The 72089-nt window shown below is 33.3% G+C and overlaps 2 protein-coding genes and 1 non-coding gene across 9 annotated transcripts; all 3 read left to right on the top strand.

The window, feature by feature from the left end:
- Positions 1-41586: 41586 nt before the first annotated feature.
- LOC107875293 (myosin-11) lies at positions 41587-62385 on the top strand. Of its 7 annotated transcripts, XM_047414297.1 has the most exons (35): positions 41587-41945; positions 43534-43662; positions 44287-44430; positions 44556-44701; positions 44787-44943; positions 45589-45647; positions 45758-45917; positions 46015-46164; positions 46241-46377; positions 46461-46607; positions 46692-46793; positions 46871-46928; positions 47012-47113; positions 48830-48867; positions 48952-49078; positions 49185-49367; positions 50286-50417; positions 50497-50606; positions 50698-50758; positions 51309-51486; positions 52011-52216; positions 52299-52418; positions 53046-53144; positions 53361-53582; positions 53744-53883; positions 57743-57996; positions 58304-58487; positions 58614-58833; positions 59731-59834; positions 59916-60281; positions 60369-60499; positions 60574-60656; positions 60836-60927; positions 61074-61236; positions 61446-62383. In XM_047414297.1, exons 1-27 carry the CDS (start codon positions 41943-41945, stop codon positions 58354-58356), a joined length of 3417 nt encoding a protein of 1138 aa, XP_047270253.1. In that variant the 5' UTR covers positions 41587-41942; the 3' UTR covers positions 58357-58487; positions 58614-58833; positions 59731-59834; positions 59916-60281; positions 60369-60499; positions 60574-60656; positions 60836-60927; positions 61074-61236; positions 61446-62383. The 7 variants fall into 7 exon arrangements, with proteins under 7 accessions (XP_047270253.1, XP_047270251.1, XP_047270252.1 ...); XM_047414295.1 differs by lacking the exon at positions 41587-41945 and having other exon boundaries at positions 43528-43662; positions 60583-60656; positions 61446-62385; XM_047414296.1 differs by lacking the exon at positions 41587-41945 and having other exon boundaries at positions 43528-43662; positions 60583-60656; positions 60787-60927; positions 61446-62385.
- Positions 62386-63812: 1427 nt separating this feature from the next.
- On the top strand, positions 63813-65643 carry LOC107875294 (probable transcriptional regulator RABBIT EARS). Its single transcript, XM_016721956.2, has 2 exons — positions 63813-64305; positions 64991-65643. Exons 1-2 carry the CDS (start codon positions 63996-63998, stop codon positions 65266-65268), a joined length of 588 nt encoding a protein of 195 aa, XP_016577442.2. The 5' UTR covers positions 63813-63995; the 3' UTR covers positions 65269-65643.
- A 1196-nt stretch (positions 65644-66839) lies between these two features.
- Positions 66840-66910, top strand: TRNAG-GCC. The gene has a single exon. It is a non-coding gene; the product is annotated as a tRNA-Gly (tRNA).
- Positions 66911-72089: the final 5179 nt, after the last annotated feature.

The following is a 72089-nucleotide window of genomic DNA, read 5'->3' as shown; positions in this document are numbered from 1 at the left end:
AAGTCATAAAGAACTCTAAAAACTATGACACTCTTTTTTTTTTGACTCACTCTCTTTCTTTTTCCTATCTTCTTCTTTTTTTCTTCTTTCTTTTTTTTTCCTTTTTTTTTCAAATGTTTTGTCTACATGCCTTACTTCTAACACATGTTTTCCCGAAATCAGTCCATCGAATGACTACATTACCCTCAAAGATGTAACATTTAGCACGTAGAGATGCTTTAGAAGTGAGTCTCCTACAAAAGGTCTCACGGGTCCCGCTAGGTCTCGATATGATGCAAAAATGTATGACCTAAAGGCTGATCTACGCTGGGGTTCACTAACAAGGCTATTCGGGGGAGCGTATGATCGATAGTGGCTGCGACAGCTTTCCACCCACTCCATATGTTCGACGGCTCCCCCTCCTAAAATAAGAGTGACTCAACTAGAGTTCGTGTGCACGATGTGCACTCCGAGACTTGTTGCAGAAAGAACTGACTCGGGTTATGCAAATGATGTCAGATATAAAGCGGTAACATATAAAGAAAAACTATAAACAAAGAGCACGTAGGAACTCAACAATGATAAAATAAACACAAACGATAACACAAACAATGTCTATACACCCCTAATGCCAAACTAAGCTGATACAACTCCCAAAAATAAGCTCGAATTCTGAAAAATTCCCAGCAGAGTCGCCAGAGCGGTCACACCCTTTTTTTAACTCCAAAAAGATTTAGATTTTTAGTTTGAAAGGGTTTTTATTATTAAAGTGACAAAAGATGAAAATTTATTTCGAAAAAGAATTACTTATATTTAAAACTCAGTCCCACTTGGCATAAATTGGGTGTGCCAAGTCACCTTTGAAAATTCTTTTCAAAATTGTTTTGCCTCTTTTAAAACTGGTTTGCGAACAGAGATTCCGGCTAAGGAATTCTGTTGACCGAGGGGAAGATGTTAGGTACCCCTCGATCCTGTGGTTCGACCACGGTTGCTTGGTGGAGCATATCGGCTAAGTTAACACTACGAATGTACAAACCACACAAACATGCAAAATAAGCAAACAAATAAATCAAACAAAAGTCAAAAATAAAATAATGTCCAGTCCAAATTATAAAGTCCAGGAATAAATAATGCGAAAATATAAATCGATTCCACCCTATATTAATCCTATACTACGCTCCACTGCTTCACCCGACACCTCGGATCTTCAACACGAATGTCCCTCGAGTACAAAATACTTCAGGACATTCTCCGAATAAAATAATACAAGTACTTCGGGGCATTCTCTGGCCAAATGATACAAGTGACCCCAAAGTGATGAACCCAAAAAAAGCCATTCAATCACACAGTCTAAATATCCCATCAATCCACAGTCCCTAAATTTGCCTACCCGACCTATGATTGCCTATCCCTCTCGAACTACCATGATACTATCAAGTTCGATTAACGTTCATGTCAAGTTAAACAAACAATGAAATCAAACTAACCAAAAATCACCAATTATATCAAGTTTTAGATTCTCACCCCCCAAATCCACTTTTTAACCACATGATTAAACCAATTCTACTATCAAATCACGTTTCGAAATTCGAAACCAATATCAAACATATACCAGAACGAAGATTCAAACATTTAAGCATACCGATCATTCATCTACACAACAACAATCAACATTTGTTCAAAATATTCAAAACCACACCATAAGTCACGATATTAACCAACTTCAATAAAAAAAAAGTAGAGTTAAGAGATGGACCTTTGAAGAACTAATTTTGTTGGTATAAGATTTAAGAAGGCTCAGACTTAGAATCCCGAATAGAACACTCTCACGAAGAACAAAATCCAACCTCGGTATTGAAGCAACGAACGCAAAAATTTACACCGAATCGAACAGAATAAGAGTAGACCCTCAGAGCATCGAACGAATTGAAGCAAAGAAATGAAAACAAACCGAAAAAAATTCGAATAAGATTTTTTCCCAGAAGTTCTATTGAGGTCCATTTTTAAAACCCGTTTCCTTTTCCTTATCTTGGTTGTTTGAATTGTCTATGAATATGTGTTGGTCTATTCTGATTGTTGGATATTTGCTGATATTGTTGATATTATGATCATGTGCTTCGTGGTATGATTTTGAGGGTATGAGGAACGAATTTGTTTAGTTTTAATTGTGCTATTGATAGAAAAAAATTTGTGGTGGTGGGGAGGGAGGCATTAAGAATTTGATAAAGTTTTGAACGTAGATTAATTTTGGTTTTGTTGTCGATTTACTTTATTTGAAATACGCATGAATACTATTGGAAAGTGATGGAATTAAGATATGTTGATTGGATAGGCAAAAATATTTAGGTTCGGGTAGGCAAAATTTAGGAGTGATGTGTTGTTGAATGCGTCGAATGTTTAAATGTGTGTTGAAAGTTTCTTCTAGTTTTATCGTATTTCATTGAATGTGTTCATTTAGCCGTGGCATTTCCCGTGGTCATTTGTATTTATTCACCGAGGAATGCCCTGACGTATCATGTTGGCGGAAGATATTCGTGGTCAAGATCTGAGGCACCGGATGGAGCGTAGTTTAGGATTAGTGTAGGTTTACATTTATGTACCTTTTTACTTTGGGTTTGTAATAATTGGATTGGACATTAACTTTTGGATTCTCGTTTGTTTTGTTTAAATTGTTGTGTATCTTATGTGGTTTATACATTCGAAATGTTAGATTAGCCGATATGCTTCACCAAGCGACCGTGGTCGAACCACGGGATCGAGGGGTGCCTAACACCTTCCCCTCGGTCAATAGAATTCCTTAGCCGGAATCTATGTTCGCAAACCAGTTTAAAGATTCAAACCGTTTTGAAAAGGATTTTCCAATGGTGACTTGGCACACCGGATTTATGCCAAGTGGGGACTCTAAGTTTTGAATCTAATGAATCCTTTTTGAAACAATTTTCAATCTTCTTGTCACTTTAATAATAAAAACCCTTTTGAAACTTAAAATTATTCTTTTGGGAGTTGAAAAGGGGTATGGCAGCTCTGGCGACTCTGCTGGGGATCTTTTCAGAATTCGAGATTATTTGTTGGAGTCGTATCGGCTTACTTTGGCACTATAGGTGTATAGACATTTTGTTTGTGATTATTATTTGTGTTATTGTTGTTTGTTTTCATGTTCTTTCTTTACAGTTTTTATTTATGTGTTACCACGTTATATCTGGCATCATGTGCATAATCCGAGTCATTTTTTTTGCAACAAGTCCATAGTACACGCTTTATACATGACCTATAGTTGAGTCACCCTTATCTTAGGGGGGAGCTGTTGGCTGGTAAGGAGTAGGTGGACAGCTAAAGCAGCCATTATCGACCATACGCTCCCCCGAACAGCCTTGTTAGTAAACCCCAACGTAGGTCAGCCTTTAGGTCATACTTATGTGCATCACATTGAGACCTAGTGGGACCCACATGGCCCTTTGTAGGAGACTCACCTCTAAAGCATCCCAACGTGCTAAATGTTGCATCTTTGAGGGTAACTTGGTCATTTGATGGAATGATTTGGGGAAAGCATGTGTTAGAAGTAAAGTGCGTAGGCAAGAAATGTTGAAAAAAAAATAGAAAAAGAAAAGTGAGTAAAAAAAAAGAGTTTTGCATTTTTTAGAGTTCTTTATGGCTTTTGTTTTTCACAATTCAAGAATTCAAAAAGATTTTTTTACCTTTCGCACTAATTTTCTCAAAAACATCAAAAAGATTTTCCTTTGTCTCGTTTAGCATGCATTCACAATTCGAAAACTTCAAAAAGAGTTTTCATTCAAAGGAGTTTTTATAAAAGAAAAATGCAAAAAAAGATGTTAGAAATTTTTTACATTTCGTATAACGAAAATACCAAAAAGATTTTTCTTTCATAGTTGTTGATGTCATTTTTCTGTGAAGTGTCAAATGAAAACTCAAAATATTTTATTAACGTGCTTCATCGTCCGTCTTTGGTTGTATCTCTTAAATCAAGGTCTAGCTTGTTATTTAATCATTAATTGTCCAATCTGGACGAATTACGCACCCCTGATTCTCCTATCTCGGGAGTGAGATACGTAGGCAGCCTATTATAGGTTCGGGGATCTTATTTCAAAAATACAAAAAAGATTTTCTTCACTCTTCATTTAGAGTAGGTGTTTCATGCACATCTTTAAAAGAAAACAACAAAAAAATATTTCCCTTTAATAGGCTCAAGCTTTTTTTCTGTATGAAATTCAAAATCGAAAATCCAAAAATATTTTCTTCGGTAATCATAGATTTCATTATGTACAGGAATATGGAAAAAATTCAAAGATTTTCCTCACTCTTTATTTAGAGTAGATGTTTCATATACATCTTTAAAAGAAAACTACAAAAAAGATTTTTCCTTTAATAGGTTCAAGTTTCATGTTCATATGAAATTCAAAATCAAAAACCTAAAAATATTTTTCTTTGGTAAACATAGATTTCATTTTGTATAGAGAGTTTAAACTTGAAAAATGCAAAAAAAAAAAAAAAATCACCAATTCTTTTGACAATTTGTTATTTCCTTTTCTTTTTGAAAGTTTCAAGAAAAAGAAAAAAGAAAGGAAAAAGAATTAATTAGCCATTTTGGCAAGACTTCACGAACTACGCACACCTGATTCTCCTCTCTCAGGAGTGAGATACCTAGGCGCCCTTCTTGGGTTCGGTGATCTTTTCTAAAATAAAAAAAATAAAAAAAGGCTTTTGAACGCTAATGCATTTGATGTTTCTTTTGTTCAGTTAGTTTAAGGTGGTTGGTTTGTGGCATTTTGGCTGATCCTCCATAGTGCACCAAGTTACAGAGAAAGTTATGGCCAAAAAGGATACCGAGTTTATTGTCACTAATTCGATAGGGAGTTCGGGAATGAGAATTTAGGAGCTAATGAAGAGATTCAAAAATTAAGGCAACAAATGATAGAAATGCATCGAGCTTAGGCTAATGGGTTGCCACCTCCTCCATCTCCCACTGATAATTTGGAATATCTTTCTAGCTTGCCTCCCTTGTCACATGCACAATTTCCCATTTTTGTTGACATTCCACAACATGCATCAGGGACTACTCCGGGGAAACACTATCCAAACACTTCTAATATTCCTTTCCTCACTTCTCAACACAAAACTACCACTTACTCGGCTCCATCTGTTGTTCATGCTTTTGCAGCGCCACCCCCGCCTAAAGTTCCTACTTTTAATGTCAATCCAATAGTTGTGATTCCTCACTCTAAAAGCGACCCTGTATTGAATATTTCAAGTGATCAACATTATGCTCCCAAACTCACATTTAAGTCGGCTGATCTTTATGCCTACACTCATCTGCCTGAATTTTCTCTTAATGCAGAAAAGCCTGTTATAAAAGAAAAACAAGAAGAAATGACCAAAAAATTAAGAAGTTTGGAACTGGCTATGAAGAATCTCCAAGGGCCTAGGGGTACAAAAGTGTCTCATATAAAGATCTGTGCATGTTTCCAGGTGTTTGTATCCCTTTCGATTTTAAGATGCCAAAGTTTGAGAAGTATGATGGACACAGGGATCAGGTGGCGTATTTTAGACGTTATTGTGACCAACTAAGAGGTGTTGAAGGCAAAGAAGAACTGTTCATGGCTTACTTTGGTGAGAGTCTTTGGGGTCTAGCCTCAGAGTGGTTTGTTGATTAGGATATTGATAGGTGGAATAGTTGGGATGATTTAACTAATGAGTTTATGCAACAATTTCAATATAATGTGGAATTGATCCCTGATGAAAAATCCCTAACCAGTATGAAGAAGAAGAAGAATACTGAGAGTTTCAGGGAGTATGCGATCAGATGGCACGAACAAGCTGCTAGAGTAAAACCACCAATGAAAGAAAGCAAAATAGTGGATGTGTTTATTCAAGCGTAGAATGAAACATATTATCAATACTTGTTACCTGTATTAGGCAAGTCATTTATTGAGGTCCTTAAAATGGGGGAGATAATAGAAGAGGGAATTAAGAATGGTTATATTGTGAGTTTTGCAACATTAAAAGTGATAACTCAAGCAATTTAAAAGGGTTCAGGAAGTGTCGGAGAGACAAAGAATGAGGAAGATGCATCTTCTATTGTAGTTGGACAGCGGGCACGGTCAAGAAGACCCCATTGTCATCACTTTTAAGCTCAAGTTTATACCCAAGCTCCACAGAATCACTCCCAAAATCCATTATACTCTGTTTCTCCGCATCCATATCCAGTGTATAATGCACAACCACATGTTCAACCCTCATCTTACCCACAATGGCATACCCTAATGCCCCAGAGTAATCCTCTAACTTAACAAATGCACCAAAACCTTTCTAGGCCAGATTTTCTATCCAAGCCAAATAATGAAATGAGGCAGAAGTCGAGAGATAGATTTACACCAATGGGAGAGTCATATGCCAGTTTATTTCAGAGATTGGTACAGGAGGGCATGATCACTTCTCTCCTTGGGCACACTCTTAATCGGCGTTTAAGAAATTTTGATCCTTGTAACACCCCGTATTCAAGTACATATATTGGCGTATTCAAGTACGTGTATTGGTCTTATTTATATGGAATTAATTTTATTTTATTTTATTTATACCGGAATTTGCCTGTCGATGGTTCCATACGAAGGTTATTGAATAATCTTTCCAACGATATAAAGATTTCCAAAAACGGATAGGTTTTGAATATAATCGAGCACGTTCGAAACTATAAAACGGTGGCCGGGATATTGGGAATAGTAAATGTGCAGAAAAATTTCCTGCACACAAACTACTGAGGCCAGCCATTTTTTTGGGTCAACTTTGAACGATCATAACTCCCTTAATATAATGAACTGGGAGAGATTCCACCTATGAAAAGAAAGATCTTTGAGTCTTATTTCCAATGCAATTGGTTTCATCCAAATCCGACATATGAGTAATGAGTTATACTCGTTTTACTTCAGCCTCTCAAAATAGATTTTTAGGGTCAAATTCAAATGATCATAACTCCTTTTACAGGATGAATTGGGTGGCCTACTTTATATTAAATGAAATCCCTTTGAATTATCTTTCCAACGATACCAATTTCACCCAAATACGATATCGGAGCAAAGAGTTATGGTCGATTTACTTTAGCCTATCAAAACAGTCCACCATAGAAAGATTCGGATTTACTTAAATTTTAAGGGCAATATGGTCATTTTCCATCACCTCATGGACGAAAATTGGTCATTATATACATATACTTAGCCTCATATCCATCATTTATCATCCAAATTATTGAATAATAAGAAACCCTAGCGTAAGTTCAACTCCAATTATCTTGTGATTCAACCGTAGAAAATCCAAATTGATTCCGTAGTTGTGTTCACCGTCTCGAGGGCTTCGAGAAGCACCACTTATTTGTGCCAACAGGACTTCGAAATCAAAAGGGCCATTTTATGGTAAGGATGTAAATTATGTTGGTGTTATTTATAGGGATATGTATATATATATATGCATGTGAGCATAAGAAGTATGTTATTTGATTGTTGTTGAAAGATAATTGGAAATGATGTTGGATTATTCTTGTGCATAGTTGGATTATGTTGAATTGTGAAGGGATTTGGTGTGGTGATGTGGTATTGAAATGATGATTATATATATATATACACATAAACCGATTGTTCAAGTTGGTTTTTGGAATGCTTTGCAAATATTGGTTGTATGGAATTATGGAAGAGAATTGTGGTGTTGGGTTGCTAATACTAGATGCCAAACATTTCATTGTAGATAAGTGATTTGTAAAGGCGGGAAGTTGTGTTGAATTGGTATCCGAATCTACAACGAGGTATGTAAAGCATACTCTAACGATGTTCTTTGGCATGAAAACACCAATGTTCCATCAAGTAAGATTCCGAGGTTGTCCAAAAACATGTATTGTTCTACATTACCAACGAAGTTGTTTCCATTCTATAAAGTTTCAAAATGTTTCATTGATATACCGAAAGGCTCCTATTTCATTGTTGTGATATTGATGATTTCGAAACACATTGTTGATGTACCAATGAGTCTTTATTACATCGTTATTGTATAGAAAGTCTATTACTTGGTTCCTATTGATGTATCATTATTCTAAAGGTACTATATTGGCATGAACACTAATGTAATAATCTCAAAAGCTTTTGAACTAAGTTATTGGAAAGATCTCTTATGTGTGTTACTTGATATACATGTGGGTGGTAGCTCAGGGGCTTAAGCCTAGCATGGGCCGATCCCAATATTTGATATGATTACAGTTGATATGTACTGGGGGCAGCCTAATGGTCACAGTACGGTACAGTATTGATTATTGTTAGGTGGTTGGAGGTTCGGGAGGTGGAGGTAATGGAGAATGATAATTGTAAAGAATGAAATGAACGAATGTATACCGTTCCACAAATGTGTTTGAATTCAAGAACCAAATTCAGATTAATGATAAGATAATGTACATGATCCTAAAAGTGTTTATGAAGTGTGGTTCACTTCTATTATGATTTATTCACTTGCGTCTGATTTTCTTGATCCCCTATACCACATAAGATTATTTACAGCTTTACATACTCAGTACATATTTTGTACTGACGTCCCTCACGAGGGACCTGCATTTCATGCTGCAGGCACAGGTGCTTCAGCTCATTCATAGCATAAATAGGAGTCAGGTCATACAACTATTGTTGGTGAGCTCCAGTTTGCTTCGGAGCTTTCCGAGTCGGTCCCTTATGTTTTGTTATTGTACAGGAGTCATGTGTGGGTGGGGGTTTGTCCTGACCCTAGTTATGTTATGTATATCCTAGAGGCTTTGTAGACATAAGGAAGGGTAAAGTCATGGAAGTTTATGTAGTGATGTTATATTTGTATATGTGGTGGCCCCGACGGCCAAGTATTATATATATTTATATTTGTGTGTGTTGTGCTGATACAGGTAATCAGACCCTTCTATATGCAACGAAGTGCTGTCCAAATTTTTGGTGACATGTAAGTGAAAGTACAGGTATTTGAACGGGTTCTCCCGGGCCTTCTCGGCTTCGGGTGCCAGTCCGGCCCGATGGGATTTTGGGGCGTGACAATCCTAATGTACGATGTGCGTATCATTCTGATGCTCAGGGTCATAGTATTGAAGATTGTTGAGATTTGAAAAGAGAAATTGAAAAGATGATTCAAGATGGATCAATTATGGTACAGAACATTGACAGTGAGGGAAACTCTAGTCATGTTGATATGCAAACCAGTGGCTAAGATGTCAGGTTGAGCAATTGAGAAGTCACCCCTCTCCCTACTAGGAAAAGGTCTGGTAGTTTATTTTGTTTTATTTTCTGTTATTCGAATTATTTTAGGGTTGTGGTTTGAGATCTATCTTGTTTTTTCCTTTTGTCCTTTATGTTCAAATCCTTCTATCTTTTGTTTCAACTGAATGAAGTGTCTCATTTTCCTTTGTGTTTTAAATATGTGTTGTTGTTTGTTTTCTTTACATAGTACATTTTATGTTGACTTTAGTGATATGACATGCTAGGCAAATTTTCAGCCAGATCTTAAAATCCAGTTTAAGCATGAGCATTGAATCAGAGAATTAAAGTTAGAAAGAGAGCGTCTGAGAAAATAGATAGAGTGTTGGGGTATTTGGTGATCAAGTTGAAGCCTTCTTTGAAAATTAAGGCAATTATTTTGAGAATCGTGAGAATAACTTGGTCAGCATTTGAAAGACATATCTCAATTAGGTCAAATAGTGGATGTGTGATCCTACATCAAAAGGAATAGAAAAATTAGCTCCACAAAAGTATGAGGAATGTACAACAAATATGGAGTTGGCAAAAGAAGTAGCGACGCACAGTCTCAGTTAAAATTAGTGCAGTAAAAATGTCACAAATGATTTTCATCTCTCACTTTCATATTGCATGATATGTACTTGTATTTTCAAGGATTGATATGACAAAGGCATTTTGTTCTGCTATCCAAACATCGTGTCATCCTTTGTTTACCCCATTTGAGCTTTAGTCCTATTTTGTTTCATACCTCTCTTTTAGAATCAAGATAGAGTCAGCAAAGCTCAAAAGAAAGGTGTCAAGAGAAAAAATAGAGTCAAAAGGTATAAAAAAAAGAGAAAAAATGTGTCCAAAAAGAAAAAAAAAGTGTCAAGCAAAATAGAGTCAGAAAAATCCCAAAAAGAGAGTCAATAAAAGAAAAGAAAAGGAAATTAGAATCAAGCAAAAGAATGAGCCGCCAGAACTACGTGTGACCTGATTCTCCTCTAGCGGAGGTGAGATACGTAGGTTTTCCTACTCTGGGCTCGGTCCAACCAAATAAAATTTAGAATTTCCCAGTCAAAAAAAACCAGGGCATGATTTAATCCTCATTGTTTGAATCGATTCCAAAAGTTGTAAGTCCTACCCCACTTTTAGTATCGTTTGGGCCCCATGCCATTCTTTCTTTTTGACCCTATCCAAAAGTCAAGTTACAACCAAATAAAGACCTTCGGATCAATCTTTAAGGATGTTAAGCCTGAGCATGCAAGGGATATGATGATGCATTTTGGAACTACTTGTCTTCCTCAGCATAATAAATCAGGAGAGAAATAAAAATGAGAGAGTCTTATTGGTGAAAACCCTCACGGGTACCGTAAGACGATGGTAATTTGAGAGAGATAAAAATGAGAGAGTCTTATTGATGAAAACTCTCACGGGCACTGTAAGACGACTGTGAGTTAAGAAAAATGAAGTTAAAAGAGTCTCATTAGTGGAAAATCATTACAGACACCACTAGCCGAATGAGGTCGTACATGCAATTGAGGAAAAGAAAATAAGAGAAGCTTGTAGGCGCAAACCCTTCAAGGCACCACTAGCCGAATGAGGTCACAAATGCAATTGACCTAAGGAAGTAACTCAGTTTCAAGGTCGTTAACTCAATAACAATTGGTAGAAAGTTTGGATGAAAAGCTCAAGCTGCTTAATCCAAAATGCATGGTATAATTATTAGAGTTGACTGTCATTTTTTTTTATGAATTTGTCATTTCTTTGCTTCAAACGGGGACATTCATTGTCTTTTCTTTCTTCTCTTTATTTTGTTTATTTTTCTTAAGTCAGTTATCCAAATAAAAATTGTCATTCTATTTTCTTTTCTTGTCTTTGAGTCAAGTCCGTGTCAAAACAAAAGAGAAAAGATTTCAAAATTAGCTACCAGCTTCATCAATTGCACAGAGAAGGACAAAATCTAGCATATAAAAGAGACATGATTATGAGCCAAAAAGAGTATGTAGAAAGTTTTGCCAACAGAGAAGTTAGGGAACTCATGTAAATGCTAAGGTTCAAAGGCCTATCTGAGAAGTATGGCAAAGCAGAGATACTGTGTTCGTTTCAGTCACTCTTAATGACCTGAGTTTGAGTCAATGATGCAGCAAGTCAATGACATATGCTAATAGTTGGAAGAAAGGTTAAATGTGATTGGAGCAAGAGCGATTGCCTCGAAAGCCAAAGCCACAAACCAGCCACCATATTTTAAACTCAGAAGTTTTCTTTGTATGAAACAGGAACAGGTTACCTTCAAATCAAGGATTTCTAATCCCAAACAATAAAGGCCATAATTTCTCACTTCTACAAAGGCAAGAGGCAATGTTGCTGCACAGGTTTGATAATCCAGTCATGGTAAAATTCATCATCTTATATCCCTCGGAGACACGCTTTCTTGTCCAGGGATTTCGATTTTCATTTACTGGGTGATACACTTTTTAAATTGAACCTTCACTCCTAGAAGACGTACCTTCTAGTCGAGTCATCCGTTTTGATTCCTATAAGACTTACCTTTTAGTCGAGTCATTTCCTTTGATTCCTAAAAGACGTACCTTTTAGTAGAGTCATTCCTTTTGATTCCTATAAGACGTACCTTTTAGTCGATTCATTCCCCTTGACCCCTAGAAGATGTACCTTTTAGTCGAGTCATTTCCCTTGATTACTAGAAGACGAACCTTTTAGTCGAGTCATTCCCTTTGATTCCTATAAGATGTACCTTTTAGTCGAGTCATTCCCCTTGACCCTTAGAAGACGTACCTTTAGTCGAGTCATTTTCTTTGATTCTTATAAGACGTACCTTTTAGTTGAGTTATTCCCTTTGATTCCTATAAGACGTACCTTTTAGTTGAGTCATCCCCTTTAATTCCTATAAGACGTACCTTTTAGTCGAGTCATTCCCTTTGATTCCTATAAGGCATACCTTTTAGTCGAGTTATATCCCTTTGATTCCTATAAGACATACCTTTTAGTCGAGTCATCCCTTGGATTCCTATAAGACGTACCTTTTAGTTGAGTCATTCCACTTGACCCCTAGAAGAAGTACCTTTTTAGTCGACTCATTCCCTCTGACCCCTAGAAGACGTACCTTTTAGTCAAGTCATTCCCTTTGATTCCTATAAGACGTACCTTTTAGTCGAGTCATTCCCTTTGATTCCTATAATAATGTGACTTTCACAAAAGTCCTTTGATGATAAACTGGGGCAAAATTTAATTCTTGTGTTTGGAACTTCACTTTTCTGGCAAATGAAACCTCTTTATAATAATATTTGTTTGAGATAGTTTTTATTTTTAGTTTTGATGTGATTTCAGGAGCCCTCCTGGAGAACAGGGTTAAAAAATAAAAAGTCAAGCAACAAAGTAAAGAAGTTGAAAGTCAAGCAACAAGGTGAAAAGTTGAAAGTTAACAGATTGAAAAATAGCAAGTTAGGAGCCTGCCTGAAGAATAGGGTAAAGAAATTGAAAGTTAAGCAATGAGGTGAAACAATTGAAAGCCAAACAATAAGGTGATGAAATTGCAAGACAGGAGCCCGCATGAAGAACAGGGTGATGAAATGGCAAGTCAGGAGCCCGCCCGAAGCACAGGGCGAATAAATGAAAAGTTAAGCAACAAGGTGAAGCAATTGAAGACCAAGCAACAAGTAATGAAATTGCAAGTCAGGAGCCCGCCTGAAGAATAGGGTGATGAAACTTAAGTCTGGAGTCCAACAGAAGCTGTATAGATAGGATTTTGTAATTTTATTTATGTTTTTAACTTGTAATTTTTATTTCTGATGTAATAACAGAGCCACAGACCGGAACCTCGACGGAACCTCACTCGACTCTCCAACTCGGTATGGTCCATCTCCTTTCAATCCTTTGAGATACCCGTCACTTGATTCCCTCATAACTTGGGTAGGTAGGAGTGTCCTAAGTCAAGATGTGGTTGTCTTCCTTCCTTCTATTTCATTCTTTTTGAATAATGATCGGGACAAAATTTTGTCTCGTTGTCTACTTCTTTGTCTGAAAATACTTCATTTTTACATTCAAAGGGGGCATGCTGTAGACACCTAATTTTGTCCATCCCAAGTCCGATTTTATCCATTTTTAGCTCACCTTACCACGCACTCTCATCCATATGATTATACCTCATAAAAATACAAAAAATAACAACCTTTAACATAATCCCTAAGAAATTCTATCTTATTTTAATCCTATCCTAACCATCTTTACACCTCAACCTAACAACCTACCCTCACCTACCCTACCCTCCATGTGACCCCCTCCCCCTACCTACCTTTTCTAATTACACATTTTTTTACCATCTCTATATATAAAACAATACACTACACACACTAAAAAAAAAAAGAGGGGAGCATCTTTTGGAGAGGCCCACCACCAACAAAATTGATACCATCATCTTTCTCTTCACAATACTCACACCATAACACTCCACACACAGTACACACCCACACAATTTCATTGACGATATACACACATCACAGATACACGATAATATACAGAATCCTTAAAACACATACAGAATACAGATAAGGGAATTAAGACCACGAAAAAATACTCCATTTTTTCTTTCTTTTTTGGCTCCTTTCCACGTACAATAAGAACCAGAAATTGCACACACACATATAGAATCGAGAGAGAGAGAGAGAGAGAGAGAGAGAGTTACAAAGAGAGAGAGTGAGATATCGGTGGGTTAGAGTTTTCGGGCAGTATCCATGTCGGAATCAATGTTTGTCGTTAGGAGTGGGTTGAATCAGTCATAAACTCACTAAAAAATTCTTTATTTTCTTTCGATATTGGGATGAAACTTAGCCAAAATCCGGTCTATCCCAATTGGTGTTGTTGTCGTTAACTCGCCTGAGCTCGATTCCACTCGGTTTCAGTTTCTATCAGATTTTTAGGGGGTCGCGGGTTGATTTCGGTCAGGTTTGGGTTAGATTTGATCTGTTCGGACGTCTCGTGGATTCGGTATTTGGATCGGACCTTAAGTTTGGGTTTTGTATCGAGTTGATTCGTTGTTGAGGTTTTTCGGTCGGGTATTTTGGTCTTCTTTATTACCAACGATGACAACAAGTTCTACTGAGGTCCATTTTTAAAACCCGTTTCCTTTCCTTATCTTGGTTGTTTGAATTGGCTATGACTATGTGTTGGTCTATTCGGATTGTTGGATGTTTGCTGATGTTGTTGATATTATGATCATGTGCTTGGTGGTATGATTTTGAGGGTATGAGGAACGAATTTGTTTAGTTTTAGTTGTGCTATTGATAGAAAAGAATTTGTGGGGGGGAAGGCATTAAGAATTTGATGAAGTTTTGAACGTAGATTAGTTTTGGTTTTGTTGTCGATTTACTTTATTTGAAATACGCATGAATACTATTGGAAAGTGGTGGAATTAGGATATGTTGATTGGATAGGCAAAAATGTTTAGGTTCGGGTAGGCAAAATTTAGGAGTGATGTGTTGTTGAATACATCGAATGTTTAAATGTGTGTTGAAAGTTTCTTCTAGTTTTATCATATTTCATTGAATGTGTTCATTTAGCCGGGGAATGCCCCGTGGTCATTTGTATTTATTCACCGGGGAATGCCTCGACGTATTATGTTGGCAGAAGATGTTCGTGGTCAAGATCCGAGGCACCGGATGGAGAATAGTTTAGGATTAGTGTAGGTTTACATTTATGTACCTTTTTATTTTGGGTTTGTAATAATTGGACTGGATATTAACTTTTGGATTCTCGTTTGTTTTGTTTAAATTGTTTTGTGTCTTATGTGGTTTATATATTCATAATGTCAGATTAGCCGATATGCTTCACCAAGCGACCGTGGTCGAACCACGGGATCGAGAGGTGCCTAACACCTTCCCCTCGGTCAACAGAATTCCTTAGCCGAAATCTCTATTCACAAACCAGTTTAAAGAGTCAAACAGTTTTGAAAAGGATTTTCGAAAGGTGACTTGGCACACCCGATTTATGCCAAGTGACGACTCTGAGTTTTGAAACTAATGAATCCTTTTAGAAACAATTTTCAATCTTTTTGTCACTTTAATAATAAAAACCCTTTCGAAACTTAAAAATATTCTTTTGGGAGTTGAAAAGGGGTGTGACAATAATAATTAACAACTTAAAATATTTACAAGATATATAAAAAATTTAGTTGACTCTCAAAATTGTATCGAAGCCACATAAATTGAGACACAAGAAGTAAATATATTATTTGATAATTACGTAAAAATTATTATAAATCACAATAAGTAACAAGTTAAAGTACTTTTATAAAAAGTTTTATTCAACTCTCAAAATTTTATTGATGCAGCATAAATCATGACAAAATAAAAAATTATATAAATTAATTGCAACTAAATATTTAAAGTAAATCAATTTTATTATTTTAATTGAATTTTATATAGAAAATTAATCTTTTTATTTATTTATTTATATATTTTAGTAAATTTAAATTTTAAAATTATTTTTTTCTTATATAGAAATACTAATATTTAAACTGAACTTTAAATTTTTAATGTAAAAAATTAATAAATTTAATTTAATAAAATAAATTTCTAATGAATATTTTCTTAGAATTTGTGTTGGTTCAATATTTATCAAGTTAAAAGGAAATAAAAAAATATATAGTAAAATTTTATTATTGTGAAAAATAATATAATGCACTATCCAATAATGTTTAATAATATCATATTTTGCATATACAAATATAGCATCCCGTATTTAATTAATACACTATTTCGGTGAATTATCGATGAATACTATTGGATATGATAAAATTATATTAAATCCATAGTAATAACATAATCAGTCGCTCTTAATTAATTATTATGAGTCATTTAGGTATTAAAAAATAAATAATATTTAATGAAAAATAAAATAGACATAAAATATGAAATTAACTCTTAATGTTTTAAATTAAATTTTCGTCTTTCGAACGATGATTTTACTATATCACTCCTTATTATAAGTCATTTATGTATTAGAAAAATAAGAATAACAAAATGATATGTCAACATAAAATATTTGATTGACTATCAAAATTATATTAGAGCCACATAATTTGGGATGGGACAGAAGAATATATAAAGCAACATATATTATTTGAAAATGAAATAAAAAGTACAGTAAATAACAATAATTAACAAAAAAAATTAAAAATTGATTGATTTCTGCTTCAGCTACTTCAGTTTTACTATATCACCCCTAATTAATTCTTATGGTGATTTAAGCATTGTGCCACATAAGTTGAGATAGAAAAAATATTACAAATCACAATGACCAAAAATTTAAATTATTTAAAAAATATAATTAGCTATCATCGACACAAAACTCTGGACAAGAAGAGTAGCATATATTATTGAAAAATTACATAAAAAGTATTATAAATTATAATTGTTAACAACTTAAAATATCTAAAAAAAATTAATATGTTATATATTTTTAAAAAATTACATGAAAAATACTAGAAATCACAATAATCAACAACATAAAAAATTTAAAAGATATAAAATATTTTGTCGGCTCTTGAAATTATATTAGTGTCACTAAAATTGGAATAGAAGAAAAGTATTATAAATCACAATAATTAAGAACTTAAATTATTTTTAAAATATAATTGACTATTAATGCCACAAAAAATTGGACAAGAAAAGTAACGTATATTAATTTGAAAAATACATTAAAAAAAATTATAAATTACAAGAGTTAACAACTTAAATTATCTAAATACATATTAAAATAACATATGTTGAACTCATGCTAGATTCCGGATGAATCCTACAAAAAATATGCAATCCTTTTATTAAAAATTTTTATTTAAATATATCAAGATTGAAAAAATAAATAAATATCTTAATGTTGGGCCCATGCTGACACGAACCATGCTTCTCTTATACAATAAAATATTTGACACTATCAATAGTCAATTTTTGGTGAAAGGGAAAAATAAGAGTATCGGAATAGTAAATGTCAACTACTAACAGTTTACCACCAGATCCCATTCCCCCCCACCCCCCCCCCCCCCCGACCCTCAGCCAACTGACGATGTAGACATGGAAGTAGAATCTACTACAGATCGATCTTCCTTTAAAGATATCTTGACGGACAAAGACGCTAACAAACCTTATTTGCGTAGCCCCAATCCTTTCAGCGAAACTGTAGCAAATCAAGGGGACAAAATAACACTCACTCCCCTAGAGAAGGAGTGGATCTACCATCCATGGTGGTTCTCTGTCATTGTCAAGCTCAAGGGGAGGAAGACAACCCACCAGATCCTCAAAACGAGAAAGAAAGCTCAAATCTCAACTCAAACTTGGAATCAATTCTAAAATAATTAGGGGAACAAAAGCTACAAACCATATTGCTACAAAACACCTTCCTGAAATAATTCAGAGAGCCCTTGAGAGAAGCAACTATTATTTTATGTCCCAAGAACCTAATGAGATTCTCACTGAACCTGAGGGACAAGACGGACCAAACTCCTCCTGGTGTAACCTTGATCATAACCAAAATGAACAACCCAATCCAATTCAGGGGAAAGGGAAATCGACCATGCCTGCCCTACCTCAAAAGATGTTAACAATGATGAACATCATAATCTGGAATGTTGGGGGTGCTAAGAGTGCTACCTTAGGAGACAATGCACCACTCTAGTCAAAATCCACAACCCAGCAATGTTGGTGCTGCTGGAGACTAAGATGGCCGAACACAAAGGCATCACTGCAGAATTAGGGTTTGATGATCAAATCCAGTCTTCTGCAGTTGGCAGATCTGGGGGAATGGCCATTATATGGAAGGAGGATGTCCTCAAAATTGAGGACATCTCTATCACTCCTCAATCCATCCATATCATAGTTAAGGTAATCTCTAACTCTAACTCTTGGCTTTTCACTGCTATTTATGCCAGTACTGAAGGATATTTTAATGAGATCCTCCAGGCTGAAGAGAAATTTAGGGGAAATAGACTTAACTATAATAGGGCCAGCTTGTTTAGGAACTGCCTTAACTTGAGTGGTCTTATAGATCTGGGTTTTAAGGGTAGCAAGTATACTTGGAGTAATAAAAGATATAATAGAAGAACTAGCCTTATCCTAGAAAGGCTATATAGGTTCTTGGCTAATAACCAGTGGATCACTAAATACCCTAAAACTACCATCACCCACCTCCCCAGGACCCATTCTGACCACTGCCCCCTTTTGGGTAACCTCCCCTGTCATAATCACAACATTCTCAACAGACCCTTCAGGATGGAACCAATGTGGTGCAGGCACCCTTGTTTCTCTGAGTGGTCCACTCCTCCTTTGACCCTCCTAACCATATTCTTCCAGCAATTAAGAACCTCTAAAAGAACTCTGAGCAGTGGAATAGATCTTCCTTTGGGAACATCTTCCACAACATGAAAAGGTTGCTTTCAAGAATTAAAGCTATTCAAAACTCTTCTTCCTACCCCTATAGTCCTTTTCTGCAAAACCTGGAGAACAACCTGACCCTTTAGTATGAAAATATGCTTAAGTATGAGGAAGATCTCTGGAAAACTAAATCTAGAATCAGCTGGCTCCTCCAAGGAAACTCTAACACTACGTTTTTTTATGCATCAACTCTTAATATAAGAAGAGGGAATAGAATCCTTAACCTTAAAGATGATGCAGGAAACTGGATTAACAACCAAACTAACATATCAAACCACATTACCACTTTCTATTCAAACTTGTATACTACAGTTCACCACTCTTCTCAGCCCCACCACCCTCCCCATTCCACAAACTACCCTTAATGCTCCTTCCTGCACCCCTCTGAAGCTGCTTTCCTTATTAATGCCCCTCTCAGGGATTCTGAAGTCCTTCAAGCCATTTAGTCTTTTAGCCCTCTGAAAGCTCCTGGTCCAGATGGAATCCACCCCATTTTTTACCAAAAATACTGGGACATAGTCAAGTAAAAGGTCATCACCTTCTGCAGAAACACATTCACCTCCTGAACTATGGATCCCAGTATGAATGAAACTCTTCTATGTCTGATTCCAAAATGTCCAAATGCTTGCCACATAATAAACTTTAGACTCATTGGACTTTGTAATACTCTTTACAAGCTCGTCACCAAGATCATTGTGGCCAGAATTAAACCATCCCTCCCTAAAATCATTGGCAAAAGCCAAGAAAGCTTCCTTCAGAACAGGAGGGCCTTTGGTAATGCCATTATTGTCCAAGAATTCATCTCTCATTTCAAAACCATGAAGGATAAACAAGGGAACATGATCTTAAAAATCGACCTTGAAAAATCCTTCGACAGACTCGAATGGTCCTTCATCAGAGAGTCCCTCATTTATTTTGGTTTTCCACAACCCCTAATTGATCTCATCATGTCTTGTGTGTCTTCATCATCCATATCCATTCTCATCAATGGCTCTAAATCTCCTGGTTTCAAACCTACTTGAGGAATTAGGCAAGGCGACCTCATCTCTCCTTATCTATTCATCCTATGTATAGAGAGGCTCTCCAGAGACATTAAGGCAAAAACTAAAGCTAAAGAGTGGAAATCCATAAATATCTCAAAAAAAGGACCAAGCACCTCCCACCTCTTCTTTGTTGATAATATAACGCTCTTTAGTTATTGTACGCCTGAAACGTGCCAAACCATCCAAAACACACTAACAACTTTTTGTGACAAGTCAGGGCAGAAGATCAACCTTTTGAAATCCAAAGTTTTCTGTTTCGCAAACTGTACACCCACCACTATCTCATCCTACTCCTCTTCCCTCGGTATCAGTCATACGAACTCCTTCGAAAAGTACTTGGTTTTCCCTATCTTCCACAAACCCCCTATTAATAGTGACTTCCAATTCATTCTAGACAATATGGAGAACAGACTCTCAGGCTGGAAGACCAAAATGTTAAACATGGCTGGCAGACTCATACTCACCAAATTCACCCTGTCAAGCATCCCCTATCGTGTTATACAATACATAAAAATCCCTAAAAAAATCCACAGAGACATCAACAAAATCCAAAGAAATTTCATCTAGGAAGCAACTCCGACAAAAAGAAGCTTCACCTCTTAAACTGGGGAAAGATTACCTCTACTAAAGCTATGGAAGGTTTGGGCCTTCAAAAAGTGAGATTAGAAATATGGCTTCCCATGCAAGCCTCTCTTAGAGAATGTTCCATAATCCAAACTCCCACTGGGCAAGAACCCTCTACAATAAGTACTGCACCCAGTACCAAACTGAACCAAAAAAGAGAATTAGCTCAAGAACTTGGAAATGCATCAAAGAGGGATGGGGTGTATGTCTCCCTAACTAAAGATGGGTCATTACAAAGGGGATAGAGTCATATTCTATAAGGATAAAGGAATCCCTAACCACGACTCCATCAGGAAAGCCATTGAGGAACCTTTGCAAAAAGGGGTGGATAAGCTCACTGTGAGACAAGTCTTCCAAATAGGTTCCTGGAACCTTGAACTCTTATCCTTTACCTTCCCCCAACAACTCCATAGCATCATCACTGGTAGTTTCTTCCCACCCCATGAATCAAAGACAACAATCTTATTTGGGACTCTACTCCTCATGGAAAGTTCTCCATTGCTAGTTCTTATAAGACCATTGCGGAGATACCCCATCTCTAGGACACTAATAGTAGTAGTGATTTTACCTAAGTTTGGAAGCTCCAATGCCCCAACAAACTCAAAACCCTTTTTTGGCTTAGGCTCCATAAAAGACTGCATACTGCGACTCATCTTAATCACTTAGGCATGTCCATAAATCCCCACTACAAGCACTTCCCTAACATTCAAGAAGATATCAACCGCATCTTCTTCCACTGTCCTAGGGTAGCAAACCTTTGAAATAATATAGCTGCTAAGAGTAACTCAATTACTAGCTTTGATTCTAGTATCCTTAACACTTCCAATTGGACTGTCACCTGGAAAGAAATCACTTCCAAACCATTTAATCTTTGGTTAAACTGGGCATCCATCCTCTCTTTCTATTTATGGAACATCTGGTTAGTCAGAAATGACAACCTCTTCAACCACAAGGACAACCCCATTTGTGCTCAAAAAGCAGTTGCCCTTGCCATTGAATTCACCCTTATTGCTAGGAAGCCAATCAATTCCATGAATCATTGCACCACTACGTACCTCAAATGGCTACCCCTTCCCCCACCGAAGGTACTTACAAGCTCAACACAGATGGCAGTGTCAAAATCAATCCGGGACGGGGCAAGGTTAGTAGTGTCTTTAGAGACCACAAGGGAGATTGGGTCATAGGCTACACTAAGGTGTTCACCCCATGTGGATGTTTACCAAGATAATCTCCTTGTCATTCTTGAAGGCCTAAAAATTTCCATCACCCACCATCTTACTCCGCTTGAAATCAACTCCGATTCAGCCACTGTAATTAACATGATTACCCTCGTTACTCTAACATCATAGCGGAGTGCAGGTACTTAATACAGGAACTGGGGACCCCAACACTCAGGCACACATATAGGGAACAAAATAGCATTGCAGATGTGATGGCAAGAAGTACCAGCGTTGACAATGCCCCTTTTGATCAATTGCACATTTTGACAGCCACTCCACTGTATGCAACCCAGGCTATGGTAGTGGACAAACATAGAGTTTCCTTTCCTAGAAGGATCGCAATTGCTAATGTAGTAAATAATGTCAACACATCCCCTACCCTTTCGAACTCTGTAGAAGGGTCTAATAACACTTTGCAAACATCTTATATTAACGCTACTTAACTTCTAATTATTACGAATCCTCTTCACCAAAAAAAAAAAAACTTTTGTAGCTTCGCTAACACTTATAAATTATAAAATGAGAAATTCACACTATTATGTTCAGACAATTTTAGAGCAAGTATGAGAAATTCACACTATTATGTTTCGACAATTTTAGAATAAGTGATCTAAAGTTTGATTACTTTTTTTGATATGCAATCTAAACTCACTATAGTGTTATTGTTTGTCTGAAATCTTCATGTCTTTTATAGAGAGGTGATGTTATATATGTATACCGGCATTTGATATTTAGATATTATTTATCTATTATGAATAAAAGTATGCAGAATTAGAAAGAGCATGAACACAAAAAGGGCAAATAGTGGATATTTTTTTTTCTCGTGAAGTTATGAAATAACTAATATGCACCATTTAATTATAATTTTTTCCTTTACATTAAACATCCGTACTTGAAATTTACTGTGTGCATGACATTAAGGGCCCGTTTGGCCATAATTTTTTTTCTTTTTTCAGAATTTTTTTCACTTTTTTCACTTTTCCGGAAATTGTGGTGTTTGGTCATGAAACTCCGAAAAATCATTCGGGAGTTGGATTCCAAAAAGTGAAAACAACTTTTTGTTGTTTTTACATTTTTCCACTCCTATTTTCAACTTTCATTAGTATTATATATAACCCCAATCTTTCAATATTTACACAAACACCTCTTATAACTACAACCACCAAGAAAAAAATTATTATTTATTTTCTTTGGTACAACATCATTTTTAATTGTTACAGATATTCTAATATCTTTCTCTTCTTTTAACCAAAATTTACTAACGCGAAGTAAAAAATAATAAATGGCAATCTATGGCGGAAATATATCAACTTTGTTTTGAATGAACTATATTATAGAAATATAAGGCCTAGTACATTATATTATCTAAAAATGAGAAATTTAACATTTTTTTCCTTGTCATTCTAATTTTTTGCATACGTCATTTAATGGCTATGATGATTTTAATAAATTATTAAAAAGTGGTCAGTAAAGTCGCATATCAAACATAACGTAATGATCCATATTGACAATTACCGTATTTTGGTTTTATGGATTTTGAACAGAGACAAGTGTGGTAATTAGCCTAACAAAAGTTTATTCTCTTTACCAAAATATATATATATATATATATATATATATATATATATATATATATATATATATATATATTCAAGGAAAATCAATATCATCAATAAAGAAAAGGCAAAAAATTAGCATTAATCTATTCAGAAATAATTCATTCATAAATTTTTTTAAAAAGATCAAATTCAATAAAATAATTAATTCAAGTAAAAATAATTAAGAATTTTCATCAACAAATTTAAGAATATATAAAATATATTTATATCCATCAATCATATTTATCAAAATATATTTTCTCTATTCAATCGATTATGGTTAGATAAACTTATTTAACTCGTATTTGTGATATTTTTATTCAAATTTTAGACGAATAAAAATCATAATAATTACTTTGTTGTTAATTATTTTATCAATTGAAAACATATAAATTATTTTCTCAATATTTGGTTATATGTTAGTTGGTAAATTAGTAGTTGAGTGATTTTGATAATTTTTAAAAGTTGAGGGCATAAAATCATATTTAAAAAAGTTTTTTCAAAAGTCTAAAAAAAAATTCCAAAAAGACATGGCCAAACACAACTCCAACTTCAACTTCATCTTCAACTCCAACTCCAACTCCAACTCCAACTCCAGAAAAAAGTAGTTTTAATGGCCAAACGGCTACTAATGATGACTACCATAAATATTTTGATATTTTATTTTGTACATAATATATTTCTTTAAAATATTATTATGTTATATTTGAGTATGTTATTATATAAAGAGGTAATTTTAAAAGTGTGTATCCCTGTAATTTGTTGTTATAGATAAAATGTCGCGATTGAGAAGTAAAATGTAACTTGAAAAATCGATTCTAAAGAAAATCAAATCATTATAATGAGTGTTGTTATAACGAGGTGACATTATAGAGAGAGTCTTGTAGTAGCTCTTTTGTTATTTCAGACCATTATATTGGTTAACTAATTATACCATTTTTTTAATTGGGGAATTGGCTGGGTATCATAATAATTAAATACAGTTGAAAATATCAAAAAAGTGAAAATAATAATATTTTTTTGGCAATGGCATGAATATCTCATTTTCTTTAAAGAGATTCGAGCCCACTGCAGCATAATCTATACCAATTCAATAGTATCACTCTTGACTTGTCCGTACCAGGTTACAACAACCCACCAAGATTGCAAAGCTCCACCACGAAAACACCTTCTCAATATAGAATATTCTCTTTTGTATAGTGAATATAGTTGTAGACTTAGAATGTTTCGTTGTCTCAACTCTCTTTCACTAATATATTGCTCTCTTTTTATATAGTGAACATAGTTAAAGACGTAGAATATTTTCTATGTCTCAACTCTCTCTTTCACTAACCCACATAACAATATGTTCCCACACCTATCACCTCTTTCTTATCCCACAACAAAGGAAGAAACACCACTATTTATAAATAGAAATTCATCCTTGTATTGAATAGGAAGAAGGTGGATAGTAAAGCTGGTAGATCAATGGTCTTTAGGTTACAAGAGTTACAAGAGTAATGAGGTAGAATGAGGGACAAAGCTATAGCTAAATATTTGATGCTCCGGCATCCATTAAATTCGACATAGATCAGGTATAATCATATATAAAAAAGATATTAAAAATTAGTATTAGATTTAAAAAACACCCTGTAAACAAAGAATATAATCGAGTGCTTTAATTTTCAGATAGATCCTTAATGTAAATATATGTGTTTGAACTTTCCGAACACTCACGATCCTTAAATTCTGAATCCGCCGCTGGATAGAATAATGATAGAAGTTCCAACCCATAAATTCTAAATCCATCACGGATAGAATAATGATAGAAATTACAAGAATAACATAAAAGTTATGTCCACATTCTTACCCCTGACTAAGAGTAATAATTAGCATAAAATGCCACCAAATAAAGGAGGTAAAGTACTGCTTCACTTATGAACATCCAATGAATGGAGTAAATGGCATATATATGATGCACAACAAAAATCAACCAGCGTGCAGCAGTCCATTATGACATTCAATTCAAGAGATGAAATGGATAGGAGAAATGACATTATTATTTTAGAAAAAAAGATAAGCTTCTTAGTTTATTTTCTTATGTTTGACATTATTTAAGCAAAAAGTATTTATCCTAACAGCTGAGATGAAGATCATGAGGTGCGTCTCATTTTAATTATACGTACATTAATAAAAATAAATGAAATGATATAAGAATAAAATAAATAAATGAAGATCCTATAATTAGCTAGCTGCAATCGTGGCCTTATGTTGTGAATGCTCATTGATATTACTGGAAGAAGAAAGACGAGCTGCAATCTCTTTACGACCTGCAAAGTTTCTTTCTGTAATTTGGCTCGTAATAGTTGCTGTACGACCACTAGTACCTGGATTGGGTGAAGGAGAACGAATCGGAGTTTTCTGCAGTGATGGTAACAAAAGGTATTCATGTTTTTTTTCCTTTAGAATTCTTCCTGCTTCACTTGTTTGGCTCATGCAAATTGTGAAAATAAGTACTTGTAATATTATGATTATCATACGAACATCATGAGAAGAAAATATGTTAATTTGAGTTGTCATCGTATTTGATTTTTGCTGGAGAGAGGTGGGTATATAATGAAAGGAATTATATTTTGGTGAAGTGAATTTGGTTATGAAATATGAGTATGATTTGATTCCATATATGAGTGTATTTACATATATATATATATAACATACTGACATAATTAATATAACGTGTTATTAGACTTTGATTTTTCGAGAATTAATTACTAGTTTCATGGGAGAGCTTTGACCATTGACTGCTAGGTTTAGGAATGAAATTGAACTGAATTGGTCATATATTTTGGTAAACGAGAAGAAAGAAGAAAAAAAAAACAGAAAGAAAAAAAATTGAACAATAATGATACATGTATTCTGTGGGAACAAGATTTCAATAATGTGTAATAATTTTTTTAAAACTATGGTATCAACTAAATAAGAGTGAGACATATATATGACGACACGTACATGAAGTAACAATTCGTATAACATTATATTATATTAAAAGGTTGTGATGAAATAGTATATCTATTATTAGTCAGAGCTCTAGAGTTCGAATCTTGGGTATAAAATATAATCATCGAGCGGCAATCTTTCAGCGTGATTTCAAATTACTCGGCCCTAGTATCTAATCCGACCCAGTTTGACCCGGCCCGGTAAGCCCTAGGGCTTTAGGATTTTGGGTCCCAGGCCGGTTATTTTGTTAAAATGGGCCCGGTTAACCCCGTCTGGACCAAGCCCGCTCGGCTCGGCCCGGAAAATTAAAAAAAAAAAAAAAATATTTTGGATTTTGGGCCAAACTAGCCGTTGGCCCAACGGCTGTATAGCCGTTTTTGGGTCCAAACGGCTAGTTTGGGCCCATTTTTTAAGAAAAAAAAAATACTTTAAAAAATATTTTTTAATCCAAAAAAAAAATCTATAAATACCCTACAACTTCAAATCATTTTTCACACAATTTTTCACTCTCTCAAATCTCAAATCTCAAATCTCAATTCTCAATTCTCAAATATTCAATATATTTAATTTCTTAAAGTGTTCACTTTAATTTTTTAATTTTTCGTTTACAAAGTACGAGCGGAAGTTTCTAAAGTCGCAATCTTCGGATACTTCCAAAATTTGGTATTGTCGTTCCATCTCTTACGTTTAATTTTTACTTATTGTATTAATTGTTTAATATTTAATTTTATTATATTTGTGTATTTTGAATATTTTTAGTTTAATTTAATTTATATTATGGATAAATTAAGAAACTTCGCTACTAAAGGTGTTAAAAATTTTTGTCCCGGAAGCGGTAGTGGTAGTAAAAAGCGAATTACTAGCGGTAGAGGTAGTTCAAGTAGTAGATATACCCGTGTGTCTTCGCCTCCGGTACCGCTTGGTACACCTTTTGAGGAAGAAATAGGTGTAGGTGCTCACGATATGGATTATGTAGAAGCTCAGAAAAATTACGGTATAGAAGAAGAAAATGAAGTAGATGCGGTTAATTTAGACGAAGACAATGAAAATATTGCTGAGACACCCGCAGTAGGAGATGCTAACGTTAGATCTGAATCAGTTAATCTCCCTTTCCATCCTCCCAGTGTCCCAAAACCTCATAAAAGAACTAGTATTGCATGGCAATTTTTTGAACGTATATCAGATATTGAGGTGCAATGCAATATTTGTCAACAAATATATAAGTATAGAAGTAGAGGCAAGCAAGGAGTACGGGTACGTTAATGAGACATGTAGCTGAAAATCACAAAAGAGAGTTAAATATTGCAAAAGGTGGTGGGGATGTTGGTGGGTCAACGCAAACTAGAATGGACCCAGCAACTGGTCACGTAGCGAAGAAGTATAATAAATTGAAGGACAGGGAAGAAATAGCTAAAATGGTAGCCGTGGGTTGTTTGCCTTTTAGTTTTCCTTCTTATGATGCCTTTATTCGTTATATACAAGCAATTTATAATCCTATGTTTAATGGTATTCCTAGAACTACTTGTTGGTCTGATATTTTTAGACTCCATTCACAATATTGTTTTTATTTATCAACATTGTTAAAAAAATATTCAATGTAGATTGTCCCTAACTTCTGATCTTGGTCGTGCTGTAAATAAAAATGATTATTTAACCGTTACTTGTCATTGGATGGATAGTAATTTCGTGATGCAAAAACGTATTCTTGCTTTTTTATATGATGAAGATCGTAAACATACTGGACAATTTATTGCTGATTCTATTGTTAAAATTGTCGGATATTATGGAATCGAAAATAAAATTTTATGTATTGCTTTTGATAATGCTTCTAACAACAAGACTGCTATAACAAAAATAAAATCTACGCTATCTCCGCCCTTGCCTGAAATTTTTCATATTAAGTGTGCATGTCATATATATAATTTAATTGTAAAAGATGGTCTTGACTTTTTTGAACTTTATATTGAAAAAATTCATCTTGCCGTTGGTTTTATTCAAGGAAATAATCGTAGATCGAGAATTAGAGAATTTAAAGTTAAATGTCAAGAAAATGGACTTACACCGATTTTGATGCCTGAGGAAATTGATACTAGATGGAATTCTACGTATGAATTTTTAAAAACTTGTTATAAATATAGAATTCCTATTACACTAGCTTTTAACCAACATTGCGGTTCATTTGCTGATTCTGCTGATTGCATGCTACAGAATTCTGATTGGGTTGTAATTAATGATCTTGTTAAGTTTTTAGAAAAATTTTATGTAGCTACGGTTGAATTTTCCGGTGCTTATTATCCTACTGTTTGTAATATTTTGGCATATATAGTCGATATTTCTGGTTTGCTCAAAGAATATAAAAATAAAGAAGGTTATAAAGAAGCTGTTGGCGCCATGTTTACGAAATTTAAAAAAAAAAAATTCCTGATTCCCCCTATTTACTTGGTTGGTGCTATGCTAAATCCGTGCATGAAATATAATCATATGTGTCACTTTAGTACTCTTATTTATACTAACTTAGAAATAAATACTAACCATGATTCTGAACAAGTACAACCTGATTTGTGGACAGCTACGGCTGATGCAAAGGATTACATAGAAAAATTATATAATCACTATGCTGATTTATTTGATTTAGCCGTACCTACAAATATCACTCCAACTGTCGCTCCTCATCCTCCCGAGGAGCCATCATCTTCTAAAAGGCCGGCACATAGTGGTTTTTTTGATTCGTTTTATGAGTTAAATTGTTGGAACAGTGTTGATGAGAGAACTTACACATCAACTTATCGGAAAGAGCTGAAATATTATTTTCGGACGGCACCAGAGGATCGCAGACGACGGATCCCCAAATTCATTCACTCCTTAGTCCTTGTTTTTTATTTTTTTTCATTTAACGATTTAAAATTTTAAATTGAATTTATAGTTTTCTACATTAAATTAAAAACTTACTTCTAATATATTATTATACTACCAAATATTATTAATTTATTATACTAAGTAGCATATGTTTTATATATTTGTGCATATATCTTCTATAGAAGTGTATATTTAACGCATACATGTGTATATATTTTATAAATTAGTATATAACTATACAAATATATGTTGTAATGTATATATATTATAGTATATTTCATTTAAAGTATTACATATACATAGAATAGAGTGTATATATGTCAATGGATCTTCTATAGACGTGTATATTTAACGTATACATGTGTATATATTTTATTAATTAGTATATAACTATACAAATATATATTGTAATGTATATATATTGTAGTATATCTCATTTAAAGTATTACATATACATAGAATAGAGTGTATATATGTGAATAGATCTTCTATAGACGTGTATATTTAACGTATACATTACTTTATGTTTTATAAATTAGTATATATATTGTAGTATATACTTTTTTTAAAGTAGTACATATATATTGAATGGTGCGTGTATATGTGTATATATTTTCTATAGACGTATATCTTTAAAGTATAAAAGTGTATATGTTTTATAAATTAGTATGTAACTATATATATATACATATTGTTGTATATATATATATGTATATTGTAGTATATATTTTATTTAAAGTAGTACATATATATTGAATGGTACATATATATGTGTATATATCTTCTAAAGTAGTATATATTTAACGTATACATGTGTATATGTTTTATAAATTAGTATATATATATATATATATATATATATATTGTAGTGTATATATATATATTATACCATTATAGCATATGTTTTATTTAAAGTAGTACGTATAGTCATATATAATTATATATTGAATGGTACGTATATATGTGTAATTGTTTATATATTTTTTTAAAAATATATATTGTATATTGGAGTGTATATAGTGTATATTGGAGTGAATATAGTGTATATTGGATTTTTTATTTATTTTTTAAACGGATTTGACCGATTTTTAACCGGGTTTGACCGGGTTTGACCGGGTTGAGTTAAGTGGGCCGGGTTAGGGTGGATTTTAATTTTTTTACTGTTTGACCCGGCCCGACCCGGTTAACGTCAAAACCGGCCCTTAACCGGCCCTCAACCCGGTTAAAATGGAAGGGCCGGTTCCGGGTTGGCCCTTCCCGGCCCGTTTGACACCTTTAACCTAATGGAAGACCAAAAAAGTTAATCCCTAATTTGCATTATTGCAGTTTTAAATTAATGTAAAGAAACGTTTACCATGATTATTTGGATATTTGTTTATACGTGCTTGCTGTAAAAATTACTTGCATTTTTTTTTTAACAATATCAATATGTATTATATATAATTTTATCTAGTATAACTGATCATAGCCCATGGAATCATGTTTGGCAAGAGTGTGAAGTTCACAAAAATAGCCAATTTCAGAACTATCATTTAAGCATAGCTGAAGTTTTAAAACTTCTTCACACATATGCATTTCTGACATTTTTATTAAAAGTTATAAAGATTATTATAAGGAAAAATTAAATGATCGAATATCAAAAAAAAAAAAAAAAAGCTTCAATTGCATGCATTGAGTTTGAAATGTACAAGGTTTATTTTTACAACATGCTTTCTACTACCAAACATGAAACTTAAAAGCTTAATAGAAGTCTATCCAACTAGTATAACAAATAATGGATATCCCTTATTGATTACCAATACAAAAATCAAATATATGGTTAATGCTTGCATGCCAAATTAAATATGTTACGTTAATACATGTTTATTATACCCTTGGGTCAGGTCAAAAAGTTTGACAAAAGAAATAAGGTAATTATATAATTACACAGTTTTTACTTTTTGCTATTTCCAACTTTGAATAAAGAATTATTTTTTTCCCATTTTCAATAGCTTCTCAAAAGTCTAGTCTGATCTGTAACCAAGAACGTAACATAATAATCGACACTTGAATTATAACTTCAAAATCGATTTGTAATTATGATCAATTAATTAAACAAAGATTTCAGAAATAGTATTTCAAATTCCAAACCTCCTCTCTTTTTTCCAAAACCTCATGTAACAGTAAACGCAATAAGAAAAGAAATTGCTCTAAGTCTAAGCTAAGGTTATTAAATTAATTGGTAAAATTCTAGCATCAGTTAAAAGGACAAACATAAGGTAAAAATTTATCTGCACCAATATATACAAAGCATGTATCGTTCATATACAGTCAAATCCCTCTATAGCAACAAATTATTTGTCTCAATATTGTTTTGACTGTTAGCTAAATGTTATTAGTATATAGAACATATTATATAACAAAACATAAAAATCATTTTCAAAAAAACGTAGACGTCATAGTGAAATGTTATTAGAGATAATAACTATTAAAAAATTTGTGTTCGTATTAAGAAATTTTTGAAGTTTGAACGTATACATAAATAATTTGTTACTATTTGTGTGCATGAGTTTGTCCGAATATGTAACGTTTAAAGCCAAATTGAGTTATAATATAGAGAAAAAAAAAAGAGAGAGTTATAACATAGAAATTATGCTAGAACCACGGGATTTGAGGGGAGCCTGACACTTTAATTTCTTTTCCGTCAACAATATTTTTTAACCGATTTTTTTGTTGCAAATTAGTCTTTTTGGAGTCAAATTTGTTTTAAAGTAAATTTTAAATGTGACTTGGTACACCAAACTCATTATCAAGAGTGGTGACTCTTTTATTTTAATAATTCCTCCACAAGCTTGTTTTTGGAACTTTGTCACTTTCATTTTGAAAGCCCTTTGTTTTACAATACTTAAAATTAATCATTTTATATTTTAGGAGGTAAAAGAGGTGTGATAACTCAATCACAAGATTTAGAAGTTTTTCTTGCTTTCTTAAATTCTACGTCTAATTAAATTAATAAGATTCATAAAATAAAATGCAGAATTTTAACAAACTAATTCTTGTTAACTGGTTGTTATATACGAGAATGGTCAGATCAGATTGTTATAGTTTTCTTAGGGCGTCAATGCCTTGCTTGTTAGTTTGCATTGATAATATATATATATATATATATAATTTTATGTTAACTTTTCTGTAAGAATCATTGTGCAAACATTTGAAAATGTGCAGCATTAATGGCAAATAAAATGACGATTAATTGATCATAAAATTGATCCTGTTATATACTACAAATACCAACATATTGTATACATGTGCAGGCACATTATTCTCAAAAAGTATATGACTGCCAATCTAATATTTTGTTAAATAAATGACTCATCTTGTTGTCTAAATTAAACGTTCATATATAGTAGACAATACTTATTCATGAGTAGTAGGCGTGGCCGCAGCAAAAAGGATATTATTATACATGTTTAGGTGGAGGAGGAGCAAAAGAAATTTCTTTACGACCAGCAAAGTTTTTTTCGGTAACACTGTTTGGTATATCTGGATGGGGTGCAGGAGTCCGAACCGGGCGCCAGGTTGGTGAAGATTGAAATAAACTGTTTGGTATATCTGGATGGGGTGATGGAGTCCGAACCGGATGCCAGGTTGGTTAAGATTGAAATAAACCGTTTGGTATATCTGGATGGGGTGATGGAGTTCGAATCGGACGCCAGGTTGGTGAAGATTGAAATAAACTGCTTGGTATATCTGGATGGGGTGATGGAGTCCGAACTGGGCGATAGGTTGTTGAAGATTGAAATAAATGATGAATTTCAGGCATTCTTTTTGCTTCATTTGTTTCAGTGTTTGAAAGAACAAGGAGGAGAAGGATAAAGGGTGTTATTATAATCCTCATTTTAATGTTGTTGAACTACTTGTACTAGATGATAAGAAAGATTCATATGTCGTTGTGTATTTGCTTGAACAATTATGTGTATTTGCGTATAATTTTTTTTTTAATGGAGAATATATGATAAATTGAAAGTCATTCACCTTTTAATTTGTCTAATTAAACCTTAAGATACGTTAATTTAGCTTGAAGTGCACGAATATCCCATTTTGGTGCCACTATTTAAGTTATGCCTTAAGTTTCTAAATTTTTTTATTATTTACCCATTCATGCAATATCTAAAGTTAGTCTGGAGTCTTGACAAAGTCTAATTTCATGTAATTTATATGGCTGAATTTTAATTATTTTTGTCCGAACTTCAGCTAATTGAAACTTCCGCATGTCCCAAGTTATTTTAAATATATAAGATTAATGCAAATTATTTGAAAAACTAGGTATAATTTTTAAATAATAATGTCCAATTAACATACGTGAAAAATATGAGATAACATTACGCAATGAAACAATTATAATTTACCTATTTTGCAGATGACTTACACCATGACCATGTTATTGTACTCTGACTATATATGTTCGACGAAATAGTAGCTCTTTTATTGCTTTACAATCGTTTTGACTAAGTTTTCTTTTCTTTTGGGTGGGGGTGATTAGTCTAGATTTAAATTTCATACACGATGACTTGGAAGTTCTAATTATTTTTGTAGATTTGTCCAAATCACGGCCACCTATCTTATTCTGAAGTCTGCTAAGATTTCACGCCAAAATAGAATTGAACAAAATGAAGGGTGTGTCTGTACGTGTTCGGTATGAAAAGATATTTTTTTGAAAAATAAATGAATTTCATATTTATTTTCTTCTATTTTATATGCGAGTAAAAAATTATCATGATATGTCATTAAAAAATTATTATGATACGTCATTTATGGAATTTATCTTATTTTTTTCTACGTGAAAAATCATTTTCTTCAATAATTTTAAGGAACTTATTTTTCTAGAAAAAATACTTTCTCCGTTCATATTAGTTTCGCACTTTTCATTTTCCACGGTGCTTAAGAAATCATTAATAGAATGATCAATTTTATTATTATATCCTTGATCCATATTAACGGACATAAAGATAATTTGTTTAAATTAAACTTTCACGAGTATATTAATTGTAGGCGCAAAATGAGAAAAATTTAATTAATTATATCTCGAGTTAGTAAGCGATCAAATAATTTGTGACTTTTTTTTTTTTTGAAAAATGACCAACTAATATGAAGCGAAGGGAGTGCATTTTTTAAAAAAAAAAAATCATCCAATTATGAGAAATTTTTTTAAAAAAAAGTTAGGAGAAAATATTTTCTTACATATACTATAACTAGGGGTGTACATAGGTTGGGTTGGTTTGGTTTTCTATTGAAAAAAAAAAATAAATCAATTATGTCGGTTTATTAAAACTATAAACCAAATCAAACCAACATAAAATCAGTTTTTTCGGTTTAGGTTTTAATCGATTCTTTCGGGTTTTTTTAATAATCTTTATTTTTACAATTATATTGTGATTGAAGTTTAGATCAAGTATGTTTTCATTCATGTGCTAATGAAAAATCACAATTATGAAAAATTGAGGAGCGAAAAACTCTCTTGAAACTAAAAAATAAAATGAAGAGTGAAAAGTTTAGCTTTTAAGTTTATATTGGATTTTGGATCATTTTATTAGCAATTAATGAATAAATATTACAACTTAAAGACCCAAATATGAATATATATATACACACACATCTACTTTCTAAATATTGAAAATTAATAAAACTAATTGAAAAAGTATTTAAAAAGTAGATTATAATTAATATTTTATGTATAAAAAGTTAAATTATAAACATGCATATATATATATATATACACACACATATATATATATATTATGTCGGTTTGATTTGGGTTCGGTTTAACTTTTTTTTGGGTAACACCAAACCAAACCAAATCAAGCATGGTCTTTTTTTTTTTTTTCAAACGTCAAACCAACCAAACCAAACCAAACCATAAGTCGATTTTTTTTCTCAGTTTGATTTGATTCTTCGATTTGATTTGACTTGACGATTTGGTCTGTACACCTCTAACCATAACACACGAAATGGAAAAGAAAACGTTATGTGGTTGAATCAATTCCACCGTCAATGCAAAATCCTACGTATATAGCGTAGGCACTAAAGATAAGGGCATTGTTTGCCAAACCTATTCACATTTGGTATTTAAATCAATTCAATGGATAGTACATAATAATTATAATAATAATATGTGTCATTAAAATTGTTATATATCGATAACTAATGTTTATTAATTCACCCTCAGATTAATTTGTCAGTTAAACATGATAAATTAATAAGATTCATCATGTCACATACGAATATATAAGGTATACATTTTTTGAGCTCCATATATATCCCGTTATAATAAGGAAAAGACAGTTTAATTTATACTCATCAGCGTAACGAAGACTATACAAATATATTAGCATCTCATATCTTAGACGTACATTAATAAAAAATAAATGAATAAAATAAATGAAGATCCTATAGTAACTAAAATTTTGCAACAGTAGTACTGTTGTTATTAGCAGCTTATATCATCACTGAGCAGACTTATGTTGTGCATTCTCATTAATATTACTGGAAGAAGGAAGAGGAGGAGGACGAAATGTAATCTCTTTACGACCTGCAAAGTTTCTTTCTGTAATTTGGCTCGTGATAGTTGTTGTACGAGCATTAGTACCAGGATTGGGTGAAGGAGAACGAATCGGAGTTTTCTGTAGAGATGGTAACAAAAGGTATTCATGTTTTTTTTCCTTTAGAATTCTACCTGCTTCACTTGTTTGGCTCATACAAATTGTGAAAATAAGTACATGTAATAATATGAATATCATAGGAACGTTAGAAGAAAAAATGTTACTTTGAGTTGTCATCATGTTGGTTTTTGTTGGAAAAGAGTGGGAATATAATGAAGGAATTGTACTTTGGTGAAGTGAATTTGGTTATGAATGAGTATGGTTTGATTACATATATATATATAAGAAACTCTAATGTATGTATTTATATATACTGACATAATATAACGTGTTATAGACTTTGATTTTTTTAGACCAGAGAATAAATTACTAGTTTCATAGGAGAGCTTTGACCATTGACTGCTGGGCTTAGGAGTGAAAATTGAGAAATTGAACTGAATTGGTCATATGTTTTGGTAAACGGGGAAAAAAACAGAGAAAAAAATTGAAATATAGTGATACGAGCTCTATGGGAACAAGATTAAATGACGTGTATTTTTTATTTTAAAAAAAAAATAATCGTATTAATTACTAATTAATCAGTAGTTTAACATATATATGGCTATATACGGTAATTAATTATTGGTATTATACCACTAAATGTTATAATGGGGTGGTACTTTTATTTTTAACCAGACGTTTCGAGTTTGAGCCTTGAGTATGTGGTCATTTTTGGTAGCGAGAGAGTGCTTTGCTCCAAAATGAGACGTTCTAGTGTGAATTCAAATTAGTCGTCGAGCAGAGGCAGTAGGTACTTGCTAGAGTAGGTAAAAAGTTTCACATTGATTGGAGAATGAACTGGTAACGTTGCTTATGTGGATCGGACTTGGGTAATCTTCACCTCTAGAGCTAGCTTTTGAGGTTGAGTTAGACCCAAGATTCATTTTTTACATGGTATTAGAGTCAGGTCCATTCCCGTTTGAGCTCCTGGTCCACGCGCCAGTTGGACCCTGGGCGTGAAGGGGGGTGTTAGAGTGGGTAAAAAGTCCTACATTGATTGGGGAATGGACTGGTAGTTTGTTTATATAGACTAAGGTAATCCTCGAGCTAGCTTTTGAGATTGAGATAGTTTCAAGATTTATATCATCAATACGTGTTTTCTATAAACGTGCTTCTTTGTTTTTAACAACATCAATATACTATATTATATTTGAAGCTTGCCATTGCAGGGGTTCAACGTTCGCAATTGATTTCTGCTACCAAACATGAAAGCTATTATAATACAAGTCCAGACAAGTATATAACGACGACGAACATTCTTGATAGACTGACAATGTATAAAAATTTTAAGAATTGTTTGCGCATTAAAGTTACTATAATACATATGTTACTACTTCATGCATGTTTATCATAAAGTTACTATTTGTAATAGGCTTTTAAATGACTTAAACTATTTAAACTCAAGACAATAGTAAAATACCATATATAGTGGCAAATCAGCGTAACTTGGCGTACGTGTTTCAGAGTAATTTGCATGTCAACAAATTGAGTTGCAATTACCTTAGTATTCTTTCTGTTTTTCTTCTTGTTCACGGCCTTAGTCAAAAAGTTTGACAAAAGAAATAAGCTAATAATCACACTGTTTTTATTAGTTTTTACTGTTTCCAACTTTGAAGATAAAACTTTTTTTTGCCACTTTCAATGGTACTCTCTCTAAAGTCTAGCCTGTAACCAAGAACATAATAATCTACACTTTGAATTATAACTTCAAAATCATGTGTTCTCCCTTGCCCTTGCATGCAAATGTCATTAGTAATTAAGCTAATTAACTTCAGTCTCTCCATTTGAAAATATGATCAGTTACGTACGCACAGAAATTAGAAATATTATTTTTACAAAAATGAAAAAGTTATTTCAAATTTCCATTCTTGTTTTTAACCTTGCAACAGCAGACACAATAAGAGAAGTTGCCCTAGGTTTTATTGAAGTATTAATTGGTAAGCATTAGTTAAGGGACAAAATTAAGGTAAAAGTTTATTGGAGTGTTTACATCAAATCAATAAATGCAAATATATTTATCTTTTGCATACAGTCAAGCCTCTCTATAACAATATTGTTTGTCCATATATTTTTTGATTGTTATAGGAAAATGTCATTTATATATATATATATAAACTGTTAAAAAAATGATATGATTACTGCTAATTGTGGTTGACTTTAAGGATGTAGTGTGAACACCATCGGTCAAATGTCCGAGAGAAAGAAAAGAATGGAGGAAAAAGATGTCTTATAATTCCATAATAGTCTCATTTTTTTTCCTTAAAAAATTAATTAGTATGCTATAAAACAGACTAAACATACACTAAAATGAAACTAGGTAAATGGAGCTAGTAACAGAAAAAACTATAAAAAGTATTTGGTAAATTCAAATAATACTACATACAGTATAGTTAATTATTTGGCTTTGCTTCTATTGTGAAGCATGACCATATGAATTACATATAAAACATTAAAAACAATGAAAAAAAGAATGAATGATCTTTTATTATCGACAACATCTTCTAATTAGTTACGCCTCAATCCTAAGTAAGTTGGAATTGACTATATTCATCATGTCTCTCCATTTAAACCCGTGCACCTATGCTGTCTTTGAATAATACTCGTCCATAGTAGGACGAGTATTATCTGATGACGTCAGAGTGGGAGGAGAATGTACAACCCTACCCTGACCAGCAAAATTCTTCTCCATGACCATCGTTTTACTGGTTGTGCTGCTACTTCCAGTACCGGGGTTCGGCGTCGGAGTATGAACAGGATTGTATAAAGATGATAACAAAATATTTTTGTTGTAATTTGTCTCTCTAACTCTTTTTTCTAAAAGAACCCTAGTGGCTTCTCCATGTGGTATTAATATGAGCATGCTAAATATTATCAAGAAAATAGCACTAATTTGGAGTTTCATGTCGATCGAGTTTTTCAAATTGCGAGGTATATCGACAGAAAATAAATTGTACGAATCGAATGTGTCGAATGGATGAGAGAAGGTGGGATTACTTTGAATAAAAAAAATGTTTTAAATTATGATGGAATGAATATTTGTTGCAAAATTAGCGGACTATTTATATGCATGAAATTGGTTGTTTTGGGACGTAAGAGGTACTTAATTTCTATTTTGACGAGCTGTTTTGAGTCATGGGAAGAAAATTTGACTGTTGACAGTTGGGCTTAATGCTTTAGAATTGAATGGGTCATGGGTCATGGGTCATGGGCAGCAGAGAAAATATTTTAGAAATTCAAAAAAGGTGTGTTTCATATAGTACTCGTGATTTTTTTTTCAAGAAAATTAAGTGATTGTTAATATTTAGTTGTTGGTGTTAATATCTACATTTAAGGTTTGTGATATTTTCAACTTTAAAGGTTCTTAAAATTGTATTCATTGTAATTTTAAAAATTACGAGTTCATATCTATTTTTTATTTTGAATTTAAAGTTAGCTGAGTTAATTCTATTTGTTTTGTTCCGAATTTGGTGATTTTTCTTACATAATTTATGCTCACATTGAAAGTACTGAGAATCTGAGATTAGTAACATGAAAGGTCACTTATGAAACTTGTGTTTCTATACTTTTGAAAGTTATTTTCTTATTTTTAAGAACTTATTTATAGAATAATTTATTTAAAAATATATTTTGACTAACTAAATACGAAAAAATGAAGATAAAATTTTTCTCATGCCAAACACAGCAAAATAATTCTTTCTTTATTTTTAGTGGTTAAGATTTTTTATTATTTTTTAAAGAAGCGAAAGGGAAAAAGTGACTAGGCTTACTTTTGGCCGGAGGAGTGTTGGAGTTATTTTTCAACTAAATTAATTATTTCCGCTCATAAATTCATTCATCGACTCGTATAATCAACATTTAAATAGTATCAGCGCAAAACCCTTAAATATGCTATTCAATATTACAAAACTATAATACACGTGCAAATCTATAAATCACATTTCATTAATATAACATGTTAATTTCGTTTTGGAAATGAGATGCAAGTAGTAAGCACTTATAATCGTCTTCGACCACCTTGCCATCCATTACCATTAAATCATCACCCCCAAGTTGAACTAGATACTAGCTAGTGCTTATTGTTGCACCAGGGGCTAAGGGTGTCAAACGGGTTGGGCTGACCCGGCTCAACCTAGTCAATCCAGTCTGGTTTGATTCGGCTCGGTCAGCCTACGAGCTGTAGAGTACCGGGTCTCAGATAGTTTTATTTTGATTTTGGGCTCGGTTAATTCGGTCCGGACCAAGCTCAGTCCAGGCTCATCGATTAATCGGTCCGATTAACTTTGTTTTTTTCTTTTTTTTACAAAAATAGCAAACGAACTAATTTACTATAAAGTATTATTAATTTATTATATTAAGTAGTATATGTTTTATTTAAAGAAGTACATATATTTTATATGTGTACATATATATTGAATGGTAGGTATATATATGTGTATATTTTCTAAAGTAGTATATATTTAATGTATACATGTGTATATGTTTTAGAAATTAGTATATAACTATATGTTTAGTGTGTGTATATATTGTAGTATATATATATATATTGCAGTATATGTTTTATTTAAAGTAGTACATATATTGAATGGTACGTATATATGTGTATATATCTTCTATAGACGTATATATTTAACGTATACATGTGTATATGTTTTATAAATTAGTATATAACTATATATATAGTGTGTGTATATATTGTAGTATATTTTATTTAAAGCAGTACGTATATATTGAATGGTGCGTATATATGTGTATATATTTAACTAACGTATTGTTGTATACACGATTACATGTGTAATTGTGTATATATTTTTTAAATTCTAATGTAGTATATACTATATATATTGTTTAACGTATTTAAAATATATATAGGTGGGTATATATAATGTATATTGGAGAACATTTTTTTTCTTTGATTTTTTACCGGTTTTGATCGAATTTTTAACCGAATTTAGGTGGGTTGGACCGGGTTAGGTTAAGTGGGTCGGTTCAGGATTGTTTTTTAAAATTTTACCGTTTGGCCCGGAACTCGACCTGCCCGTTTAACTTAGCCCGGATCCGAACCGACCCACAACCGGGATAAAAATCACGGACCGGTTCCGGGTTAATCCGACCCGACTCACTTGACGCCCTTACCAGGAGCTAAATCGTGAGTGTTTGATATTTACTGAATATAGTACATGTTGATATTGTTAGAAGAACACCATAATAAACAACTAAATATAAGCAAATATCGTCCAGTCACATATCCAAACCCTCTATTACTGAATCTAATTCTCTTTCTTTATTAATTGGAGAAACGTTACTCATATAATGCTACAAGACATATTAATTTTTAGATACAATGCAAACTTATAAATGGTAAATTACATTCGTAACTTAGCATGAATATCGGATCACCCGTCTTACAATTGCATTTGCATGTGGTACGTAAAAGTACTACAATTACTACCCATTATTGGTGAATAGTCATTTTACTTCATTCTAACAACGGAAAATGATCAAAAATATCTCGAACAATTGAAAATGAAGTAAATATACCCCTTGCTAGATTTTGGTATAAATAATGTCCTCACCATTTATTAAACAGACCAAAATCTAACGAGAGGTATTTTGAGAGTATTTTTGATCCTTTTCCATTCTAACAATGCATAGTAAAATTCAGACATCATTTTTGTTGTGAACCCTCTCGGTCCCATATTAGTTAGTCATCGTACTAAAAATAGATGTTCAAATTAATTAGTTGATCATCTTACTAAATAAAATCAAGAAAGCATTAATTAAATCTTTCTCATATTATCCTTACAATTAATTTTTTTTTTTTAAGTAGCATTATATGTTTATTTATGATATTTTAATCCCGTACAAAATAAAATATGTTCAAATAATACGTAACAAAGGGAGTAAATAATTAGAACCTTGTCTATAATGGTAACCCATGCAGGCAGAAATAGAAACGCAGGGAGTGAAAAGAGCCACAAAAAGCACAAGAAAATAGGCAAAGATTTCTCAGATTCCAATTTCTGAGCGTAACGATGATTGTCGCTTCCATTCATCCTTCATTCCATCACATCAATATCAATTTCTCTAACGCCGATCGATTAATTCTCTCTATCGACGCCGATCACTTTTCACACATACATTTCTGTTACCGGCGGTCGTGCAATTCCGGCGATTTTTTTTTTCATATCTGGAATTTCACTATTTTTTCCGACCTGTTACTTCATTTTCTTCTCTCAATGCCTATCTACACGAGACGAAAATTTTGATTTAGCTTTTCTCGGATATAAATGGTGAGCCTTTGTTTCCATACTTACGACTGTATTTTCCTTTTTTTTTTCTTTTTTTTTTCTAATACTATTAAAAAAATGTATTTATTTATAAAAATTCATAGAACGATTGCAGTTCTGCCTTTTTAGAGGGATTGTGTGATCCAGGCACACTCCATTAATATGACAAAACGGAGCTAAGATTTTGAGTTTATGAGTTTCAGAATTTAGAAAATACGGGTTGTTGATAATTTATTTATGCATATTAAGTGGAGTTTTAAAATGCATTCACTGTAATTTATTTAGCTTGAGCCGAAGCTACTGGGTTCTAGTCCGTCCCTGATAAAGATGAATAGTAAATATATTCATTTGAATTCAGCATCTCAGAATGTAGTCTTTTCTGTATAGTGATTAATAGTACTACTATATTTATATTTTGTGGAATAATCTGATTAGCTTAAAAGAAGACAGTTTCAGTGTATGAGTTTAGAATTTACTATTAGATTGTATATGCAGTCATCGCAGCTACTCTTGAATGGGGATTGAGGGACAGTATTTGTTTGTTGAAAACACGTTATAGTGATTTTGTATGTGGACACTAATTCTTAAAGCAATTATTATTTGAAGTAGTTTGAAACCTTATAGTTCTTGAATTGTTCTTTCATTTTTATGGGTCAAAAGTCACAAATGCAAAGAAAGATGTGTGTCTGTGTGTGTGAGAAAGAGAGAGATAGAGGTAGAGCCAAAAATCGAAGAATATGCTCTGGCTGCTCGGGAGAGAGGAGCAAACCAATCTAAGTGGAATAACTCAAATAAGCATTCTGAACGGTTTCTAATGCTCCATGTTAGTCTAGGAAACTAAGGATGGCATGTTGCATCATGTTAGAATGCTGCAGTAGCATCGAAGTATTGACCGATCAACAAAACAGTTATACTACTGAAAGAATAATATTAACTTGTTTTATGTCAGAAAATGTGAACCTGAAAATTTGATGGAGAATCTTTAACCAGTGAAGTTCTGTCGGGTACGAAGTGGGCTATGTTGAGTAAGGGGTGAGAAGGTGCTCAGGTTTTTGCTAAGTTGGATTTAAAGAAGTTAAAGCAGGACATCCAGTGATGTACTACACATCTTAGACTTTTTGTGTGTATGTAATGCAACTGAACGTGACAGAAACTTTTGTAAAGTTCGCTGTCCTGTTCCTTTATACTTAGGGGCATAAATTGAAACGTTCTGCGGATACAAAGTAGTTATTAAACCCTTAGCATTTTACAATACTTACTGATTTTGAAAGGGAGCCTTGGAGTAACTGGTAAAGTTGCTGCCATGTGACCAGGAGGTCACGGGTTCAAGCCTTGGAAACAGCCTTTGGCAGAAATGCAAGGTTAGGCTGCGTACGATACACCCTTGTGGTGGGGCCCTTCCCCGGACACCGCGCATAGCGGTAGCTTTAGTGCACCGGGCTGCCCCTTTTTTTACAGATTTTATGTCTGCATGTCAGTTTAGATCTGTCATCTTGGTACATTCATAGATCGTGCAATTCTATTTTTTTTTATGAGGATGTGAAATATATTTTTTTCCTACAGTCAAAAAGAATCTTGATTATCTATGCAGGGAATTCCAGTAAATATTACTGTAGGTTCTCATGTGTGGATTGAGGATCCATCAGTTTCCTGGATTGATGCACAAGTATTAGAGGTTAATGGCCAGGAAGTTCAGGTTCAGACATCCGATGGGAGGACGGTACAACAAACGCATTGAATAGTATTCATTCATGAAATTAATGCTGCTTATTTGTTTTCTGCAATAGCATTTTAGTATTTACTCTGGACTTAATTGTGTGACCAAAGTCTAACTTAACTGAAAAGCTGGTTTTCCTATAGCCTAATTGATTAAATTTCTAAAATGACTTGAAATGCAGTATTCTGATGATAGAATTCAGAAGGTCTTTCATATACTATGAATCTAAGTTTCTAAAATGACTTGAAATGCAGTATTCTGATGATAGAATTCAGAAGGTCTTTCATATACTATGAATCTAACTTCTAGTCTCATTTGAGTTATTGGTTTTATATCTGTAGACTATATACAACTCACCTAGTCTTGTTTGATGCAACATTACGTAGTTTTCAACTGTATTTGAACTGTAATTTCATTTATCCTCTTTCCACAAATGTTGGCACATTATTGTAATTAATCATATTCTAGTGGTAAAAGAAAGATTCACTACATTTGTTCTAATTTCCTGTCATCTAACTCTAGTTTTCCGCTAAGCCATATTGACTCAATTCCCAATTGACAATACACATCTCTAACCTGGCAATGACCTGGCTTTAAACTGTCACGCTTTTTTCTTTCATTTCATAGGTTGTAGCAACTTTATCAAAAACTTACCCCAAGGATGAAGATGCTCCTGATGGAGGAGTGGATGACATGACTGAACTTTCATATTTACATGAGCCTGGAGTCTTGCATAATTTGGCAACAAGATATCAACTCAATGAAATCTATGTAAGTTTATAGTCCGATGCTCAAAACTATATATAATTTATGTTCAATTTGGTGAACGAAATGACTGAAACTGCAGCTACAGATGGCTTTGCTATAAAACTAATCATTTTCTGACATTTTGGCAGACTTATACTGGAAGTATTCTTATAGCAATTAATCCGTTCCAAAAACTGCCTGATTTGTATGATGGCCACATGATGTCAAAATACAAAGGAGTAGCACTTGGTAAACTAAGTCCTCATGTCTTCGCTATAGCTGATACTGCTTACAGGTACTCCTGTATACCACTTCTACTCTACATAATTTTTCTCATGAAAAAAAAATGCTTTGTAACTGAAATCTTGAAAATGAATCAGGGCAATGATCAACGAGGGTAGAAGCAATTCTATATTGGTTAGTGGTGAAAGTGGTGCTGGTAAGACTGAAACAACTAAAATGCTTATGCAATATCTTGCCTATTTGGGCGGCCATAAAGGCAGTCAAAAGCGGACTGTGGAACAGCAAGTACTGGAGGTAAGTTCGATGCTTGGATTAGTGTTTTAAACTCTTTTACTTCTTAAGTTATAAGGATAGATACTTAGGAACTTGTACTTTGAAGCTTAAATTCTGCACAATTTCAGCTATATAGACTGTAATGTGAATGTCAGTCATGGAGGTCAAATGAAGTGGAATAGATACGGAGGATTTGTCTAACTAACACCAACTAGCTAGGGCTGATGATTGATTGTTGGAGATTTCAATGCGTGAAAAAGAAATGACATATCATATTCACATAAAAAACAGAGTTTAATGTAGTATTAAACCTAAGAAAATGATGTGGCTCAAAAATTGGAAAAGAATCTGTGGAGTTGATGTAAACGTACAGTGAAGTTTTTGAAATGTCATTCGTGAAGAGATGCAAATTTGGTTAATGAATTTGATAGTAGTTTTTTTCATTGAAAGTTTGTAGAGGGGTCAATATTTATGTGAAAATTTCATAGTATTTTGAAGGCAACACATTCATTTGAACTAAGTAATTCCCTAGAGGCTCTGTTTCATGTTTAAGATGTCTAAATCATGTGACAGGGCTTCAAACTGATAGGTGTCTCTATCTATTTCTCTTAGAGCCTTCTCTATTGGCTATATTATTCTTTTAACTCATGATTGTTATATCTCCAGTCAAATCCTGTACTTGAAGCATTTGGCAATGCCAAAACGGTTAGAAATAACAACTCAAGGTGAGATATACTTCTCTACGCATGCTTCCCACAAAATAATACTCATAATTCTTTACCACTCAGTTTAATATTCTTGCTTCTGAAAGCTACTTAGAATATATTGTTTACAGCCGTTTCGGTAAATTTGTGGAGATTCAGTTTGACAAGAATGGAAGAATATCTGGTGCAGCAATTAGAACTTATCTTCTTGAAAGATCTCGAGTTTGCCAAGTTTCAGACCCTGAACGGAACTACCATTGTTTTTACCTTCTATGTGCAGCACCACAGGAGGTAATTTGCATCAGTGCTACTCCTTTTTACATCTGTCATCACTCCGACATAATTTGATTGTCACCATCTCCTTTTGGGATTTTCGCAATCGTAACAGGAGATCAAAAGGTACAAGTTGGGGGATCCCAAATCATTTCGCTATCTCAATCAATCAAACTGCTATGAACTAGTAGGTGTTAATGATGCTCATGAATATCTTGAGATAAGGAGGGCAATGGATATTGTTGGAATTAGCGGGAAAGAGCAGGTAATGCTCTAATTGCTTTTGTCTCTCCTGCAACTCTTCTTATTGATTCAAATAAGCTACTCTGCTTCTTCTTCAGGAGGCAATTTTTAGTGTTGTGGCTTCTGTTCTTCATCTTGGTAATATAGAATTCGCAAAGGCAAATGAATGTGATTCATCTGTTGTGAAAGATGAAAAATCTAGGTTTCATCTTCAAACTACTGCAGAGCTTCTGATGTATGTTCTTCCCTTCATATACCATTATTCTTCCTTTCGTCTTTCTTGCATGAGTTTTTGATTTGATTTAAATCTTCTATCAGGTGCGATGTTACTGCACTGGAGGATGCCCTACTGAGACGTGTAATGGTCACTCCTGAAGAAGTTATAAAGAGAAGTCTTGATCCTGAAGCTGCAGCAGTAAGCAGAGATGGGCTAGCTAAAACAATATATTCACGCTTATTCGACTGGTATGCTTCTACTTCACAGCCAGATTACTGTGGTTCTTATCGCTTACATTGACACTAGCAAAACTTTCTTTCTACTGTTAACAGGTTGGTGGACAAAATAAATAATTCAATTGGACAAGATGCTACCTCAAAATCTCTAATTGGTGTTCTTGACATTTATGGTTTTGAAAGTTTCAAAAGTAATAGGTAGGCACTTGTGGAAAAAACAGAACAACTAGTAAATGCAAGGTCTTGTATTTAACTCTTCTAACTTTTATTTCCAGTTTTGAGCAATTCTGCATTAATTATACTAATGAGAAGCTGCAGCAACATTTTAACCAGGTATGCTAGTTGAAAGTTTATAGAAGCAGTTCTGTCCATTTTGCTAAGCACAACTCAGCTACAGTGAAATCATCTTTTTCCAGCACATGTTCAAGATGGAGCAGGAGGAATACAACAAGGAAGAGATTGATTGGAGCTATATAGAATTTGTAGACAACCAGGATGTTCTAGATCTTATTGAAAAGGTAATATCATTTGGTTTGTAGTGAATCCTTTTCTCCTCATATATGCAAATATATCTTGTTGTCATTTGCATATTATTCCATTGCTGCATGAGAAAAATGAAACTTGTGCAACTAATGCTAGTACTAATAGTTGCCATGTATATTTGTTTGGTCAGATTCTTCTTGGATTCTAGTTTTCTGAATACTATTGTAAGCGCCTGGGTAATACTCATAAGTCATGACCTTGAGGATAAGTTTTTTATTTTACAATGTTAGAAGTTGAATATGGTAACATTTCGTGGTATTTCTATTATATGTAGAACTCCGAGTAGTTGGTTAGTGCTAGAATAAAGTTTGTGTTATGTGTTTAATATTCATGCAGCGGATTAAATGGGAAGATTCCCAGTAAAATAATCATTGAATTAACTATAGATATAAGTGAAAGTAATATCTATATTTATAATTGATTATTTGTTATATAGTTTAAGTTACATGTAAAACTTTAATTATCAATTAACTATTGTTGATATGCTACTTTTTTGGGTTTCACATTTCTTTTCTGGGACGGTTTGATTACTTATAGTTTGCATTCCCTTGAATGCTTCCGTAAAATAATTTATTTTTACCTATGAAAGAAAAGTACTCCAAACCCGATTAGTTTTTTATTGAAATATAGTTGATTGGTTGAAAGAAAAGTGTTCAAATTTTCAAGCTAGAACATTTACTATGTGACACATTGCATGAGAGAGCTTGACTGAAAGGCTTTGGTAGCGGGCCGCCTGTTATCTTTGTTACATAGTAGGCTTCTCTTTTCTGATACTTTTCTGCCTTCAATTTTCATGGGTTTTGGCAAACCATGGCAGAAATGGTGATAAGTTGGAGGATTAGCAGGTTGGGAGCTAACAGAAAGAGGCTGGAAAGTCAGCACCCTCTTCTTCATTTGTTGGACTATATGGAGAGTATGAATAAAAGGCTTTTAAAAAATCCGAGAGTTAATTCTTGTGTTTCAAGATTTCTCTTTTGTTCAATTTTGTGTTTTTTTTGCAAATAGGAAATCAGCTTTTTATGGATGATCAGGTAGACTTTGGGACACTTAATGCATGTTTTTATTATTTAATTATTGCAAATACAATACCAACTTGGTGTAACTTTAATAAATATTTGAATTATGAAAAAGGTAGGTAAAATTAACTTAAAACCAAGGAGCAATACCGGGATATGAATATTGAGGATGAGGACCAATATTCTGTTCTTTATCAGTAGTATAGATAAGCATTTGTTAGAGGATAGCTGTGATGCGGTCCAAGAGCCATGTAGTTGACATTTCTCTATCTGAATTCTTGTCCATGGCCATTTCCTATCTCCTGGATAAACTGTACATGCATTTCTCTCTGCTTTATTCTTCCTTAATATTGTTTAGGAACTCAACTTAGAACTGAGCATCTTTATCATATCTTATAAGATAAGCATATGAAGAATCTGAAACCAGAACATCTAATATAGAAAAGTATGTATAGGTTACCTGCAGTCCTGCAATCTTCTTATTGTATTATTATTAGGGGCATCTCTGAAGTTTTACATGAGCTCATATTCAGCAAAAGCACCATGCATTTGTTAGAAAAATTGATTACCTTGGTTCTTCCCTTTCCAACACTACTTCAAAATCGTAACACTATTTTAAATCACTGTACCATGTGAAGTGGCATATGATCAATTGATTTTTATTGCTGTTTACAGAAACCTGGAGGCATCATTGCTCTTCTTGATGAAGCCTGGTAAGATAAGTAATAAATCATCTGAGCTTCTGTTGGAGAGATGAATGTTCTAATTGATGTTTTCTTTGAAATGGACTTCTCCAGTATGTTTCCCAAGTCAACTCATGAAACGTTCTCACAAAAGCTTTATCAGATATTCAAGACCAATAAACGCTTTGTCAAACCAAAATTGTCCCGCACTGATTTTACCATTGCTCATTATGCTGGAGAGGTAATATGATTTGTGTATTTTCGAGAACTCTAGTCGATTTCTTCTGCGGTGGATATGGAGCATTATTACTACTTGGTTTAAATGTTTCCTTTTTCTTACCGACCAGGTTCAATACCAGTCTGATCAGTTTTTGGATAAGAACAAAGACTATGTTGTTCCTGAGCATCAGGATCTGTTAAGTGCTTCTAAGTGCCCATTTGTAGTGGACCTTTTTCCTCCTGTTGCCGAGGATTCAACTAAATCTTCATCCAAATCTTCCAAGTTCTCATCCATTGGTTCTCGTTTCAAGGTAGTTACTAATTTATATACTTCTTACGATTTTTGGTGATCAATCAATCAACTAAGCATCAATAGCAAATAGCTTGATCGCATATATGGGTCCACAATATCCTTTCAGTTCCATTTCATTTCATCCCAACGCTTAATAATTTGTAGTTTAATCCAAATTAGAGTTTTCGTAAAACTATGGATTCTTTAAATCTCAACACTTAACCCTACATGATGTACAATTCTCTAAACATACTAAAAAGACTCTTGATAAACACAAGACCTAACGTAAGTGCAAAAACAACAACTAAGCCTCGCAGCTAATTGGTATTTGATATATGAGGTGTTTGTTCCATTGTTCTCCTCTAAGCCAAATCCTCATGTATGTTGTAAGTTCGTTGTCCTGAGACAACTTCGTCCACTTATAGTTCATTCAATCATCATAGTATCGCAGTTGCAATTTGTGCGTGTAAAGGCCCATATAGGACATTCTATCAATTTATCCTTGGTGTTTCCCATTTAAGTATCTACTCATTAAGGAATATCAGGCATCAGAGTGCATCAGAGTGCAGGGATATGGTCATTCTAATCCTGTATATTATTGTGTCATTGCAAATCCATCTTAATTCTGCGACTTTAGACACTCAGCTCGTGGATATGTTACACTTTAGAGGTCCAATGTCCACTCTCATTAATATTGCTAATCAATAACCATAATATAAAACTTGCCTTATTTTTGGTAGGTATCTTAAGTGTCATATCACTATCATATCATTCTCCATTTCAACCATCAAGTTTTAATTCTATATATTACTTTATCCATTATGTCCTCTTAGATGTTGTGATATAAGAATATTTTCATCAAAGAACTAACAGCCTAGTTCCAAGTTTTTATTTTAAGTAGGTGAAAGATTCTAATAGTCCGATTTCACTGTTGCAGTTACAACTCCAATCATTGATGGAAACTTTAAATTCTACAGAACCTCATTACATCAGATGTGTGAAGCCTAACAATCTTTTGAAACCTGCAATATTTGAGAACGTTAACATTATGCAGCAGCTACGTTGTGGTGTGAGTAAATTGGACAGTTTCTTATGAAGAAGTTTCTTTTAAATTCTTGAATTATGTGCTTATATTTTGTTGTTTGAAGGGCGTTCTAGAGGCAATTAGAATTAGTTGTGCTGGCTATCCTACGCATAAGACATTTTCTGAGTTTATGAATCGATTTGGTCTTCTTGCTCCAGACATCTTGGCGGAACCGTAAGTACTGGTCTTGTTCATGTCTCCCCCTCCTAAAGTTTTTTATCATTAGAAGTGGATATACTTATTTTCTTTAATTTTTTGTGGGTAGGGCTGATGAACAGGTTGCGTGTGAAAAGATATTAAAAAAGACAGGCCTTGCTGGGTATCAGGTTATTTGATGTTTCTCTTGCTAATTTGGAAAGCTGATTTTATTTCTTAAATCGAGATCAATAGTATCAAATTATTTACTTTTGTGGGCACACATTTGTGTGTGTGTGTGTGTGTGTGTGCCATTTCATCCAGTGCAAGCAGCAAGTTCAGCTTTTTTACGAAAAGTTTCTTTTCGTTTCTTTTTCTTTTTGGTTGCGGAAAAGAAAACCATGCTCTTGCACTTCGAGTACATGTATAAAATTGCTCAATATCTTAACTACTGTTTTTTTGTCTTTTAATTGCAATCATGTATTTTTTTTTTCTGATAGGTAGTTGCATATAGTTGATTGATTGTAAAATTTGCTAATCTGAGACACTGAGAGCTTTTCTCTTGAGGCGCTGCTGATATCGGTAGTTTAGTTGATGTTTGGAAAAGTTCTCCACAATATTGTCAGTTACATGTTAGAAGGAGAGTTTTAAGCCTGACAACTCTTTTCTTTCATTTAGAAATCTTCCCAAATTTGTGAATCAAGTTATGCTTCAGATAGGGTTGCTACAATTGTTTTGCAGATTGGAAAAACAAAGGTTTTTCTGAGAGCAGGGCAGATGGCCGAGTTAGATGCACACAGAGCACTAAAACTAACCGGTGCAGTTAAGACAATACAAAAGGAAAGTAGATGTCATATTTCCAGGAGAAATTATGTCTCTTTGCAGAAGGCTGCAATTTGCTTACAATCCTTGTGTCGAGGTTTGTCTATCACAAAAGCAAATCTTTGTTTTTACATTTGTACTATCATCAAATTCTTCTTTAGACAAGCCTAATAAAATTGTCAATTGGATTTTCTTTTCTGCATAAATACTTCTTATTCTTAGAATATTTATTGCTTTTTCCTTTCACGGAGTTTCTAATAATTAATTAGATTTCCATAATCTCCTTCCATCACCATAATCTATGGGCTCTTTACAGTGTAATTTGGAAGCTTAGAATATAACACAAGTGCTAATTAGTTAATCTGTGCATATTGTCTGAATTATATGACAGTAATACCATCACTCAGACATCCTCCTTGTTAGGTGCTTAAACATTGATCACTTATGCATGTTTTGTTGTTGTAAAAATGAGCATCATGGAATAGCAGCTGTGTATTTTCTCACCCTTTAAGGACTGAACACACACTTGGAAAAAGCTTTCCAACTTAGTCTACCATTCCAGTATGCTGCTCAAGTTTCTGCCTTCAATAAATTTATGTGCTCACTTATCATATTCTTCAGCAAGGTTTGCTTTCAAACTGTATGTTACCTTGAAAAGAGAAGCTGCTTCTCTCAGAATCCAGACAAAGTTACGCGGATACTTGGCCAGAAAATCCTACAAAAAACTTAAATTAGCCGTCGTTGCACTACAGACTGGAATTCGAGTGGCAGCTGCACGAGCTAAGTTCAGATATATAAAACAAACCAGAGGAGCTTTGATTATACAGGTTAGTTTATTTGGTATTATATATTGATTCAGAGGTATTAAAAGGTTTGTCTCAAAGTGTTGACAAGATTAGATTTTTGCAGGCCTATGAGCGCCGTCACAAAGTCTTTTCATACTATAAGAAGCTCATATGGGCATCAATTTTCACACAATGCAGATGGAGAAGACTTGTTGCAAGGAGGGAGCTTCACAAACTAAAGATGGTAAGTTCTGGATTACTATACTCTTCCATAACCTGTGTCATATATTTCCGATTTCCGTAGCACAGCGATGAGGCAACGATATGAATGGCCTGAATAATCTATCTGATAGATAGGGCTTGACTACTGAAGTGGTAAATGCCTACATGGTTCACTTGATTGTTACTATTATTTACATAACAAGTGTACACGAAGCAGGTGTTTAATTTAGTTGAAAGTGAGAAGTGTAAGGAAATTCCTGTTAGTAAACCTTGTAGACATGTGGTTTGACTGCATAATTAAGTTTTAAAAATAGATAACAAAATTCTCATATTTTTGTAAATATAGGAACTGTACAAATTGGAAGAACATATGTACGTGCAAGTAGTTACTAGTGTAAGTGGTCACATCAGGTTAACACAGTTATGCATGCATTCTCTCGATTCTGTTCCAGATTCATTTTGGTGTCATTTTTGGTGACATAATTCCCCTAAATTTCCTGTTGTGGGAATTGGGATTGACTTTTTCCACGTGAAATACAGAAGAGTGCATCAAAACTGTTGTTTGCAATTTGATACGTTAATCTGTTGAATGTTAAAAATATATTCCTTTAAATTGATGGATTGCTAATATACATTTCAAATAGTTCAGGCTTCAAAAGAAACAGGAGCACTTAAAGAGGCAAAGGATAAGCTTGAAAAACAGGTTGAAGAACTTAGATTGCAGTTGCAGTTGGAGAAACGTCAAAGGGTGATATACTTGTTCTAAGCCAGATAAAATCTTTCTCCCTGCACTATATATATAACACATTTGGGAATTTTACTAGCATTTGTAAGATAAGATATTACATGAAATTTTAAACAGTCTTGCCTATCTTGGGCTTGGGGGTATTACGAGTTTTCCATTTTGATGAAGTTGAACTAGTTGAAGCATTCGACAAATCACAAATAGGAATATAACTTGCAGATAGACTTGGAAGAGGCAAAGGATCAGGAAATAGCAAAATTGCAGCATTCATTGCGAGACATGCAAAGCAAACTGAGTGAAACAACTACACTGCCCATCAGGGAACAGGAGGCTGCTCCAAAAGCAGTTGAAGGTGACTCTTCGATTGTTGAAAAGAAACCACTTCCAGTTGAGGATGAAGAAAGCATTGAAGCTTTGACTACAGAAGTGAAAAATTTAAAGGTATGAACAGTCAGCTCATAGAACCTTTTCAGTTTCACATTCCCTCGCCCTAAAACCCTAAAATCAGTATAGAAGATAGAGAAAAATAGGTGGAAGTATTCATCTTTTTCCAGTTACATATCATTGAATGTTGATGTTCTCTTGTTTATACCTATTGATAGGTGTTATATCAAAAAGAAAAGCAACGTGCTGATGACGCTGAAAAGAAATGTGCTGAAGCTCAAGAATCAAGTAAAGAGAAGTGCCGGAAGTTGGAAGAAACTGAAAGAAAAGTTCAACAACTTCAGGATTCAGTTAACAGGTAACCTTACACGAATAATTCATACCAGATTTAGTCCTTTCATCTTGTAACAACATAGATCACCAACTTTTGAGTCGAAAAACTTATAAACTGTGATAATGCTCTTTAAGATTTACTTTTTTGTGGGAAGGGGGGAGGGGGGAGGGGGTTAGGTGGAGGTATATATGTTATCTCTCTCTTTCTTTCTGAACCAATTAGAACCGGAATCCAAACTTGAGAGTTATATTTCTGAGTGAAATTGCCTGTTGTCCTTTCTCCTGTTTCAAGTGAGGGTTAGATCTCAGAAGTTAACTGCAGAAATTAATCAGAACTCTTTACCAAATTCTAACATCATGTTCTGCTTTTAATTTTCCAAACCTTATATGAATTTTTTCATGTGACTAATAGATAAAGGGTCCTTAAGTTAGTGTCTCTCTGAAGCTATGTGATATATGCCCTTCAGAAAGATGTGTTTGTTAAAGATGAAGACAGACATTTTAATTTATTTGACAAAAAAAATGCTAAATCAGTCTCACAGTGTATACAAAAGGAATCCAAAGGTCTGAGGGTCCAACTCATAAATCTAGGGAATCTTTTACACATGTAGGAATTTCCTATGTTCAAAAATATACGAAATATCAGAACCCAATGTATTTGGAAAATAGAGTTTTTTTGTAACAACTGTGAATATTATCATAGTTAACAAAAAAGAATGACAAGCTAAAGGCACCAAATTCCAAAAAACACACCTTCTAGGAAGGATGCTTATGAAATCCAGGCCGAAATCAGACAAGTACTCAGTAAATGCTGCAAGATACCTCTACATATTCAGTGAACTAATTCTCTCTACAATATCCTTCTTTATCCGTGTTACTACTATCTCAGTATCTACATTTATCCCTTTGTTCAAAATATCATGGCACTCCAAATGGCTGCTAGCACCTCCTCCTTAAACTCTGGTCAGTGCTTCCTTCTAATGTTGCTCATAAACATCTGCACTTCATCATGCTGCATCTGTCGTCCACTCCAAAGCATAAGAGCATCTCTAACTGCTTGAAACCAAGGGCATTCTGTGAATAAATGCTGAGCAGTTTCCAAAGATTGAGTTGCACACAGACAACAGCGAACATTCTCAACATGGATCCAGTCCTTCTTTAGTCAGAGGTCTTCCTTTAGCTGCCGGCCACATGATCACTCTATGTTTACGCTGCAAAGCAGCACTCCAGATGAGTTCAGCAATATCATATCTCCTCTGTGTACCAAGCAAGGCAATATATCCATGTGTGTTAGAATACTGCCTCCATTGTTAAGGAAGTATCTATCTTGTTTCGAGCAGTTAGAGATGCTCTTATGCTTCGGAGTGGACTACAAATGCAGCATGGTTAAGTGCAGATGGTTATGAGTTAAGGGTGTGTTTGGCATGGTAGAAAACATTTTCCGGAAAATGTTTGGTTGGACAAAATATTTGGAAAACATTTTCTTTAGGAAAACAAGTTCCTTAAAAATGGGAAATGACTTCCTTAACGGAAGTAGGGAAAAAAGTTCTATAAGTGACATGCTATGTTTATTGTATCCTCTCACCCACCCAACGCCCCCAACCCTACCGGTTGACCATCCCATCCTGCCACGCCTGAGGACCCACACCCCATCCCCTCCACCTCTATCGATTTTTGCTAGATTACATATAAATGCTCTTGCGATAACTTTTTTTTGTTTATATACCAAACGCAATAAGTTAGAAACCAACTTCTTTTTCTGGAAAGCATTTTCTTGGAAAATATTTTCGTTCATACCAAGCACACCCTAAAAGGAAAGCACTGGCCACAGTTTAAGAAGGAGGTGTTAGCAGCCATTTGGAGTGCCATGATATAGATATACCACACCTGGAAAGCCAGGAATTGTAAGTTGTATAGAGGGATAAATGTAGATGCTGAGATAGTAGTAGAACAGATAAAGAAGGATAGCAGAGAGAGAATTAATTGACCGAATATGTCTAAGAAGATACACAGTGGTAGAGGTATTTTGCAGCATTTACTGTGTACTTGGTCTAATTTGGGCCTGCATTTTGAAAATCTGCTTTGGATAAAAGTTTTAATTACCAGTTTGATTCTAAAGAGATGATGCTATTTGATTTTAATTTTAAATGACATGATACTATTTGAGTTCAATCATTGATAGAAAGCAATTCAGTAACTTCATATTGCTTAACTTCATTTGCATTCGAACTGCTCATCATGGCAAAATTCTCAGCCAAGATAAATAATTGGCATATATTTATTTTGGCTTTTAATATTACACATATAAGATAGCAGAAACAAAATTAGTCTTAATATCAAATTTTCTAGATATCTTTTACAAGGAGTGCTGCTTGGGATGCTATACTCACGGCGCATAACTTGAGGAAGAGGGAATGCATCATTATAGCCAGTGTTCTATATTCAAATAAAATCGAGAAGACACCAATCATTTGCTCCTTCACTCCAACTATGCAACAGAACCTTGGAATACAGTGTAATTTTTGTCCAATATCTCTTGGGTTCTCCCTAGACCTAATGCAGAAACTAGCATCATCTTGCGGGATGAAAGAGGGGAGAGACGGGAGGAAATATGGAGGTTAGAAACCTATACATCTTTGGTTAATATGACGAGAAAGGAAAGAGGGATACTTGAAGGAGTTGGTAAGCACATGGATGATCAAGAGCTTATTGTATCTGTACTGTCGGTGTAAAGAAAGCATTCCTTTATGTATAGACAATGGAATGGATTTTCCGAACATCTTCGAAATTCTTGTAAATTTGGCATCACCTTGGTGCACATTAATGAAATGATTTATTTGATTCATCAAACAAAAAGAAAGAACAAAGACTTACTGAACCATTCAGCCTGGACAATTATCTTTTAACGATCTGAATTGGTCATATACAACCTGGTCGAATCATTGTGGACTACTTGATGAAATGATAATTTAAACATGATCAACTTCCTGTTTTGCAAGATCGGGCTGGGGTTATCTAAAGGGTACATTGGCAATTATGTTGGGGAAGTTACTAGAATTTGTCAAGTTCTCCCGGTAGGTCTTCTGAAATTTTTGAAGTTCCACATCCAGGTGATATCTTTGAAACACTTGAAATGGATATTTATTCGCATGAAGAATTATTTTTCCTGTCATTTTCCTGGATACTGTTGCATTAGACTAGTATGCTTTAATGTTTGTGGTGAACTGTAAAGTCATATTTGAAGCATCATGTATCTAGCAAAGTATGCTTTATAAATGATTCATTTGTTGTCTCTCATATCTGTAGTGTTGACTGTTGAGGGTCAAGATTGGCAGTTAAAGGTGATGATCTAAAAAAATATGTCAAGCAATGAAATGTCTTTTATTTATAATTTGTACTTGCCTTCCTATTTTCAACAGTATTTTTATACTTAGGAATAGGTATATTTTGGAGGAAGAGTTAACCAATCTTTTATCTTCTTCCTTCCCCATATTTCAATTTGTGGTATCATAGCTTGCTATGAATGCATATTCTTTTCTGTCATTTTAATTATGTGCAGCGCTAGGAATCCTCCATAACCTTCTATATTTGAATTTTGGATCTCCTTTGTACTTTCCCTTTTGATACCACTGAAAGTTTGGATCGTTGGGTGTGATCATAGGATCACTAATGCATTTGATCCCACCAGAACTCCAAATCCAAGCTTTCTTTAGCAAGAGTAGAATATGACTGGTGACCCCTTGAGAAGTTATGTGTTTCGTCTTTCTTCGAGAACTGAAAGAAAAATTTCGCATCTTCCTTCTCCAAATAAATATAGAAAAATATTTGCATCTTCAGTAGTTTTGCCTAATCATGTAACTCTGAAGATGTTAGATGTGCCTCAGGATGATTTACAGCATATCAGACCAGTTCTCAGAGCTGAAAATGATATTACATCCCTCCTCCAGCCAGAATTCAGCTTCAGGACTCATTTCTAGAGGTTATCCGGATGATGCTACATCTGCTTCAGCTGATGCTACGTCTACCAACTCTGATTTCACATTTCCAGTTCCTGGTTCAGCTCCAGCCCAATTTTCTTCCCCAGATCCTCGTGCTTTCCAGCTTATAGTTCAAGATCTGGCCGCAGGTGAAATCTCAGGTCAGTGTAGTGTCCTTTAGGGTGGCTTGAGCAATTTTACTAGTTCTAAAGTACAGCAACATCTATCGAGATAAAAAAAGAGTAGGGGAACATGCACATGTTCTCCACGAGTAAAACAAGGATGCTAAATTCAACTTTTTCTCATTTTTAGGAGTAAAATTCTTTTTCCATTTAGTAGAAGTCTCTCTTTAATCCATAGATGTTGATAGCTTAGTTGCATCTACATACTTCATATTTTTAAACTGAATCTGCTATAAAAAACTGTATGATATAGCCTTTTCTTTTTCTTGGTTGGTTGATTGTGCAGGTTCTGGAAACTGGGAAAATGATCGAGAGGGGAATTTTGATGACTTTTTCTGAAGGAAAACACTCTTCAATTTGTTATATCTCTGTACACACTACAAAGATGCTAGCCCTAGATGGATAGCTTATTGGGCTTTAGCAGCATCTCAACCAGATCTAAACAGATATCTTTGTACAGTAACATTCAGGTACAAATTCTCTCAAACAAAGATCTTATTCTGGTATTGAAGTTTTTCCATGAATTACTATCTTATGTCTTGAAATATATGTGCAATTAAGTGTATAATTTAAGTAAAATTGTCAATTGAATGTAGATATACAAGAGCTGTTCTGCAAGCCTGTTGCTTTCCATGAGTTAGAGCCACTGCCTTTGGATGCAAAGCTCTTAAATACCCTACGTTTTATGGCTCCAAATTTCATTTTCCTTCTTTTTCAACTGAAATCTTCGCTGAAGAAAGACACTTCTCCCCCTCCCCCACCAGTACCAGTGGCAGGCATTCCATAAAGCAGCGTTGTCTCATTACCTTATCTCAGGTTTGCATCTTTTATATCTTAAAACTTCCGTATGATTTCAATGTTATGCTTCATCCAACTCCTGTTTAGCTGTAATATATTCCTATCATTCTCTTCCTTTCTGCGTCTTTGTTCTCTTCTCTAATTAGGTCTTTCAATGGTGCTGCCAGGAACAAGTAGGGAAATAAAAGTATTGTCCATGTGCTCGTTATCACATCGTGTTCTTACCCAAAACAAGATTCTAAGCATAGGTTTAAATTCATTAAAGAACTTCCGGTGGTCAATTAAATTATTCAAGTAGTCTATGAATGTTAATATGCTTACAATATATGGGTACTCATTGAAATGATTTTCCCCTGCTGATGTTAGTAAAAGAGGATTAGAAAAACACTATTTAACTTTGTCTAATGACTGTTTTCATGGTACTTTATTTACATTAGTTCATACTAATACTACTAAGGTGCCATTTTCATTTAAACCACAATTATGAACTGTATTAGTGTATGATAACATATGTTTATCTTATCTTATTATTGATGTACTTAGTTATATTCTTTTGATACTCCCAAGTCCCATCCGCCTTTAAAGGAAAACCCACTTAAGCTGTCATTTTAACCCTTCAGAGTTCTCTTTCAAGTATTCTTAATCACTCAGTATTTTCAAATATCATGATCTTGAATGACTCTTCCATCCTTTTCTAATTCTTTATGTATTGCGTTCCAGCACCCATCACCCTCCTAAAGCAGCCATGTTTTCTTCTTTGTTTGAACCATTAGTTTGGTAACTCTCCAATATAAACTGTCAATGCACCAAAATCGTTTTCACTATTGATATCCTTAAACTACAAAATGGACATCTTGGAATAGTTGAATATTGCAGGATTTAGTTATGGTAAAACTATTTGTCCTTTTCCAATAGGTTGACGAAAAGCTGACCGACCTAGATTCGGAAAAGAATCAGCAGGCTCTGTCAATGGCTCAGAACAATAGATGCTGTTTGGCTGCTCCAGATTGATTGTTCAGGTAATCCTGGGCAAAATCTTCCTCATATTTGACTTTAGAATCTTTATCTTGCTTACTCTTACCCATTATGTGTATTGTTAGAGGTGTGGAAGCAGAAATGCTAACAGAGTAATTCAAAGGCTTGCAGATTACATTGTCCTTCGAGTATTTTGCTTACTTGTTCTATCGGTAAACTAAGAACTGGAATTTATAACGTGATCAGCATAACACAATACTGAATTCAAGTGTAAATTCAGAGGTCGAGGGAAGACTGCAAAAATCACTTAACGAGAAAAAGGAGTACCAGGACTTGCTCATAACCTGTATTACACTGCACCTTGACTTCTTTGAGGAGAGATCTGGTCGTTCTTGCACTATCTGCAAGTGCCCTATGCAAAAGCTATCAACTGAAGTTGAGAGGCCCAGTATATTTGAAAGCACAATACAATGGATCTGCAAGCTATTGAGGTAGGAATTTAAGTTGTTAGAATTTCCTTATGTCCAAGAATTGATCAGGTTTAATAAAAGCAGGTGACTTTCCCTTGTAAAATGTAGTTGTTAACGCCTTGATTAGCTGATACATCCGCTCTGTTGGTGCTGCTGGAACATACGTTAGAAGCTGGTGTATGATGGGTAATACCCTGCAGGCAGTCACACTGACTACTCTATTCCATAGAAGGAAACAGGTAAAACTCGCTTAGTTTGAGCATTGGTTGTTATCATTTAGCATATAACTCCTTTTGATAAATTTTTTTTCTAGAGCTATCAGGGAACCCCTCAAGGAGTTAAATCTTTCTCCCATTGATGGTGATTCAGCTGGCGTACCGGATACGCTGATTCCAGGTTGAATGCAAATATCCAGCTTTTCTGTTTGATTATTAGTAGAGAAGATTTGTGGACTAATTTGTGATGATTCTGCATCTAGGTTTAGCATATTAACAGTTTTCAATATAATTCTATAAATGTAAAGCAGGACATAAGATGTGAGGTTACCTGAAGTATTGTTATCATGACTGATTTAGGCTTCGAGATTATCCAGACCAGGAATTTGGAGTGCTCACTGGCAACATGTCAAGAGCCTTGCCATCTATCTGAACATGCTGAATCCAATCATGTAAGAGCTTCATCTAAAAGTTTGTTATTCTTCCACACTCTTCACTTATTTTCTTTCCTTTCGTGTTTCTTGCTTCTTAATCGCATGCTGATTTGATTTTGAGCATATTTCTCTTTAAAGAAGTGACTTTTTGTTTTTGTGTTTAGTTTGGAACATTGTTTTCAATACAATATGAAGGGCAGTTTTGAATTCTGCTACTGCACTCTTACAAAGACACCAAATTACCTCTGATTAGAATGCAATATCATCTATCTGAAGGCGACCTTGCCAATTTGCATCAGTGTACCTTCAATCTTCTTCTAGGAAATGGTATACATCCTGAAATCTCTCTCTTCACCTTGATCTTAATTCATATTAGTGGACACTCCAAAATTCCGGCTCAATCTCGTGGCCTTTTCTTTTCAGTAATTTACGTTGGTCATGTAGATACACTGCTGTTTGACTGTCTATCACTGTGATTAAAATTTTTCGATTTGATTTATAAAAAATCCTTGTTTGTGCACCAAATTCTTTTTCAGGTTTATTGCTGACAAGTTGCAAACTGTGGGGAGACTAGAGAAAGAACACTAAGAAAAGTTTTGCTACAATTTTTCACAGTGGCAGTAACACTCAGCATATTTGCAGCAGAATCAAATCAAAAAGTTCAATAAGCAACCACTCAACTACATCTGTATCCAAAACTAGTTGAAATTAATTTTATTAAATCCTCTGTATATGTTTAGAGGATTCACCATAATTTAATTATTTTTACGCTGGCTATCAACCTACTTCACCCGTCATCCTCTCTCTTTATCTCTAGCTTATGAAAATCAATCAGCGTAACATTGCATATGGTAAATTTTGTCGAAGAATCAAACCTTGAACAATACCTTAGAACGATTTAAGTTACTTTATTGTCAGTATAAAAAATGTTGCACTGTAAGTGTAATTTAACCTGTTATAATAATATGTTATTTGCAATTACCCAACACTTTCTGTTTAAATAACCTGATTATGTGAATTGGCTGCACTGCTACTAATTCATAAAACTCAAATGCCATTCGAAAACCAGAAGAACTGCAGCTTTGTTCATTTTGTCTTTTCATTCTTTTCAACTACTTCAAATTCTTTTTGTCAAGGGAAAGCACATCATACGATAAAATGTTAATCCACAAACTTCAGACACAATAATAACATAAGACCAAGTCAAAGTGTTTAGATTTAGATGAATAAGAACAAAGAGCTTCGACAGAATTTAATTTATAGGATAATATATTCTTGCTTCTTAAAGTGTCTTATACAGAATAAATTTTTCGAATCCCCAACTAAAAAGTTTTAGTACAAGTTAACTATGAAGTACGCAGCCTTGATTTGAAACTCTACATGATTATAATTTTCATAATCATTTGCTAAGAATAGACAGCATGTTTTGTTTAGGCTAAATATGTCATATGTGAGCACTTGCTAATTATGAATAATATTATTGTTTATAAACAATCCTGGCCTGCAAGAGAGAGATAATGCCATACACGAGCAGGTGAAAAAGAGAAGAAACGATGTCTAATCAAATGAGCAAATTAATATGAATATGCACACAGGTGGATTCGAAATTTTAAATTTGATTGATGTAAGCACTTTTATATCATGATCAATTCATTGGACTTTTGAAATATTTCTATTTCCTTTTAAAAGAAAAAAAAAAAAAAAAAAAAGAGAAACTGAAGTTAAACCATGACAAGAAAATATAACAGATGGAGTATTATTTACTATGTTGCTCGGACTCTCTAATAATTCTCTAAAATATGCTACTTTTGGAGAATCCGACATACACCCAATAACATTTTTAAAGAGTGTGAGCATCAAAAATTATTTACCCTTGGGATATATCACTCTCATCAGTCTTGATTTGATGCATCTGAGATCATATTGGGAGATAAAAGCAGCCAGGACCAAGTATACATGAGAAAATTATTTGATTAATTCAAAGGGGTGTTTGTATTTGTTTATCTTTAACCTAATTTTTTTTAAAAAAAAAAAAAAAGAAAGAAAGAAAGAAAAAGAAGTGCTTATGAAGAGACAAAAAAGAAACAACAAAAAACTGCAAAATTGAATACTCATAAAGTCATGGAGGAAGCTTCCTGTCTCTACCCTATAACTTAAATTACGATTGATCAGACCATATACTATTTTTAAATTTTTTACACTATCAGTATAGTTTAACTTGGTATTATAACATGCTACTTGAATTATTATTTTTCAAGTTATTACTCTTATTACTTTCATCTTTATACATTCACGACAACGATAACAACAACATACCCAGTATGTTCTCACTAAGTGGGGTCTAGGGAGGGTAAGTGTACGCAGTTCATACCACTACCTTAGAGGTGAGCTAGAGAAGTTGTTTACGATAGATCCCCGGCTCAAAATTAAACAATGTAACCTAGAAAAGGAATAGTAAAAGGATAAGATACAATTGAAATCAACACATCCAATAATACCACATACAAGATACACCAAGTAATACAACAAATGCTACAACATCATAAACTAATACTATCCTTCTACCCTAATCCGCCTCCTCCACAATTTCCTATCTAAAGTCATGTCCTCGGTAAGCTGGAGCTACTAACTTGTAACAAGTTTAAATGCATCGATAGCAAAAACAATTGAAACGATTCACATGCATGATCAATGTATATAAATTAAAATCTCATTTCCTTTACAATAATATTAGTGTTTGGAAGCTTAAACCCCTTGAATATATATATATATATATTATATTTAGTTTACTAAACGTCCGGCGTGGAATAACAAATAATTAGCTAGTATATATGACACGATGACTTAATTTTCTTCTCAAAATGATTTAAATTATCTCTCATATACCTCCCCATAACCACAAACAACAACAACGTAAACATAGTCAGTGTAATTTTACAAGTGAAGTTTGATGAAGGTAAAATGTAATAGACCTTACCAGTTACCCTTATCTTTGCGAGTTAGAGAATCCGCTGTTTCCGACTCATATACCTCCCCATCTTCCATATAATTTCTTCTTCTCTCAATATTCCAAAGTCAATACATATATGACATCAAACAAGATTGATGATCTATTAATGGAGTCCTCTAATCAAGGTGATTACTCGTTAAACTCATCGATCAATAAAGAAGTTGACCAGCTCCAGCAAGATCGACAAGAGTACTACTACATGGGAGGTGGTGGCAGATTCTATGAGTGTGTTTTCTGCAAAAGAGGTTTCAACACAGCTCAAGCTTTAGGTGGTCATATGAATATCCATAGGAAAGACAAATCCACCAGAAACAAACCTACTACTTCTACTCACAATTTGCTCATCAGCTCAAGTACTAATAAGAATGACATCCACATATCATCTGGTGAGTACTCAGAGTCGGATCCAGGATTTAATTATTTCATGTTCTAAACAGTCCGTGGTGAAGCATATATATATATACAGTATTAGGGTTTTTCTCTCTCACACAAACGAATAGCCCATGGTGAAGCATATATATATGTATAAAAAGTAATTTTGACCTAATTTTTCAATGAATTGATCGAAGGGTACGGTGTTCACCCAATCTTCCTTTAATCTATATATATAGCTCATCCTTTGTATACAGTTTTTATGCCTATATATATACATAGGCAGATTGAGTTTAACCTTAAAAGTTCTAGTACTGGACATATTCTTCCTTTGAAATGAAGGTTACGTCCATGGATCAATAAGTACTCCACTATTTATTGAGATTTCAGTCATTTTCAACTACCAAAATATTGGTTCAGTTGAACTTATTGTTTGTAAGTTGCATTCGCCCGCCTCAATTTATACAGTATATATATCAGAGTTTCTCTCTCACGCGCACACACAATTTTACTTGTCTATATATACCTTGGCAAAGTGGATTTAACCTTTAAGTTCTTCCCACTGAACATGCATATTGTATTTGGAATTATGGTTGAGAATTTTTTTCACTTGTGTATTAATTATGTTTTTGAAAATATATTGATTCAGTTGAATGTACTTACTTACCTTCTTAACACACTGTAAATGTGCCACTGCAGGTGCTAATCTTAGATGTTACAATGTGGCAGAGGCACAATCGAATTATCTAACACATTTTCCAGAATTATCTACATCTACCTCCACAAATGGCCAGATTTTATTGAATCACAATGCAATTGACAGCTCTCGTGATGATGATGATAATCACAATATTCAATGCCTGAATTTATTTGGTGGTACTGGAGCTCCATATGTAATAGAAACTATGGAAAAGAATAGTGAAGAAGATGATTTGGATTTGGAACTTCGACTTGGTCATGATCCTTTGAAACAATAGTACTTATATATTCAAAAGGGGATTTATTATTAGATTATTTTTCAATAATTATCTCGGACTGAGACGTACGGGCTTAAATGAAACATATTACTAATAGCTAGTACTGAAGTTGATTCTAACTTGATTGAGGTTTAGTTGTTGTTGTTGTTGTAATGTTACATATGCAACTATATATGAGTCTTATGGTGCTTTGTTGCATTAGTTACATATTATTAGTTATGATTTAATTTGTACTATATGGAGAAGCTATGGAAGTTGGAGGAGTTGGTGACAGCCAGAAATCTGAAGGTTAACATAGTTAGAAATTTTCCTCAACAATATTAACCCTAATCTCCTTAGGGTTATTATATAGTAAAATGTATAAAAGTGATGATATCATATATAGCTTCTTGAGTTCTTTTCCCTAGTGGAAAGCATTTAATATATATATTATTGATGATTACAAATTATTACTCTATTCAAGTTAATTATTGTTCAAATTTGGTGTACAGGATGTTGCAAGTTTGCATAATCTGATACTGTGTGTGTTTCAGTGCACATAGAATAATTAATTTTAATTAAAATGCTTTAATAGTGAATTATAGCCTTTTACATTCCATGATAGATTTGAGCTTTTGGTCATGTCCCTTTAGAAAAATACTCAAATGTGTGTTTGGTATTTTTGCTCAATCAACAAAACCGCATGAGGAACATTATTGGATTTGGTGAAATTCACTTGAGCCAGCTTAATATAATATATATGAACGAATTAATGAACTTTCCAGCTCAATTTAAAGGTCATATAAGTCAAGTTCAGTATTCAACTGCTAGGCACCTTTTTAGTTTTAAAATTTGAGGGGATTAAATTGCGATACCCTAAAGCCTTGAAGTGGCGTGAAAAAGGTCAGATCAAAGCAGGAACAATAGTGATGAAATATTATTTTATTCGATATTTGGTTGGAGGTATTAGTTAATACCGGGATAATTTATCCCACCATTTACACCATACTAATAGGATAAGTTATCCCATATGGATCGTGGAATAAGTTATCTCGAGTCATCCCGGAATAACTAATCCAAAATAACTATTTCTAACCAACGACCCCTAACAGTTGAGCCTAAGTCACTTTATATATTTTTCCTACCTAACTATTAAACTATATATTTTAGATATAATTAGCGAATTAGGAGAGTGATATTTTCCTTTTCATATAGTAACCTTGACTTGACCATAAGTCAAAGCTATACCTCTTAGAAATTGCAGAGCCAAAATTTTGGCCGAAAAGATTAAAACTTAAATGAATACATAAACAAATCAAGGAGATTCAATCATTAGTATATACATATATTTAATTAAAAACTTAGTGACCTGTCTACGCATGATCGGTGAAGTAACTTTTATTAATATACATTTTTAAGACTGTTATAAACACCCACATGCATTATCTACGAGATAATTTCTCTTGATCTACAACTACTTAAAGAAGCAAATTAAATTTCCATGATTGGTGAAAAAGCCATATGATACTACAAAACATCAGGGAATGTATTAATAGATTAATATAGAATTTAATTGAACAACGTATCAACTAGCACCAGTGGTCTAGTGGTAGAATAGTACCCTGCCACGGTACAGACCCGGGTTCGATTCCCGGCTGGTGCAAATTGTCTTCTGGCCTCGTCTCCATTTTGGCCTCTTTTTCGATGCAGTATAGCCCAAAGCTGTAATTTTCATACATAAACATGGTTATTTGTTTATCCTTGTGGTCGCTACCTTTTCCGACTTGTGTACACTTTATCTTCCTCAGAACCCACTTTGTGTGAGTATGTTATTGTTATCGTTGTTCATAGTGAGAGCTCTAATGCACCAGGTACTTTTGTTTTAAAAAAGATTTTGGTTATTTGTAGCATACCGGGTATGTTGTTGGTTATTTGTAATATCATAACTTATCATTCTCAATTACCTACTGAGATTGTAAACCATCAAGGGGGGACAATATATGAGGCTACAAGTGTAAATATTCTTAGGCCTTTTGGATATTTTAAAATATGAAATCACATGTTGAAATGCCCGTAGAGTTAGAAGTGCTGTGTGGGTAACTAAGGTGAGGATCATACTGAAACACAATTCAAGCCCAATAGGGCCATAGAATAATGGACCTGTTTTGGATCCAACCCACTTGCTAAATCTAAATAATTTACTATATCTTACATTTTTAGCCAGGAGATTAGAAAAAAATAATAATAATAATAATATAAATCCCAACCTTATTAGAATTATTTACACTCTCTCCCACTTCCTTAATTATTTTACTCTCTCTCCGGATTTATATACATAACAAGTCCGACATATACATAAAAACCTTTGTTATATGCAAAGCCCGACATATACATAACAAGATCGATTCATACACATAACAAGTATGACAAGGCCGACATATACATAACAAGGCCGATATATACATAATGAAACTAATTCATATACATAACAGGCCCGACATATACATAGAAGCTATGTATATGTATTTTTAAAGAAAAATGAGATTTTTGTAATATGTTTGGAGAGATGAGATTTTTGGTAATAAGTGAAACTTAAGTTGTGGATTTGTGTAATTTTTGTTTTTAAAAAAAACCACTCACCCAATCATACTAGTTTATGCCTGTCATCAATATATACTCTGTGTATAACAAATACTAGGCAGCTTACGCCCACGGCCCAATGTTGATCCTTCAAAATTCTACGTTATGTATAATTCTGTCATTTAATTAAAAACCTCATTTGTTTGATTAATGAATTCTAAGTTGGCATATAATATTATATTTAGATTATTGAAATTTGTATAACGATATTTTAAGTTGTTCAAAATTTTGTGACATTGATAGTCAACTATATTTTTAAAATAATTTAAGTTTTAAATTATTGTGATTTATAATATTTTTTCTTTTATTCTACTAATTAGAAGTTACATAGTAAAATTATTACAAAAAATACCTATGAATTTTTTTTAAGTGGTTCCATATAAAACATCAAGTTAATTTAAAATATCAAAAATTAATTTATCATTTTACGTTATTTTTTTAATATTTAAATGACTTATAATAATTAATTATGGATAATATAGTAAAATTACGATTGAAGTAGTTGAAACAGTCATGTCATAAATATCTATTTTAGTTTTTTTATTAAATATTATTAAATTTTTAATATGTAAATGACTTATAATAATTACTTAGGGGTAATGTAGTAAATCACGATTAAAATAGCTGAAGCAGGCATGTCGATCATGAGCAACCTGCTTCAACTGCTTACTGTGACTTCTTATATAGGATACTAATAATATAATTTTTTAATGCTTAAATAACCATAATAAGTAATTAGGTATAATATAGTAAAATCATGATTGAAGTCGCGAAACAGACATATATTAGAAGTGATATAACATAATAACTTCAAAAAGTTACTTGTGAAAAAAATATAATTGGGCCTCATATAAAACGTCAAGTTAATTTAAAATATCAAGAGTTAATTTATTATTTTATGTCTATTTTACCTTTTTTATTAAATACGATTAATTTTTTAATACTTTGATGACTTCTAATAATTAATTAGGGGTGATATGACAAAATTACGATTGAAGCAACTAAAACAGACATGTCATAAATATTTATTTTACTTATTTGTAGTAAATATTATTAATTTTCTAATACATAAATGACTTATAATAATTCATTAGGAGTGATACAGTAAAAACATAGTTGAAGCAGCTGAAGCAGGCATGTCATCCTGCTGCCTGCTTCAGCATAAAACTCCCTCTTATATATAACTAACTTAAATGACTTATAAAAACAACAAAAAATAATTTATTATTTTATGTCTTTTTTATTTTTTTATTAAATATTATTAATTTCTTAATACTAAAATGACTTATAATAATTAATTATGAGTGATGTAGTAAAATCACGATTGAAGCAGTTGAAATAGTGATGTCATAAATGTCTATTTTAAATTTTTTATTAAATTTTTTTAATTTTTTAATATGTCAATGACTTATAATAATTAATTAGGGGTAATACAGTAAAATCACAGTTGAAGCAGCTGAAGCAGGCATGTCGACCTCCCGCCTGCTTCAGCTGCGAACCAACTGAAGCAGGCATGTCAAAAATGTTTGTTTTATTTTTTTATTAAATATTATTAATTTTAAATACGTAAATGACTTATAATAATTAATTAGGGGTGATACATTAAAATTACGATTGAAGCATCTGAAAAAAAATATCCTCGAATAATAATAAGTGGAACTTTGAGGAACCTAGTAGTCATTTTGAAACTACCCTTTTATTAAATATTATTAATATTATAATATTTAAGTGAAATAATATATAATAATTAATTAGGGGTGATATAGTAAAATTACGCTTGAAGCATCTGAAGCAGGAAGTTGAAGCAGCCAAGACGACCCTAAGCTGCTCCAACATTGCCGCTTTTATTATACTAGTCAGCTTACGCCGTGCTACGCACGACCTAATGTTGATCCTTAAAATTTTTATGTTATGCATAATTCTATCATTTAATTAAAAGTTTTATTTGTTTGGTTGATAAATTCTAAGTTAGACATATAATATTATATTTAGATTGATGAAATTTGTATAACGATATTTTAAGTTGTTCAAACTTTTGTGACATTGATAGTCAATTATATTTTTTAAATAATTTAAGTTCTTAATTATTGCGATTTATAATATATTTTTTTTCTATTCTACTAATTAGAAGTGACATAGTAAAATTATTAATGTTTGTGAATTTTTTTTAAGTGGTTCCATATAAGACGTCATAGCAATTTAAAATATCAAAAATTAATTTATCATTTTATGTCTATTTTACTTTGTTTTATTAAATATTATTAATTTTTTAATACTTAAATGACTTATAATAATTAAGTATGGATAATTTAGTAAAACTACGATTGAAATAGTTGAAACAGTCATGCTATAAATATCTATTTTAGTTTTTTATTAAATATTATTAATTTTTTAATACATAAATGACTTATAATAATTACTCAGGGGTAATATCGTAAAATCACGATTGAAATAGCTGAGGCAGGCATGTCAAACATGAGCAGCCTGCTTCAGCTACTTATTGTGACTTCTTATATAGGATACTAATAATATAATTTTCTTTAATGCTTAAATAACCATAATAAGTAATTAGGGATGATATAGTAAAATCACGATTGGAGTCGCGAAGCTGACATTTATTAAAAGTGATATAGCATAATAACTATAAAAAATTACTTGTGAAAATAATCTAAGTTGACCTCGTATAAAACGTCAAGCTAATTTAAAACATCAAGAGATGATTTATTATTTTATGTCTATTTCATCTTTTTTATTAAATATTATTATTATTTTAATACTTAGATGACTTATAATAATTAATTAGGGGTGATATGATAAAATTACGTTTGAAACAATTGAAACAAACATGTCAGAAATGTTTATTTTACTTATTTGTATTAAATATTATTAATTTTCTAATACGTAAATAACTTATAATAATTAATTAAGGGTGATACAGTAAAAACACGGTTGTAGCAGCTAAAGTAGGTATGCCAACCCGGAAAAGGCATCGTTTCCACCCCAAACTATACCCGAAAAGTCGAAGCCACACCTAAACTATACTAGTGACCTATTACACACCTAAATTATAAAAAAATGAAACTATTTACACCCTGTCAGGCTACCACCACTTGCATGTGGTGTAGTGTTTTACACGCGCTGCCACATCAGCACCACGTCAGTAAAAAGTATCACTTTTTTTTATAGTTAAGGTGTGTAATAAGTCACTTATATAGTTTAGGTGTGGATTCGACTTTTCAACTATAGTTTGGGGTGGAAACGATGACTTTTCCCTTAATGTTTTTAGCCGTTTACTTTTGTTATTTAATAGGCTGGACGCGCCTAAAATAAGTGTAACACACGCGCCTTAGAATGGGGGTTGCGGGGAGGTAATAATATCACTTTTTTATAGTTAAGATGTGTAATAGGTCACTAGTATACTTTAGGTGTGACTTAGACTTTTCGAGTATAGTTTAGGGTGAAAACGATGCCTTTTCCCCATGCCGACCTGTTGCCTGCTTAAGCATAAAACTCCCTCTTATATATAACTATTCAATTTAAGTGGCATAATGCTTAGATGACCATAATAATTAATAAGGGGTGATAGAATAAAATCGTGATTGAAGTAGAGAAGTAGACATGTATTGAATGAATTATAATAACTAATTAGAAGTGATATAACAAAATTAATATAAGAAAATACTTTTGAAAAAAATTAAGTGGATCTCATATAAGACGTCAAGTTAATTTAATATTAAATATTATTAATTTTTTAAAACTTAGATGACTTTATAATAATTTTTTAATATTAATTTTTAATACATAGATGACTCATAATAATTAATTACGGGCGATATAGTAAAATTACGTCTAACCAACTAAAGCAGATATGTCAAAAATGTTTGTCTTTCTTTATTAAATATTATTAAATGACTTATAGTAATTAATTAGAGGTGATACATTAAAATTATGATTGAAGTAACTAAATTTTTTTTTCCCGAATAATAGTAAATGAAATTTTGAGAAACTTAGTAGTCATTTGAAAACTACCCTTTTATTAAATTTTATTAATATTATAATATTTAAATAAAATAATTTATAATAATTAATTAGAAATGATATAGTAAAATTATGTTTGAAGTAAACAGCTGAAGCAGGTAGCTAAAGCAGCCAAAACCACCCCAAGTTGCTCAACATGCCGCTTCTATTATAGAGTAATAGTA

This window comes from Capsicum annuum, chromosome 6 (genome assembly GCF_002878395.1).
Source record: "Capsicum annuum cultivar UCD-10X-F1 chromosome 6, UCD10Xv1.1, whole genome shotgun sequence".
Lineage (NCBI taxonomy): Eukaryota > Viridiplantae > Streptophyta > Magnoliopsida > Solanales > Solanaceae > Capsicum > Capsicum annuum.
Note: the sequence above shows the minus strand (reverse complement) of the source record. Positions and strands in the feature narration are given on the sequence as shown.

Bases quoted from the DNA above. Each gene is read 5' to 3' on its own strand.
- LOC107875293 (XM_047414295.1), top strand. From the start codon at position 43,528: ATGCAGGGAATTCCAGTAAATATTACTGTAGGTTCTCATGTGTGGATT. The intron at 51,487-52,010 runs GTTTGTCTATCA...CATATTCTTCAG, and splicing joins CTTACAATCCTTGTGTCGAG to CAAGGTTTGCTTTCAAACTG. The intron at 53,145-53,360 runs GTGATATACTTG...TATAACTTGCAG, and splicing joins AGTTGGAGAAACGTCAAAGG to ATAGACTTGGAAGAGGCAAA.
- LOC107875294 (XM_016721956.2), top strand. From the start codon at position 63,996: ATGACATCAAACAAGATTGATGATCTATTAATGGAGTCCTCTAATCAA. The intron at 64,306-64,990 runs GTGAGTACTCAG...GTGCCACTGCAG, and splicing joins TGACATCCACATATCATCTG to GTGCTAATCTTAGATGTTAC.